Source organism: Rutidosis leptorrhynchoides, chromosome 6, assembly GCF_046630445.1.
Source record: "Rutidosis leptorrhynchoides isolate AG116_Rl617_1_P2 chromosome 6, CSIRO_AGI_Rlap_v1, whole genome shotgun sequence".
NCBI classification, from domain to species: Eukaryota; Viridiplantae; Streptophyta; class Magnoliopsida; order Asterales; family Asteraceae; genus Rutidosis; species Rutidosis leptorrhynchoides.
Genome location: NC_092338.1, coordinates 403,628,935 through 403,701,023, shown reverse-complemented (window position 1 = coordinate 403,701,023; position 72,089 = coordinate 403,628,935). Strand labels below are relative to the sequence as shown.

Sequence of the window (72,089 nt, the reverse complement as noted above, 5' to 3'; positions counted from 1 at the left end):
TTGCCAAAGCTCCCTATCGATTAGCCCCGTCGGAAATGAGAGAAATGATGACTCAATTACAAGATTTGATAGATAAAGGTTTTATTCGTCCTAGTAGTTCACCTTGGGGAGCTCCGGTTTTGTTTGTGAAAAAGAAGGATGGGACTATGAGAATGTGTATTGATTATCGAGAATTGAATAAGGTCACTATTAAGAACAAGTACCCGTTGCCAAGGATAGATGATTTGTTTGATCAATTACAAGGTGCAAGCTTCTTTTCTAAGATCGATTTAAGGTCGGGTTACCATCAATTGAAAGTGAGGGAAGAAGATGTCCCTAAGACGGCTTTTCGAATGAGGTATGGTCATTATGAGTTTGTGGTTATGCCGTTTGGGTTAACAAATGCTCCGGCCGCGTTTATGGATTTGATGAATAGAGTTTGTCGACCGATGCTTGATAGATTTGTAATTGTATTCATTGATGACATTTTGGTATATTCTAAGAATGAAGAGGAACATGCGGTGCATTTAAGACAAGTATTAGAGACTTTAAGAAGAGAAAGGTTGTTTGCTAAGTTCTCTAAATGCGAGTTTTGGCTTCGTGAAGTTCAATTTTTGGGTCACGTCATTAATAAGAAAGGTATTTGTGTTGATCCGGTAAAAATAGAGGCGATTATGAGATGGGAACCACCTACGAATCCCACCGAGATTAGAAGTTTTCTAGGCTTAGCGGGGTATTATCGACGGTTTATACAAGATTTTTCTAGAATAGCCACCCCACTCACCAAGTTGACTCGTAAAAGTGTGCCATGGAAATGGGAAGAAAAGCAAGAACAAGCGTTTCAACTCCTTAAGGAGAAGCTTGTTCAAGCGCCCATATTGGTTTTACCGGAAGGGAATGAGAACATGACGGTTTATTGTGATGCTTCTAAGAAAGGCTTAGGGTGTGTATTGATGCAAAATGGGAAGGTCATAGCTTATGCTTCCCGACAATTGAAGGAACACGAGAAACGTTATCCTACGCATGATTTAGAATTGACGGCCGTAGTTTTTGCTTTAAAGATTTGGCATCATTATCTTTATGGTGTTAAGTTTTCCATTTATACCGATCATAAGAACTTAAAATATTTATTTGATCAAAGGGATCTGAATGATAGGCAAAGGAGAGGTCTCGATTTGGTGAAAGATTATGATTGTGAGATCTTATATCACCCCGAAAAAGCGAACGTGGTAGCGGATGCTCTTAGTAGGAAGTCGAGTTATCAACCGATTAAGATAACGAGTTTGGCCATGGTAATATCACCTCAAATATTTGATGATATTCGTGTTGCACAAGGTGAAGCATTATCGCCCGAAAACGTGAGAAAAGAAAGGATCAAAGGGCAAGTTGAGGATTTTGTGGTATATTCTCGTGGATTAAGACTTAGATATGGGAGAATTTGGGTACCTTTGCAAAGTGGTGTTAGAAGTGAGCTCCTTGACTTAGCTCACAAATCTAAATATTCGATTCACCCCGGTGCTACGAAAATGTATAGAGATTTAAGGAAAGACTATTGGTGGCCGGGAATGAAGAGGGATATAGTTAAGTATGTGCACAAGTGTCTTACTTATCTTCAAGTGAAAGCCGATCATCAAATGCCTTATGGTAAGATGCAACCTTTAGAGGTACCGGTTTGGAAATGGGAGCATATTACGATGGACTTAGTGACTAAGTTGCCTAAGACCCCTCGACAACACGATGCGATTTGGGTTATTGTTGATAGATTGACTAAGAGTGCATTATTTTTGGCAATAAGAGAAGCTTCATCATCGGAAGCAATGTCTAAATTGTATATGAAAGAAGTTGTTGCAAGGCATGGAGTGCCGGTTTCCATTGTTTCGGATCGAGACACCCGATTTACATCACGATATTGGAGAAAGTTTCAAGAGGAAATGGGTACTAAGTTACATGTGAGTACCGCGTTTCACCCGCAAACGGATGGTCAAAGTGAGCGAACTATACAAACTCTTGAAGATATGTTAAGAGCATGTGTCATCGATTTTAGCGGTAGTTGGGATACTCATTTACCTTTAGTTGAATTTTCATACAACAATAGTTATCATTCCACTATTGGAATGGCGCCTTATGAGATGTTGTATGGAAGGAGGTGTAGAACCCCGATTTGTTGGGGCGAAGTAGGTCAACGAGAATTAGGAAGCACGGAAATAGTGCAACAAACCACCGAGATGATTGATCAAATTCGTGAAAGAATGAAGGCGGCACAAGATCGACAAAAGTCCTATGTGGATAAAAGGAGAAAACCGATAGAATTCCAAGTAGGTGATAAAGTGATGCTAAAAGTTTCTCCATGGAAAGGCATCATCCGTTTTAGAAAGAGGGGAAAATTGGGTCCAAGGTTCGTGGGACCATTCGAGATAGTGGCAAAGGTTGGGAAGGTGGCCTACCGTTTGGCTTTACCCAATGAATTGAGTAATATACATGACACGTTTCATGTGTCACAATTAAGAAAGTGTTTGGCGGATGAATCAACTTATGTTCCTTTGAATGAAATTGAAGTCGATAATAAGTTAAGATATGCGGAAAAGCCAATAAAGATTTTGGATCAAAAGGTTAAACACTTGAGAAATAAGTCAGTAATATTATTGAAGGTATTATGGCAATTTAGAAAAGGTTCTGAATGTACATGGGAACCCGAAGAATGGCTTATGAAGTATTATCCGTCGTTGCATCAAGAATGGTTCGCGAGGACGCGAACGATCCAAGAGGGGGAGAGTTGTAACATCCCAATTATTTAAGGTATTATTTTATGTGAATTTTATTGCTAAGAAATTAAATGGTAAAGGTTATTTTATTTTAGAATGGACAAAAGTTAAGTTTATTGGTTAAGTTAAGAAGGACTAATAGTGCAAAGTTAGAATTAAGGACCTCCTTAACTATAGATGTGATGGGGAGGGTAGAAAGTGTAAATAAGCCAAAGTTATTTTAAATAAAAGAAATCAAATGCTGGAAATCTAGTTTTATTCACACAAAAATAATACAGAAAGCCTCCTGTATATGTGTGTGTGTCGATTTTAGAGGGAGAAGAAGAAGGAAACCATAAATTGATAAAAGTGTGTTCATGCAAGCTCAAATTGGTGAAATTTAAGATATTCTAAGCACACTAGCAAGCCTTAATTCTTCTTATTTCTCTTCTTGTGCACAAATTAGGGTTCTTGAACTCTAGAAGACAAGGTATGAATTTTATGTCTAAGTATTGCTTATATTGTGTGATAATGATGAGTTTTATGATTAAGAAGTTGTTATTTGCTGAATTATGCACATTGTTATGTGTTAGAATGAAATTGCTTATGATTTTGTAAGTAGATACATGTACAAACTTGCATTAAGAATTTATGGCATGAATATGGTGAAGTTGATGATATTCTAGTGCAAATTCTAGTCATGCACACCAAGTGTTTGATAAAATGTCTCAATGAGAAGTCATGTGTTTTAGTTAGTAAATTTGATGAAGGATGTTCATGTATGAGTTATTGTTATTGTTGAAAGTTATAGAAATTGGTTACTTGATAATTTAAGGGTGCTAGTAATGAAATTGGATTATTATGCACATTGAGGAATAACGAAAGGATTGAAGGAAAGTTGCATGTTATTGCTAAAAGAGATGAACTAGTAATGTACATGATTAAAGTTATGAAGTCTAATTGGTAATATTGTTACCTTAGAATAGATGAGATCAAAAGCTATATGTATGTTTGTTGTGTTTAGGGGGTTAAATGAATGTATAAGTATATGAAGATGTAAAGATTCATGAATGTTGTGATTTTGTTTTGAGTTGTGTGATTAATGGGATTAGCTCATGTATAGGTGCTAATCAAGTTAACGAGGCTCCAAGCGATCAAGGAATTTCGTCTAAGCAAGGTGAGTTTATAGGGGGTAAAATGGGTGGGTTAAGAGTGGCTTAGTGTTCTCGGATTGCATCCGTGCAAGAGAGCAACGACTAAGTGCACTAGTCATGTAGCTTAGATAGAATTATTAGGTTAGCCTAATAATTGTATCTATGGTTGATGTTTAGCTTAGGCAAGGTTATTACATTGCTAGTAATCTTGGGTATGGTTTGTTTTAGCTTAGGCACATTAAGTGTCTATGTATGAAATGATGATGAAATGAAATGATGATAGCTTAGGCATTTTTAGTATGCGTATGGTTAGCTTAGGCATGATTACTAGGGTCGGCCTAGTAAGTCATGCCTATGGTATGAATGAATCTGATCCGAAAGTAAGCAAGCAACCGATAGGTTGAAGGATAAGTATTGTAATTTATGCCCATTGATTTATGTTTTAAGTTTTATTACTTGCCTATAACTCACTAAGTGTAAAAGCTTACCCCCTTGATGTTTTATATTTTAGGGACTAAAGTTCATCGCGAAGGTAAAGAGCCCATTTGAAGTGTTAGCGGAGCATTGGCACTATAGTAAGTGGTATTGCAAGTCTTTCTTAAAATCAAGCTCTAAGGTTACCGCTTACCAACGCCGAACGTTTTGTATGTGTCATTGATGTCGTCGTTTAACTTTTGGGACCAAATGTGAATTTGAAAGTAAAAACATGTTTTTGTAGTTTATTTGGTCATTGTAATGTCTGATGATGAATTGAAAGTAGTTTATGAGATTGGGTTATTGAAGTGTTCATGATTTGTGGTTTAGATAAAATGTTGCAGGTCAGGCCCTGGGCCCGTTATATGTCGCGCAGCGGCAAGAGGCTCCGCGCCGCGGCAATGGCCTAGTATTGGTAACAGAAACTGAGTTAAGAAGTGCAATTTTTCCTGTTATGTACCGCGCCGCGACAAGGCAAGCCGCGCCGCGGCGATTGCCCTGTCTCTGCAGTAACTTAGTTTTTCAAAAAAAAAAAAAAAAAATTTACTCGTTCTAAGGCGTTAAAAGTTGGTAATATTATTTTATGTGAATTTTATTGCTAAGAAATTAAATGGTAAAGGTTATTTTATTTTAGAATGGACAAAAGTTAAGTTTATTGGTTAAGTTAAGAAGGACTAATAGTGCAAAGTTAGAATTAAGGACCTCCTTAACTATAGATGTGATGGGGAGGGTAGAAAGTGTAAATAAGCCAAAGTTATTTTCAATAAAAGAAATCAAATGCTGGAAATCTAGTTTTATTCACAAAAAAATAATACAGAAAGCCTCCTGTATATGTGTGTGTGTCGATTTTAGAGGGAGAAGAAGAAGGAAACCATAAATTGATAAAAGTGTGTTCATGCAACCTCAAATTGGTGAAATTTAAGATATTCTAAGCACACTAGCAAGCCTTAATTCTTCTTATTTCTCTTCTTGTGCACAAATTAGGGTTCTTGAACTCTAGAAGACAAGGTATGAATTTTATGTCTAAGTATTGCTTATATTGTGTGATAATGATGAGTTTTATGATTAAGAAGTTGTTATTTGCTGAATTATGCACATTGGTATGTGTTAGAATGAAATTGCTTATGATTTTGTAAGTAGATACATGTACAAACTTGCATTAAGAATTTATGGCATGAATATGGTGAAGTTGATGATATTCTAGTGCAAATTCTAGTCATGCACACCAAGTGTTTGATAAAATGTATCAATGAGAAGTCATGTGTTCTAGTTAGTAAATTTGATGAAGGATGTTCATGTATGAGTTATTGTTATTGTTGAAAGTTATAGAAATTGGTTACTTGATAATTTAAGGGTGCTAGTAATGAAATTGGATTATTATGCACATTGAGGAATAACGAAAGGATTGAAGGAAAGTTGCATGTTATTGCTAAAAGAGATGAACTAGTAATGTACATGATTAAAGTTATGAAGTCTAATTGGTAATATTGTTACCTTAGAATAGATGAGATCAAAAGCTATATGTATGTTTGTTGTGTTTAAGGGGTTAAATGAATGTATAAGTATATGAAGATGTAAAGATTCATGAATGTTGTGATTTTGTTTTGAGTTATGTGATTAATGGGATTAGCTCATGTATAGGTGCTAATCAAGTTAACGAGGCTCCAAGCGATCAAGGAATTTCGTCTAAGCAAGGTGAGTTTATAGGGGGTAAAATGGGTGGGTTAAGAGTGGCTTAGTGTTCTCGGATTGCATCCGTGCAAGAGAGCAACGACTAAGTGCACTAGTCATGTAGCTTACATAGAATTATTAGGTTAGCCTAATAATTGTATCTATTGTTGATGTTTAGCTTAGGCAAGGTTATTACATTGCTAGTAATCTTGCCTATGGTTTGTTTTAGCTTAGGCACATTAAGTGTCTATGTATGAAATGATGATGAAATGAAATGATGATAGCTTAGGCATTTTTAGTATGCCTATGGTTAGCTTAGGCATGATTACTAGGGTCGGCCTAGTAAGTCATGCCTATGGTATGAATGAATCGGATCCGAAAGTAAGCAAGCAACCGATAGGTTGAAGGATAAGTATTGTGATTTATGCCCATTGATTTATGTTTTAAGTTTTATTACTTGCCTATAACTCACTAAGTGTAAAAGCTTACCCCCTTGATGTTTTATATTTTAGGGACTAAAGTTCATCGCGAAGGTAAAGAGCCCATTTGAAGTGTTAGCGGAGCATTGGCACTATAGTAAGTGGTATTGCAAGTCTTTCTTAAAATCAAGCTCTAAGGTTACCGCTTACCAACGCCGAACGTTTTGTATGTGTCATTGATGTCGTCGTTTAACTTTTGGGACCAAATGTGAATTTGAAAGTAAAAACATGTTTTTGTAGTTTATTTGGTCATTGTAATGTCTGATGATGAATTGAAAGTGGTTTATGAGATTGGGTTATTGAAGTGTTCATGATTTGTGGTTTAGATAAAATGTTGCAGGTCAGGCCCTGGGCCCGTTATATGTCGCGCCGCGGCAATAGGCTCCGCGCCGCGGCAATGGCCTAGTATTGGTAACAGAAACTGAGTTAAGAAGTGCAATTTTTCCTGTTATGTACCGCGCCGCGACAAGGAAAGCCGCGCCGCGGCGATTGCCCTGTCTGGGCAGTAACTTAGTTTTTCAAAAAAAAAAAAAAAAATTTTTACTCGTTCTAAGGCGTTAAAAGTTGGTATCAGAGCTGTGGTTTAAGGGACTTGGATAACCCACGCTAGGGATTATCTAGGCTTAAACCATTGTTGTGAAGGGATAAGCGGTTTAGGACTTGCATAAGTGTTAAGGTCGAATAGTTGTGCCATGCTCCATAGGGTAGAGTCGTTGACGAGACTTGTAGTATAATGATTGAGATTATGATTGGTTTATGTAAGGAGTTTAATACTCGTTAGCCATGATGTCGTAGTAGACTAGATGTGTAATGAAATGGTGTAATAACAACAGGCCATTGTTATTACTTCATTTTAGTACACATGAACGTCTACTATGGTCATGGTGAATCGAGTTAGGAATTCTTTCGATTTGTTTGGTTATGATGATGATGATGTAGGTATTTGAACTAACGAGTTGAATGTAATTTTCAGAATGGCTATTGTATCACCGAATAGAGGTAATGAGGAGGACGACGAGTACGTCCACACCCCATCCATGGAGTCTATTGAAGACTCTCAAAATGAACCCGAAGAAGTTAACATGCCAAATGACATTTCGGGGCAAATAGGGCAAGCCTTGATACGTTATACCCCAACCTTGTTAGAAAAGATCAAGACAATGATAAACGATCAATTAGACGAGAAGTTAAAGACTCTTATTGCTAATAACCCTACTTTAAGAGGCGAAGGGGGAAGTGGGGTAAGACAAGAAGAGGTAGAAGCCCCAAGAAGGAAAGATGATCGATTTGAATATAAGAACTTTGCAAATTGCCATCCCCCGGAGTTTCATGGTAAGGTTGACCCAATTGTTAGTCAAAGATGGATCGATGAGATTGAAGAAACTTTTATGTTGTGTGAATGCCCCGAGCATTTAAAGGTAATTTATGCGGCTCATCAAATGAAGGGTAGTGGTTATGAGTGGTGGAATTTCATAGTTAAGTCTCATGGGCGAGATGTGGCTACAAGTTTCTCATGGGACAAGTTCCGTGAAATGTTTATGACCCAATTTGCTCCACCCGCCGAGGTTAGTAGGTTGAAATCCGAGTTTATGAATATAGAGCATGGAAGTAAATCGGTGACCGAGTTTAATGCCGAGTTCAATGATAAGTCTCGTTTTTGTCCGGACTTTGTGTCAAGTCCCAAGTTGATGATGGATCATTATCATGAAAAGTTGAATCCCGAGATAAGTGAATTTATCGACAAGAGCACTTATAAGACCTTAGCCGAAATGATGAATAGAGCACTTGTTAGAGAGCATGAACTTAGGAAGAAGGCGGCGGTTAAGCGAAAGTTAGATCAAGACTCTAAGGCGATGCATAATGTTAGTCCGAAGAAGGGTAAGTTTGGTTCTGAATCCCCGCACAAGTCAAAAGGGAGTTTTGTGTCGGGTAAGAGCGGTGGGAAAGAAGCCAAGTCGTGTACTAGGTGTGGCAAGAATCATACGGGTGAATGTAAAGCGGGTACCACTGATTGTTACTCTTGCGGGAAGCCGGGTCATAGGGCCGTCGAATGTCCTAAGAAAGGTAAGCAATGTTATTATTGTTTTGAGAAAGGTCACTTTCAAGCCGAATGTCCGGAATACAAGAAGGATTTAGCTAGTGGTAGCGTTAAGAAAGAGGATAAGACGGAACCGAGGACTAGTGATAGCCGACCAAGGGCCCGAGCTCATCAGATTACCGCACTCGAAGCGAAGGAGTCCCAAAATGTGGTGTCAGGTACCTTTATTGTAAACTCTTTACCTGCGCATGTTTTGTTTGATTCCGGTGCTACGCGGTCGTTTGTATCGTATTCTTTTTGTAAGCATTTTAATATGACCCCAAGTATGTTAGAACACCCATTAGAGGTTGAAATAGCGGATAATAAAACCGTGATGGTATATAGTATCATTAAGGGGTGTGAAATTGTTTTGGATGATGAAAAGTTTGTCATTGATTTAATACCCATGCATATGGGGGAATTTCAAGTAATTGTGGGTATGGATTGGTTAGATGACAATGAAGGGATAATTTTGTGTCGTAAGAAAATTGTGTTAGTTCAATCGCCAAGTGGGAAAGTTATATGGATTTATGGGGAGCGAGCTAGGCGTGCTATTCCTATATTCACGTATGCTAGGGCTAAAAGATTTTTGTCTCATGGATGTTGTGCGTTTTTGGCACATGTTGTTGATAATTCAAAAAAAATTGTTGAATTAGATGATGTACCGATAGTTAACGAGTTTCCGGATGTGTTTTCAAGTGAATTGCCCGGTGTACCTCCCGAACGAGAGGTAGAGTTTAGAATAGATTTGATACCCGGGGTCATGCCAATTGCCAAAGCTCCCTATCGATTAGCCCCGTCGGAAATGAGAGAAATGATGACTCAATTACAAGATTTGATAGATAAAGGTTTTATTCGTCCTAGTAGTTCACCTTGGGGAGCTCCGGTTTTGTTTGTGAAAAAGAAGGATGGGACTATGAGAATGTGTATTGATTATCGAGAATTGAATAAGGTCACTATTAAGAACAAGTACCCGTTGCCAAGGATAGATGATTTGTTTGATCAATTACAAGGTGCAAGCTTCTTTTCTAAGACCGATTTAAGGTCAGGTTACCATCAATTGAAAGTGAGGGAAGAAGATGTCCCTAAGACGGCTTTTCGAATGAGGTATGGTCATTATGAGTTTGTGGTTATGCCGTTTGGGTTAACAAATGCTCCGGCCGCGTTTATGGATTTGATGAATAGAGTTTGTCGACCGATGCTTGATAGATTTGTAATTGTATTCATTGATGACATTTTGGTATATTCTAAGAATGAAGAGGAACATGCGGTGCATTTAAGACAAGTATTAGAGACTTTAAGAAGAGAAAGGTTGTTTGCTAAGTTCTCTAAATGCGAGTTTTGGCTTCGTGAAGTTCAATTTTTGGGTCATGTCATTAATAAGAAAGTTATTTGTGTTGATCCGGTAAAAATAGAGGCGATTATGAGATGGGAACCACCTACGAATCCCACCGAGATTAGAAGTTTTCTAGGCTTAGCGGGGTATTATCGACGGTTTATACAAGATTTTTCTAGAATAGCCACCCCACTCACCAAGTTGACTCGTAAAAGTGTGCCATGGAAATGGGAAGAAAAGCAAGAACAAGCGTTTCAACTCCTTAAGGAGAAGCTTGTTCAAGCGCCCATATTGGTTTTACCGGAAGGGAATGAGAACATGACGGTTTATTGTGATGCTTCTAAGAAAGGCTTAGGGTGTGTATTGATGCAAAATGGGAAGGTCATAGCTTATGCTTCCCGACAATTGAAGGAACACGAGAAACGTTATCCTACGCATGATTTAGAATTGACGGCCGTAGTTTTTGCTTTAAAGATTTGGCGTCATTATCTTTATGGTGTTAAGTTTTCCATTTATACCGATCATAAGAACTTAAAATATTTATTTGATCAAAGGGATCTGAATGATAGGCAAAGGAGAGGTCTCGATTTGGTGAAAGATTATGATTGTGAGATCTTATATCACCCCGGAAAAGCGAACGTGGTAGCGGATGCTCTTAGTAGGAAGTCGAGTCATCAACCGATTAAGATAACGAGTTTGGCCATGGTAATATCACCTCAAATATTTGATGATATTCGTGTTGCACAAGGTGAAGCATTATCGCCCGAAAACGTGAGAAAAGAAAGGATCAAAGGGCAAGTTGAGGATTTTGTGGTAGATTCTCGTGGATTAAGACTTAGATATGGGAGAATTTGGGTACCTTTGCAAAGTGGTGTTAGAAGTGAGCTCCTTGACTTAGCTCACAAATCTAAATATTCGATTCACCCCGGTGCTACGAAAATGTATACAGATTTAAGGAAAGACTATTGGTGGCCGGGAATGAAGAGGGATATAGTTAAGTATGTGCACAAGTGTCTTACTTATCTTCAAGTGAAAGCCGATCATCAAATGCCTTATGGTAAGATGCAACCTTTAGAGGTACCGGTTTGGAAATGGGAGCATATTACGATGGACTTAGTGACTAAGTTTCCTAAGACCCCTCGACAACACGATGCGATTTGGGTTATTGTTGATAGATTGACTAAGAGTGCATTATTTTTGGCAATAAGAGAAGCTTCATCATCGGAAGCAATGTCTAAATTGTATATGAAAGAAGTTGTTGCAAGGCATGGAGTGCCGGTTTCCATTGTTTCGGATCGAGACACCCGATTTACATCACGATATTGGAGAAAGTTTCAAGAGGAAATGGGTACTAAGTTACATGTGAGTACCGCGTTTCACCCGCAAACGGATGGTCAAAGTGAGCGAACTATACAAACTCTTGAAGATATGTTAAGAGCATGTGTCATCGATTTTGGCGGTAGTTGGGATACTCATTTACCTTTAGTTGAATTTTCATACAACAATAGTTATCATTCCACTATTGGAATGGCGCCTTATGAGATGTTGTATGGAAGGAGGTGTAGAACCCCGATTTGTTGGGGCGAAGTAGGTCAACGAGAATTAGGAAGCACGGAAATAGTGCAACAAACCACCGAGATGATTGATCAAATTCGTGAAAGAATGAAGGCGGCACAAGATCGACAAAAGTCCTATGTGGATAAAAGGAGAAAACCGATAGAATTCCAAGTAGGTGATAAAGTGATGCTAAAAGTTTCTCCATGGAAAGGCATCATCCGTTTTAGAAAGAGGGGAAAATTGGGTCCAAGGTTCGTGGGACCATTCGAGATAGTGGCAAAGGTTGGGAAGGTGGCCTACCGTTTGGCTTTACCCAATGAATTGAGTAATATACATGACACGTTTCATGTGTCACAATTAAGAAAGTGTTTGGCGGATGAATCAACTTATGTTCCTTTGAATGAAATCGAAGTCGATAATAAGTTAAGATATGCGGAAAAGCCAATAAAGATTTTGGATCAAAAGGTTAAACACTTGAGAAATAAGTCATCAATATTATTGAAGGTATTATGGCAATTTAGAAAAGGTTCTGAATGTACATGGGAACCCGAAGAATGGCTTATGAAGTATTATCCGTCGTTGCATCAAGAATGGTTCGCGAGGACGCGAACGATCCAAGAGGGGGAGAGTTGTAACATCCCAATTATTTAAGGTATTATTTTATGTGAATTTTATTGCTAAGAAATTAAATGGTAAAGGTTATTTTATTTTAGAATGGACAAAAGTTAAGTTTATTGGTTAAGTTAAGAAGGACTAATAGTGCAAAGTTAGAATTAAGGACCTCCTTAACTATAGATGTGATGGGGAGGGTAGAAAGTGTAAATAAGCCAAAGTTATTTTAAATAAAAGAAATCAAATGCTGGAAATCTAGTTTTATTCACACAAAAATAATACAGAAAGCCTCCTGTATATGTGTGTGTGTCGATTTTAGAGGGAGAAGAAGAAGGAAACCATAAATTGATAAAAGTGTGTTCATGCAAGCTCAAATTGGTGAAATTTAAGATATTCTAAGCACACTAGCAAGCCTTAATTCTTCTTATTTCTCTTCTTGTGCACAAATTAGGGTTCTTGAACTCTAGAAGACAAGGTATGAATTTTATGTCTAAGTATTGCTTATATTGTGTGATAATGATGAGTTTTATGATTAAGAAGTTGTTATTTGCTGAATTATGCACATTAGTATGTGTTAGAATGAAATTGCTTATGATTTTGTAAGTAGATACATGTACAAACTTGCATTAAGAATTTATGGCATGAATATGGTGAAGTTGATGATATTCTAGTGCAAATTCTAGTCATGCACACCAAGTGTTTGATAAAATGTCTCAATGAGAAGTCATGTGTTCTAGTTAGTAAATTTGATGAAGGATGTTCATGTATGAGTTATTGTTATTGTTGAAAGTTATAGAAATTGGTTACTTGATAATTTAAGGGTGCTAGTAATGAAATTGGATTATTATGCACATTGAGGAATAACGAAAGGATTGAAGGAAAGTTGCATGTTATTGCTAAAAGAGATGAACTAGTAATGTACATGATTAAAGTTATGAAGTCTAATTGGTAATATTGTTACCTTAGAATAGATGAGATCAAAAGCTATATGTATGTTTGTTGTGTTTAGGGGGTTAAATGAATGTATAAGTATATGAAGATGTAAAGATTCATGAATGTTGTGATTTTGTTTTGAGTTGTGTGATTAATGGGATTAGCTCATGTATAGGTGCTAATCAAGTTAACGAGGCTCCAAGCGATCAAGGAATTTCGTCTAAGCAAGGTGAGTTTATAGGGGGTAAAATGGGTGGGTTAAGAGTGGCTTAGTGTTCTCGGATTGCATCCGTGCAAGAGAGCAACGACTAAGTGCACTAGTCATGTAGCTTAGATAGAATTATTAGGTTAGCCTAATAATTGTATCTATGGTTGATGTTTAGCTTAGGCAAGGTATTTACATTGCTAGTAATCTTGCCTATGGTTTGTTTTAGCTTAGGCACATTAAGTGTCTATGTATGAAATGATGATGAAATGAAATGATGATAGCTTAGGCATTTTTAGTATGCCTATGGTTAGCTTAGGCATGATTACTAGGGTCGGCCTAGTAAGTCATGCCTATGGTATGAATGAATCGGATCCGAAAGTAAGCAAGCAACCGATAGGTTGAAGGATAAGTATTGTGATTTATGCCCATTGATTTATGTTTTAAGTTTTATTACTTGCCTATAACTCACTAAGTGTAAAAGCTTACCCCCTTGATGTTTTATATTTTAGGGACTAAAGTTCATCGCGAAGGTAAAGAGCCCATTTGAAGTGTTAGCGGAGCATTGGCACTATAGTAAGTGGTATTGCAAGTCTTTCTTAAAATCAAGCTCTAAGGTTACCGCTTACCAACGCCGAACGTTTTGTATGTGTCATTGATGTCGTCGTTTAACTTTTGGGACCAAATGTGAATTTGAAAGTAAAAAAATGTTTTTGTAGTTTATTTGGTCATTGTAATGTCTGATGATGAATTGAAAGTGGTTTATGAGATTGGGTTATTGAAGTGTTCATGATTTGTGGTTTAGATAAAATGTTGCAGGTCAGGCCCTGGGCCCGTTATATGTCGCGCCGCGGCAAGAGGCTCCGCGCCGCGGCAATGGCCTAGTATTGGTAACAGAAACTGAGTTAAGAAGTGCAATTTTTCCTGTTATGTACCGCGCCGCGGCGATTGCCCTGTCTGGGCAGTAACTTAGTTTTTCAAAAAAAAAAAAAAAAATTTACTCGTTCTAAGGCGTTAAAAGTTGCCGCGGCGCGACAATGGCCTAGTATTGGTAACAGAAACTGAGTTAAGAAGTGCAATTTTTCCTGTTATGTACCGCGCCGCGACAAGGCAAGCCGCGCCGCGGCGATTGCCCTGTCTGGGCAGTAACTTAGTTTTTCGAAAAAAAAAAAAATTTTACTCGTTCTAAGGCGTTAAAAGTTGGTATCAGAGCTGTGGTTTAAGGGACTTGGATAACCCACGCTAGGGATTATCTAGGCTTAAACCATTGTTGTGAAGGGATAAGCGGTTTAGGACTTGCATAAGTGTTAAGGTCGAATAGTTGTGCCATGCTCCATAGGGTAGAGTCGTTGACGAGACTTGTAGTATAATGATTGAGATTATGATTGGTTTATGTAAGGAGTTTAATACTCGTTAGCCATGATGTCGTAGTAGACTAGATGTGTAATGAAATGGTGTAATAACAACAGGCCATTGTTATTACTTCATTTTAGTACACATGAACGTCTACTATGGTCATGGTGAATCGAGTTAGGAATTCTTTCGATTTGTTTGGTTATGATGATGATGATTTAGGTATTTGAACTAACGAGTTGAATGTAATTTTCAGAATGGCTATTGTATCACCGAATAGAGGTAATGAGGAGGACGACGAGTACGTCCACACCCCATCCATGGAGTCTATTGAAGACTCTCAAAATGAACCCGAAGAAGTTAACATGCCAAATGACATTTCGGGGCAAATAGGGCAAGCCTTGATACGTTATACCCCAACCTTGTTAGAAAAGATCAAGACAATGATAAACGATCAATTAGACGAGAAGTTAAAGACTCTTATTGCTAATAACCCTACTTTAAGAGGCGAAGGGGGAAGTGGGGTAAGACAAGAAGAGGTAGAAGCCCCAAGAAGGAAAGATGATCGATTTGAATATAAGAACTTTGCAAATTGCCATCCCCCAGAGTTTCATGGTAAGGTTGACCCAATTGTTAGTCAAAGATGGATCGATGAGATTGAAGAAACTTTTATGTTGTGTGAATGCCCCGAGCATTTAAAGGTAATTTATGCGGCTCATCAAATGAAGGGTAGTGGTTATGAGTGGTGGAATTTCATAGTTAAGTCTCATGGGCGAGACGTGGCTACAAGTTTCTCATGGGACAAGTTCCGTGAAATGTTTATGACCCAATTTGCTCCACCCGCCGAGGTTAGTAGGTTGAAATCCGAGTTTATGAATATAGAGCATGGAAGTAAATCGGTGACCGAGTTTAATGCCGAGTTCAATGATAAGTCTCGTTTTTGTCCGGACTTTGTGTCAAGTCCCAAGTTGATGATGGATCATTATCATGAAAAGTTGAATCCCGAGATAAGTGAATTTATCGACAAGAGCACTTATAATACCTTAGCCGAAATGATGAATAGAGCACTTGTTAGAGAGCATGAACTTAGGAAGAAGGCGGCGTTTAAGCGAAAGTTAGATCAAGACTCTAAGGCGATGCATAATGTTAGTCCGAAGAAGGGTAAGTTTGGTTCTGAATCCCCGCACAAGTCAAAAGGGAGTTTTGTGTCGGGTAAGAGCGGTGGGAAAGAAGCCAAGTCGTGTACTAGGTGTGGCAAGAATCATACGGGTGAATGTAAAGCGGGTACCACTGATTGTTACTCTTGCGGGAAGCCGGGTCATAGGGCCGTCGAATGTCCTAAGAAATGTAAGCAATGTTATTATTGTTTTGAGAAAGGTCACTTTCAAGCCGAATGTTCGGAATACAAGAAGGATTTAGCTAGTGGTAGCGTTAAGAAAGAGGTTAAGACGGAACCGAGGACTAGTGATAGCCGACCAAGGGCCCGAGCTCATCAGATTACCGCACTCGAAGCGAAGGAGTCCCAAAATGTGGTGTCAGGTACCTTTATTGTAAACTCTTTACCTGCGCATGTTTTGTTTGATTCCGGTACTACGCGGTCGTTTGTATCGTATTCTTTTTGTAAGCATTTTAATATGACCCCAAGTATGTTAGAACACCCATTAGAGGTTGAAATAGCGGATAATAAAACCGTGATGGTATATAGTATCATTAAGGGGTGTGAAATTGTTTTGGATGATGAAAAGTTTGTCATTGATTTAATACCCATGCATATGGGGGAATTTCAAGTAATTGTGGGTATGGATTGGTTAGATGACAATGAAGGGATAATTTTGTGTCGTAAGAAAATTGTGTTAGTTCAATCGCCAAGTGGGAAAGTTATATGGATTTATGGGGAGCGAGCTAGGCGTGCTATTCCTATATGCACGTATGCTAGGGCTAAAAGATTTTTGTCTCATGGATGTTGTGCGTTTTTGGCACATGTTGTTGATAATTCGAAAAAAATTGTTGAATTAGATGATGTACCGATAGTTAACGAGTTTCCGGATGTGTTTCCAAGTGAATTGCCCGGTGTACCTCCCGAACGAGAGGTAGAGTTTAGAATAGATTTGATACCTGGGGTCATGCCAATTGCCAAAGCTCCCTATCGATTAGCCCCGTCGGAAATGAGAGAAATGATGACTCAATTACAAGATTTGATAGATAAAGGTTTTATTCGTCCTAGTAGTTCACCTTGGGGAGCTCCGGTTTTGTTTGTGAAAAAGAAGGATGGGACTATGAGAATGTGTATTGATTATCGAGAATTGAATAAGGTCACTATTAAGAACAAGTACCCGTTGCCAAGGATAGATGATTTGTTTGATCAATTACAAGGTGCAAGCTTCTTTTCTAAGACCGATTTAAGGTCGGGTTACCATCAATTGAAAGTGAGGGAAGAAGATGTCCCTAAGACGGCTTTTCGAACGAGGTATGGTCATTATGAGTTTGTGGTTATGCCGTTTGGGTTAACAAATGCTCCGGCCGCATTTATGGATTTGATGAATAGAGTTTGTCGACCGATGCTTGATAGATTTGTAATTGTATTCATTGATGACATTTTGGTATATTCTAAGAATGAAGAGGAACATGCGGTGCATTTAAGACAAGTATTAGAGACTTTAAGAAGAGAAAGGTTGTTTGCTAAGTTCTCTAAATGCGAGTTTTGGCTTCGTGAAGTTCAATTTTTGGGTCATGTCATTAATAAGAAAGGTATTTGTGTTGATCCGGTAAAAATAGAGGCGATTATGAGATGGGAACCACCTACGAATCCCACCGAGATTAGAAGTTTTCTAGGATTAGCGGGGTATTATCGACGGTTTATACAAGATTTTTCTAGAATAGCCACCCCACTCACCAAGTTGACTCGTAAAAGTGTGCCATGGAAATGGGAAGAAAAGCAAGAACAAGCGTTTCAACTCCTTAAGGGGAAGCTTGTTCAAGCGCCCATATTGGTTTTACCGGAAGGGAATGAGAACATGACGGTTTATTGTGATGCTTCTAAGAAAGGCTTAGGGTGTGTATTGATGCAAAATGGGAAGGTCATAGCTTATGCTTCCCGACAATTGAAGGAACACGAGAAACGTTATCCTACGCATGATTTAGAATTGACGGCCGTAGTTTTTGCTTTAAAGATTTGGCGTCATTATCTTTATGGTGTTAAGTTTTCCATTTATACCGATCATAAGAACTTAAAATATTTATTTGATCAAAGGGATCTGAATGATAGGCAAAGGAGAGGTCTCGATTTGGTGAAAGATTATGATTGTGAGATCTTATATCACCCCGGAAAATTGAAAGCGGATGCTCATAGTAGGAAGTCGAGTCATCAACCGATTAAGATAACGAGTTTGGCCATGGTAATATCACCTCAAATATTTGATGATATTCGTGTTGCACAAGGTGAAGCATTATCGCCCGAAAACGTGAGAAAAGAAAGGATCAAAGGGCAAGTTGAGGATTTTGTGGTAGATTCTCGTGGATTAAGACTTAGATATGGGAGAATTTGGGTACCTTTGCAAAGTGGTGTTAGAAGTGAGCTCCTTGACTTAGCTCACAAATCTAAATATTCGATTCACCCCGGTGCTACGAAAATGTATAGAGATTTAAGGAAAGACTATTGGTGGCCGGGAATGAAGAGGGATATAGTTAAGTATGTGCACAAGTGTCTTACTTGTCTTCAAGTGAAAGCCGATCATCAAATGCCTTATGGTAAGATGCAACCTTTAGAGGTACCGGTTTGGAAATGGGAGCATATTACGATGGACTTAGTGACTAAGTTGCCTAAGACCCCTCGACAACACGATGCGATTTGGGTTATTGTTGATAGATTGACTAAGAGTGCATTATTTTTGGCAATAAGAGAAGCTTCATCATCGAAAGCAATGTCTAAATTGTATATGAAAGAAGTTGTTGCAAGGCATGGAGTGCCGGTTTCCATTGTTTCGGATCGAGACACCCGATTTACATCACGATATTGGAGAAAGTTTCAAGAGGAAATGGGTACTAAGTTACATGTGAGTACCGCGTTTCACCCGCAAACGGATGGTCAAAGTGAGCGAACTATATAAACTCTTGAAGATATGTTAAGAGCATGTGTCACCGATTTTGGCGATAGTTGGGATACTCATTTACCTTTAGTTGAATTTTCATACAACAATAGTTATCATTCCACTATTGGAATGGCGCCTTATGAGATGTTGTATGGAAGGAGGTGTAGAACCCTGATTTGTTGGGGCGAAGTAGGTCAACGAGAATTAGGAAGCACGGAAATAGTGCAACAAACCACCGAGATGATTGATCAAATTCGTGAAAGAATGAAGGCGGCACAAGATCGACAAAAGTCCTATGTGGATAAAAGGAGAAAACCGATAGAATTCCAAGTAGGTGATAAAGTGATGCTAAAAGTTTCTCCATGGAAAGGCATCATCCGTTTTAGAAAGAGGGGAAAATTGGGTCCAAGGTTAGTGGGACCATTCGAGATAGTGGCAAAGGTTGGGAAGGTGGCCTACCGTTTGGCTTTACCCAATGAATTGAGTAATATACATGACACGTTTCATGTGTCACAATTAAGAAAGTGTTTGGCGGATGAATCAACTTATGTTCCTTTGAATGAAATCGAAGTCGATAATAAGTTAAGATATGCGGAAAAGCCAATAAAGATTTTGGATCAAAAGGTTAAACACTTGAGAAATAAGTCAGTAATATTATTGAAGGTATTATGGCAATTTAGAAAAGGTTCTGAATGTACATGGGAACCCGAAGAATGGCTTATGAAGTATTATCCGTCGTTGCATCAAGAATGGTTCGCGAGGACGCGAACGATCCAAGAGGGGGAGAGTTGTAACATCCCAATTATTTAAGGTATTATTTTATGTGAATTTTATTGCTAAGAAATTAAATGGTAAAGGTTATTTTATTTTAGAATGGACAAAAGTTAAGTTTATTGGTTAAGTTAAGAAGGACTAATAGTGCAAAGTTAGAATTAAGGACCTCCTTAACTATAGATGTGATGGGGAGGGTAGAAAGTGTAAATAAGCCAAAGTTATTTTAAATAAAAGAAATCAAATGCTGGAAATCTAGTTTTATTCACAAAAAAATAATACAGAAAGCCTCCTGTATATGTGTGTGTGTCGATTTTAGAGGGAGAAGAAGAAGGAAACCATAAATTGATAAAAGTGTGTTCATGCAAGCTCAAATTGGTGAAATTTAAGATATTCTAAGCACACTAGCAAGCCTTAATTCTTCTTATTTCTCTTCTTGTGCACAAATTAGGGTTCTTGAACTCTAGAAGACAAGGTATGAATTTTATGTCTAAGTATTGCTTATATTGTGTGATAATGATGAGTTTTATGATTAAGAAGTTGTTATTTGCTGAATTATGCACATTGGTATGTGTTAGAATGAAATTGCTTATGATTTTGTAAGTAGATACATGTACAAACTTGCATTAAGAATTTATGGCATGAATATGGTGAAGTTGATGATATTCTAGTGCAAATTCTAGTCATGCACACCAAGTGTTTGATAAAATGTCTCAATGAGAAGTCATGTGTTCTAGTTAGTAAATTTGATGAAGGATGTTCATGTATGAGTTATTGTTATTGTTGAAAGTTATAGAAATTGGTTACTTGATAATTTAAGGGTGCTAGTAATGAAATTGGATTATTATGCACATTGAGGAATAACGAAAGGATTGAAGGAAAGTTGCATGTTATTGCTAAAAGAGATGAACTAGTAATGTACATGATTAAAGTTATGAAGTCTAATTGGTAATATTGTTACCTTAGAATAGATGAGATCAAAAGCTATATGTATGTTTGTTGTGTTTAGGGGGTTAAATGAATGTATAAGTATATGAAGATGTAAAGATTCATGAATGTTGTGATTTTGTTTTGAGTTGTGTGATTAATGGGATTAGCTCATGTATAGGTGCTAATCAAGTTAACGAGGCTCCAAGCGATCAAGGAATTTCGTCTAAGCAAGGTGAGTTTATAGGGGGTAAAATGGGTGGGTTAAGAGTGGCTTAGTGTTCTCGGATTGCATCCGTGCAAGAGAGCAACGACTAAGTGCACTAGTCATGTAGCTTAGATAGAATTATTAGGTTAGCCTAATAATTGTATCTATGGTTGATGTTTAGCTTAGGCAAGGTTATTACATTGCTAGTAATCTTGCCTATGGTTTGTTTTAGCTTAGGCACATTAAGTGTCTATGTATGAAATGATGATGAAATGAAATGATGATAGCTTAGGCATTTTTAGTATGCCTATGGTTAGCTTAGGCATGATTACTAGGGTCGGCCTAGTAAGTCATGCCTATGGTATGAATGAATCGGATCCGAAAGTAAGCAAGCAACCGATAGGTTGAAGGATAAGTATTGTGATTTATGCCCATTGATTTATGTTTTAAGTTTTATTACTTGCCTATAACTCACTAAGTGTAAAAGCTTACCCTCTTGATGTTTTATATTTTAGGGACTAAAGTTCATCGCGAAGGTAAAGAGCCCATTTGAAGTGTTAGCGGAGCATTGGCACTATAGTAAGTGGTATTGCAAGTCTTTCTTAAAATCAAGCTCTAAGGTTACCGCTTACCAACGCCGAACGTTTTGTACGTGTCATTGATGTCGTCGTTTAACTTTTGGGACCAAATGTGAATTTGAAAGTAAAAACATGTTTTTGTAGTTTATTTGGTCATTGTAATGTCTGATGATGAATTGAAAGTGGTTTATGAGATTGGGTTATTGAAGTGTTCATGATTTGTGGTTTAGATAAAATGTTGCAGGTCAGGCCCTGGGCCCGTTATATGTCGCGCCGCGGCAAGAGGCTCCGCGCCGCGACAAGGCAAGCCGCGCCGCGGCGATTGCCCTGTCTGGGCAGTAACTTAGTTTTTCAAAAAAAAAAAAAAAAAAAAAAATTTTACTCGTTCTAAGGCGTTAAAATAAAAAGGGGCATATTCGATTTCGATAATTCAACCATAGAATGTAGTTTCACGTACTTGTGTCTATTTTGTAAATCATTTATAAAACCTGCATGTATTCTCATCCCAAAATATTAGATTTTAAAAGTGGGACTATAACTCACTTTCACAGATTTTTTTACTTCGTCGAGAAGTAAGACTTGGCCACTGTTGATTCACGAACCTATAACAATATATACATATATATTAAAGTATGTTCAAAATATATTTACAACACTTTTAATATATTTTGATGTTTTAAGTTTATTAAGTCAGCTGTCCTCGTTAGTAACCTACAACTAGTTGTCCACAGTTAGATGTACAGAAATAAATCGATAAATATTATCTTGAATCAATCCACGACCCAGTGTATACGTATCTCAGTATTGATCACAACTCAAACTATATATATTTTGGAATCAACCTCAACCCTGTATAGATAACTCCAACATTCACATATAGAGTGTCTATGGTTGTTCCGAAATATATATAGATGTGTTGCATGATAGGTCGAAACATTGTATACGTGTCTATGGTATCTCAAGATTACATAATATACGATACAAGTTGATTAAGTTATGGTTGGAATAGATTTGTTACCAATTTTCACGTAGCTAAAATGAGAAAAATTATCCAATCTTGTTTTACCCATAACTTCTTCATTTTAAATCCGTTTTGAGTGAATCAAATTGCTATGGTTTCATATTGAACTCTATTTTATGAATCTAAACAGAAAAATTATAGGTTTATAGTCAGAACAATAAGTTACAAGTCGTTTTTGTAAAGGTAGTCATTTCAGTCGAAAGAACGACGTCTAGATGACCATTTTAGAAAACATACTTCCACTTTGAGTTTAACCATAATTTTTGGATATAGTTTCATGTTCATAATAAAAATCATTTTCTCAAAATAACAACTTTTAAATCAAAGTTTATCATAGTTTTTAATTAACTAACCCAAAACAGCCCGCGGTGTTACTACGACGGCGTAAATCCGGTTTTACGGTGTTTTTCGTGTTTCCAGGTTTTAAATCATTAAGTTAGCATATCATATAGATATAGAACATGTGTTTAGTTAATTTTAAAAGTCAAGTTAGAAGGATTAACTTTTGTTTGTGAACAAGTTTAGAATTAACTAAACTATGTTCTAGTGATTACGAGTTTAAACCTTCGAATAAGATAGTTTTATATATATTAATCGAATGATGTTATGAACATCATTACTACCTCAAGTTTAGTAGGTAAACCTACTGGAAGTGACAAGAAATGATCTAGCTTCAAAGGATCTTGGATGGCTTGAAAGTTCTTGAAGTAGGATCATGACACAAAAACAAGTTCAAGTAAGATTTTTACTCGAATTAAGATAGTTTATAGTTATAGAAAATGAATCAAAGTTTGAATATGAATATTACCTTGAATAAGAAAGATAACCTACTGTATATAACAAAGGTTTCTTGATCTTAGATGATTACTTGGAATGGATTAGAAAGCTTGGAAGTAAATTAGTAAACTTGAAGGGATTTTTGAAGTGTTCTTGAAGTGTTCTTCCTATGATGATTTTTGATGAAGATGATGATTAACTACTGGAAAAATACGTTCATAATAGTGTGTGTGTGTGTGTGTGTGTGTGTTGAGAGAGAATTAGAAAGAGAATTGGAAGTGAAATGAAGTGAATGATGAGTGGTAATTGGTGAGTGGTGAGTGGGGTTAAAAGGAGTTCTAGTTAGTTGACTAGCTCATGGTAGAAGTTAAAATTGATTAGTCATACATGACCTAATCAAGAGTGGAATCCCATGCTAGTTCCTATTGGTATATACCCATAGTAAGTATGTTTTGAAGCTGTGTATAATACGGGTAAGAATACGACTAGAATTCTTGATGAAAGAAAAGAATGGGAAAGTAACTGTAACCATTTTCGTTAAGTATGAGTGTTTTGATATATGTATTGAAGTCTTCCAAAAGTATTTTAATACATCTAAATACACTACATGTATATACATTTTAACTGAGTCGTTAAGTCATCGTTAGTCGTTACATGTAAGTGTTGTTTTGAAACCATTAAGTTAACGATCTCAATTAATGTTGTTAACCCATTGTTTATTATATCTAATGAGATGTTAAATTATTATATTATCATGATATTATGATATATTAATATATCTTAATATGATATATATACAATTAAATGTCGTTACAACGATAATCGTTACATATATGTCTCGTTTCGAAATTCTTAAGTTAGTAGTCTTGTTTATATGTATATAACTCATTGTTAATATACTTATGGAGATACTTACTTATCATAATCTCATTTTAACCATATGTATATCCATATATATATCATCATGTCGTTTTTACAAGTTTTAACGTTCGTGAATCGCCGGTCAACTTGGGTGGTCAATTGTCTATATGAAACATATTTCAATTAATCAAGTCTTAACAAGTTTGATTGCTTAACATGTTGGAAACATTTAATCATGTAAATATCAATCTCAATTAATATATATAAACATGGAAAAGTTCGGGTCACTACATATTCCACCCACACCTTTGCCGGTATCGCCCTCACGTGGTGGAACACGTATGTACAATCGGTGGGTGTAACATCCCGCGTTTTTCCGTTAAATTTAATTTTAACACCGTCTTTTTTTTTTAAACATAATCCTTCGTATTTAAAGTAATAGTTTCCGTGAGTAACGTTCATTATATTTCCGCTATTTAATTATAACATCACTCGGTTACTCGAGCGTTTTTAAAATATTTCGTTGGTTAATTCCCGCACCCGCTTTGAAACTTGAGGGACCGAAGTTGTCAAGTGGGCAAACTAGTTGACTAGGTCAACTAGTCAACCCACCATTCTCATCCATTCAATCCCTCCATCTCTCTCCCTTTTCTCTCTAGCTCAAGAACCCCATTTCTCCCAACTTCACTAAATCATCATCTAAATTCGATCTATGAGGCTTACAACAAAACAAATTACATTTTCGTGATCCTCTCTTCATCCTCTACGATTTGATACTAACTACACCGATTTTGGGTAACATTTCTAAAACTCTAGATTTCTTTAAATTCGTGTTTTTGACTTGAAATGTTGTTAGTTAGTGTCTATGGCTCGTGTCTAGCATGATTATATGATTTGTATGCTCGATCTTGATGTTTTGGTGTAACTAGCTTGAAAATGAAAAGTGGATGCTTAATCCTTGATTTTGGATGAGTTAATGTTGTTAGATTGTTAAAGTGCATGTTTTAAATGTGTTACTAGTATCATTAGCCACATTTGGATGTGTAGGTTGATTAAGGAAACTTCAAAAACCCGATTAATGATTTTGTGATGTTTGACTAGGGTTTGGTAGTTCTTGACATGAACTTTTGGATGCTTAAATGCCATGGAATGTTAATTGTTAGTGTCTAGTAGTAATGTATGCTTCATTACCTTCAAAACGGCATATCGTATGTGTAAATTGGATTCCCGAATCATAAAATACGTTTTACGAACTTGAAACTTGAAAATAAACCTTTCTCGATCAATTGACGAGTTTTTCGTTTATTGTAAATGATGTTTTTGATTGATGATATGTGGTTAGTTGTATTCCTTGTCGAAATAGCTTTCCGATGATATAAAATACATGTTCTAATTGTTTGCGGATCATAAAATGTGATTGTTTGTGTTTTGGTTCGTGCATACTTTGAAAACTGACCAGAAATCCCTGCACAGAGGGTGGCGCGGCGCGCCCCTACCCCGCGCGGCGCGCCAAATGGCCTGGCCAGAATTCTGTCCAACTTGGTCAATTTTTGAATAATGTTTGGCATGCTACGCACCTCCGATTAACATGTAACTTGGCCAACATGCTCATATATGATTTCTAAGATTAGAAAAATAGTTCGGAACCCGACCCGAACGTGTTGACTTTCGTTGACTTTGACCGACCAAAGTTTGACTTTTTGTCAAACTTAACCAAATGATTATGCAACCTTCCTAACTTATATTATATACTTGTATCTTGCATGAAACTTGGCAATTTGATTTCACATGCTAAATAATCGAGTCGTAACGAGCCATAGGACTAATTGAACATCTTTGACCTATCGTGTTTACCGTTATTGATACAACCTATTGTTTAGGTCAAGACTAGCATTGTTCTTTGCACACGTTTACTTGTTGAAGTACTTTACTACTCGTGCACTCAAGGTGAGATCATAGTCCCACTTTTACTCTTTTTGAACCTATATTGGGATGAGAAAACATAAACGATTCTTTTGAACTAAGTGAACACAAGAACGGGAAAACAAACATTCTACATACGAGTTTAGAACAAAATCCTCAATTCGATTATCATTAGTTACACTTGCCGGGTGTAAGCGAGAACTTATGTTATATGGCCATATGGGTTTGACAGCCCTCATCCTTGACGGTTCGCTACCGTCTACGGATGAAATATATTTTCGAGAATCAGTGTTTGTTCTAGCACTAAGTGATGGGGTATACAATGGAAGGAATGTTAAGCTTTGATAATTGGGTGCTCGTGAAACAAACTTTTGGAATGTATTACTATTATTTCATTGATGCAAATCTTGTGGTTCACTTGTACTTACTTACTTAAACCTATGATTTCACCAACGTTTTCGTTGACAGATTTCTATGTTTTTCTCAGGTCATGCACGATATGTGAAACATGCTTCCGCTTACTATTTGATACTTGCATCCGATGTCGAGTATACATGCATTTCATGGAGCGTCTTTTGACTTTACTTTAAACCTTGTCGCCTAGATTTCAATCGTACTTATAACGTTGTAACTTAACTTTTGGTTGAACAATCCTTGTAAACTTTGAAACAATCTTTATTTTGAAATGAAGGCGACATATTTTGGTCAAACGTTATCTTAAAGACTTATAATCAGGTAATGGGACCCACGTAGCCGACGCCGTCACTTGACGATTTGTCGGGGTCGCTACAGTTGGTATCAGAGCCTTGGTTGTAGGGATTTAGAGTTCATTTGTGTTCACCCCGAGTCATAGGGTACATAGGTGAATCTAGACTACAACCGGCATATAGACTGAAGTAGGAATTATTTGACTAATTGTGCATTTATACTTGAACTCTTCTATCATATCTAACTCGTATTCGATCTTGATCTTACGTTGATAAATTTTATTGGTGCGCCACCTTGACTTTATGAAGTAATGTTAAATGCACATGAGAATCAGGGTAATATAATTTCCGGGATTATATTACGGTGATTCACATGGACGTTCCGACATTATGACATAAAGAATTTAAGGCGAGTCAAGGCAAATTTTTCTCTCTATCCTTATTCCATACTCCGGTTAGTATTGTTGAAAATACTAACCAACGATATTCTTGTGTCATGAAGGAACAATGGCTTACCAAGGTCAACACAATACTCCTCTCGAAACTCTGGAACAAACTCTTCAACGAATGATAACCACCGCCGTGGGTACGGCCGTGGCCGATCACTTTTCTAACAACAACAATCATGGATCCGGTAATTCAAGCGAAGGTTGCTCCTACAAGAACTTCATGAAATACAACCCTCCCACTTTCGATGGAACCGAAGGACCGGTTACTCTCACCCGATGGTTTGAACAAATGGAAACCGTTTTTAACACAAGCGGTTGTCGAGACCAAGATAAGGTCAAGTTTTCCACTCTCACTTTCACCGGCATTGCTCTCTCGTGGTGGAACAAGTACGTACAATCGGTGGGTATCGATGAAGCCCACACACTCTCGTGGACCGAATTAAGAGAAAGAATGATCACCGAATATTTTCTGCACGACGAGACTCGAAGGCTCGAACAGGGTCTAAGGAATTTAAAAACGGTCGGGAATGACCTCGGAGCTTATAATCAACGGTTTACCGAACTAGTCTCAATGTGTCCGAATCTCATGACTCCCGAATCCCTAAGAGTCGAACTTTACATGGAAGGCCTCCCTAAGAGCATTCAACACGGGGTAATGGCATCCCAACCCACTAACCTACAAGAGGCTTTAACAAAGGCCCACCAAACTTTAGAAACGGTGAATGAAATGGAAGCACCGGTACGAATGGTCGAGAACCACCCGGGTAACAACAAAAGAAAATGGGAAGCCTCGCAACCAAGCAACCACAACAATAGCAACATCTCCAAGAAGCCTTTTACCTCCAACGACAAGAAAGGCTATGCCGGAAAACTGCCTTTTTGTGACGAATGCCACAAGCATCACTTTGAAGGATGTGGCAGGTTTCGCCACCGGCGCCAAGGACCCGTCGCTCGAAAGATGCCCAACGCACACAGAACGGGTGCTTGCTTCGAATGTGGTCAACTGGGTCATTTTAGGAATGTGTGCCCAAATAAGAAAATCAACCCCAACGCACGCCGTTGAACCTTCGACATCGACACCAAGGATGCCCGGAACGACGATGGACTAGTAACGGGTACGTTTCTTGACAACAAACCGTATATTTCATACTTGTTCGATTCGATTACCGCTAGACGTTTTATAACCAAGGATTTGACTCATGCTCTTTATATTCCACCTCTTTCCCCCAGATACTACTTAGACGATTTAAGTGACCGACGGAAAAATATTGTGTGCCTATAAATTTTATTGGAGGAAATACGTTAAGACTTTTGACTTGACACCTATAGAACTAGGGAGCTCAAAAAAAAAAAAAAAAAAAAAAAAAAAAAAAAAAAAAAAAAAAAAAAAAAAAAAAAAAAAAATCAACATAACTAAAATTCGTTATTTTACACGAAGAATTCGAATACTAAATTGTGGATCCGATCAATCTTCTCGTCATCACGTACCACACCACATACCTCTGTTATTTCACCGTCACCGTCTGATATTACTGGAATTTAAGATAGCACACAATCTAACGATACTTCACTCTTCTTTGACTTAACGCCCTTGTGTTTCTGATAATCGGTCAACTATTATTCAACCCCGAACTATACAACTACGTGTACTACCTCGTTTCTCTTTCAGACTTCAACTATTGACAACTAGAGGCACGTTATGGCAACCTCGAGATGTAAACTCATCCTATTCTAAGTCCTCATTTCACTCCCATCTTTATCGCTCGCACTTCCGTTTAAGGGAACTCCTTGTAACATTTCTCCATGGATAGAGAAATTCCTCATATTACCTTAGTATTCGCCACGAGGGTGAATAGTCCTAACGAACATTTTTTTTCGAACCCTAACTGACTCGTTCAAACATATCTTAAGAGATTCTATTCCAACACGGTGTATCTTTGTTAATTATCCCGTATCGAAATACTCGTTTCACTTCTAGTTTTACAAGAAGCCTCGGGACCGCGTTTAGACATGAGTACCGCGTACCATCCACAACCCGACGGACCGAACAAACATGCGATTTAAACCTTGGAAACCATAATACGAATTTGTATTACCAACTTCAAATTTACTTGAGAAAAATATTTTCCTTTAACCGAATCCTCGTACTACAATGATTTTCATTCGAGTTTTAACGTCACTCCTTTTGAAGCCACGTGTGACCGGAAACGTCACTCTCCTTTGTCGAACCAAGTAAACGATGATCAATTCACCGGGGCCGAGGTTATTCATGAGCAACCGAGAAAATTTATTCATATTCAGGCAAAACCCTACGCGACTCGTAATCACCAAGAGCTGCGCCGATGTTAGACGTAAACATTTCAAATTCCACGTGGGAAACCGCGTCACGTTAAGAGTCGCACCTTGGAAGGGTGCAATCCGTTTCGGGAAAACGTAGGAAGCTAAATCCACGATATTTTGATCCTTTAAATTCTTGGGGTGTTTTGGACCCGTAGCTAGCCGTTTAGACTTTTCCGACTCATTTTGGGTCTCCGTTTATCCTACATTCAATGTATCAACTCAAAGACGTGTTTTGCGAAACGAGAACTTGTTATCTCCTTTGATGAACTCACTATCGACGATAACCCTCACTTCCTAGGAGGACCGGTTGAAACCATGAATCATGGAAGCCAAACCTTAAAACAACATATGATCCCGACCGTCAAAATTCGTGGAAATACTCAAGGACGTACCTTCACTTATTCGTAGAATTTACAACGCAAGGTCTCGAGTAAGATTCAACAACTACTACTTCCAACTAAATTTCGGGACGAAATTTCTTTTGAGGTGTGGATAATGTAACATCCCGCGTTTTTCCGTTAAATTTAATTTTAACACCGTCTTTTTTTTTTAAACATAATCCTTCGTATTTAAAGTAATAGTTTCCGTGAGTAACGTTCATTATATTTCCGCTATTTAATTATAACATCACTCGGTTACTCGAGCGTTTTTAAAATATTTCGTTGGTTAATTCCCGCACCCGCTTTGAAACTTGAGGGACCGAAGTTGTCAAGTGGGCAAACTAGTTGACTAGGTCAACTAGTCAACCCACCATTCTCATCCATTCAATCCCTCCATCTCTCTCCCTTTTCTCTCTAGCTCAAGAACCCCATTTCTCCCAACTTCACTAAATCATCATCTAAATTCGATCTATGAGGCTTACAACAAAACAAATTACATTTTCGTGATCCTCTCTTCATCCTCTACGATTTGATACTAACTACACCGATTTTGGGTAACATTTCTAAAACTCTAGATTTCTTTAAATTCGTGTTTTTGACTTGAAATGTTGTTAGTTAGTGTCTATGGCTCGTGTCTAGCATGATTATATGATTTGTATGCTCGATCTTGATGTTTTGGTGTAACTAGCTTGAAAATGAAAAGTGGATGCTTAATCCTTGATTTTGGATGAGTTAATGTTGTTAGATTGTTAAAGTGCATGTTTTAAATGTGTTACTAGTATCATTAGCCACATTTGGATGTGTAGGTTGATTAAGGAAACTTCAAAAACCCGATTAATGATTTTGTGATGTTTGACTAGGGTTTGGTAGTTCTTGACATGAACTTTTGGATGCTTAAATGCCATGGAATGTTAATTGTTAGTGTCTAGTAGTAATGTATGCTTCATTACCTTCAAAACGGCATATCGTATGTGTAAATTGGATTCCCGAATCATAAAATACGTTTTACGAACTTGAAACTTGAAAATAAACCTTTCTCGATCAATTGACGAGTTTTTCGTTTATTGTAAATGATGTTTTTGATTGATGATATGTGGTTAGTTGTATTCCTTGTCGAAATAGCTTTCCGATGATATAAAATACATGTTCTAATTGTTTGCGGATCATAAAATGTGATTGTTTGTGTTTTGGTTCGTGCATACTTTGAAAACTGACCAGAAATCCCTGCACAGAGGGTGGCGCGGCGCGCCCCTACCCCGCGCGGCGCGCCAAATGGCCTGGCCAGAATTCTGTCCAACTTGGTCAATTTTTGAATAATGTTTGGCATGCTACGCACCTCCGATTAACATGTAACTTGGCCAACATGCTCATATATGATTTCTAAGATTAGAAAAATAGTTCGGAACCCGACCCGAACGTGTTGACTTTCGTTGACTTTGACCGACCAAAGTTTGACTTTTTGTCAAACTTAACCAAATGATTATGCAACCTTCCTAACTTATATTATATACTTGTATCTTGCATGAAACTTGGCAATTTGATTTCACATGCTAAATAATCGAGTCGTAACGAGCCATAGGACTAATTGAACATCTTTGACCTATCGTGTTTACCGTTATTGATACAACCTATTGTTTAGGTCAAGACTAGCATTGTTCTTTGCACACGTTTACTTGTTGAAGTACTTTACTACTCGTGCACTCAAGGTGAGATCATAGTCCCACTTTTACTCTTTTTGAACCTATATTGGGATGAGAAAACATAAACGATTCTTTTGAACTAAGTGAACACAAGAACGGGAAAACAAACATTCTACATACGAGTTTAGAACAAAATCCTCAATTCGATTATCATTAGTTACACTTGCCGGGTGTAAGCGAGAACTTATGTTATATGGCCATATGGGTTTGACAGCCCTCATCCTTGACGGTTCGCTACCGTCTACGGATGAAATATATTTTCGAGAATCAGTGTTTGTTCTAGCACTAAGTGATGGGGTATACAATGGAAGGAATGTTAAGCTTTGATAATTGGGTGCTCGTGAAACAAACTTTTGGAATGTATTACTATTATTTCATTGATGCAAATCTTGTGGTTCACTTGTACTTACTTACTTAAACCTATGATTTCACCAACGTTTTCGTTGACAGATTTCTATGTTTTTCTCAGGTCATGCACGATATGTGAAACATGCTTCCGCTTACTATTTGATACTTGCATCCGATGTCGAGTATACATGCATTTCATGGAGCGTCTTTTGACTTTACTTTAAACCTTGTCGCCTAGATTTCAATCGTACTTATAACGTTGTAACTTAACTTTTGGTTGAACAATCCTTGTAAACTTTGAAACAATCTTTATTTTGAAATGAAGGCGACATATTTTGGTCAAACGTTATCTTAAAGACTTATAATCAGGTAATGGGACCCACGTAGCCGACGCCGTCACTTGACGATTTGTCGGGGTCGCTACAGTGGGTACCGATGAAGCTCACGCCCTCTCTTGGGCCGATTTAAGGGAAAGGTTGATCGTCGAATTTTTCCCTCGTGAAGAAACCCGAAAGCTCGAACAAGAGCTAAGAACTTTAAAGGCGGTCGGAAACGATCTCAAGGCCTACAATCAACGATTCGCCGAGCTATCCTTATGTGTCCCAACCTCGTGAACCCCGAATCTCAAAGGGTTGAACTCTATATGGATGGTCTTCTAAAGAGCATCAAACAAGGAGTGATGTCATCTAAACCCACTAATCTACAACAAGCCTTGAATATGGCCCGTCAATTGATCGAAACGGTTGATGAAATCGTAGTTCTGACACCTAAGGCCGAGGATAAATCGGGCAGCAACAAAAGAAAATGGGAAGACCCCCAATCAAGTAACAACTACAACAACAACTTCACCAAAAAGCCTTACACCTCCGACGCCAAGAAAAGCTATGGCGGAAATAAACCCTTTTGCAACAAATGCCACAAAAACCACTATGGTGAATGTAGCAATCTCTTTTGTCACCGGTGTCAAAGGGGTGGTCATGTGGCCAACGATTGTATAAGTGCCGCCCCCGTTGCTCAAAAAGTGCCCAATGCACCAAAATCGGGTACTTGTTATGAATGTGGCCAAACGGGTCATTTTAGAAATGCATGTCTGAAGAAGAAAGGCAACCCCAACACACGCGGCCGAGCTTTCAACATCAACACCGAGGAAGCCCGAGATGACAATGAATTAGTCACGGGTACGTTTCTCCTCAACAACACTTATGTTACTTGTTTATTCGATTCGGGTGCCGATAAGAGTTTTGTATCCAAGACTTTGACTCATTCTTTTAGCACTCCACCACTTCCACTAGATACCACTTATACCATTGAAGTGGCCAACGAGAAACTATTGAGTGCCGACACATATTACCGGGGGTGTATGTTAAACATTTTGGGTAATGAGTTTGAAATTGACTTGATACCCATGGAACTAGGAAGCTTCGATGTAATAATCGGTATGAATTGGCTAGCCAAAACGAAATCTCACATCTTTTGTGATCTTAACGCAATCCGAATTCCTATCGAGAATGGTGAACCCTTGATTGTTTATGGCGATAAGAGTTGAGCGGACTCAACCTCGTTTCGTGCATTAAAGTTAGAAGACTACTCCGTAAGGGTTGTTTTGCGATCCTTTCTCACGTTAAGAAAGTCGAGTCCAATGAGAAGCACATCGATGATGTGCCAATTGTTAGTGACTATTCCGATGTATTTTCCGACGAATTGTCGGGTCTTCCACCTCATCGACCGGTTGAATTCCAAATCGATCTTATTCCGGGAGCCGCACCTGTAGCACGTGCACCATATAGACTCGCTCCATCCGAAATGCAAGAATTGCAAAGTCAAATCCAAGAACTACTTGATCGTGGTTTTATCCAACCTAGCCATTCACCTTGGGGCGCTCCGATTTTGTTTGTTAAAAAGAAAGACGGATCCCTACGAATGTGCATTGATTATCGTGAACTAAACAAATTGACGGTTAAAAACCGATATCCTCTTCCTCGCATCGATAACCTCTTTGATCAACTACAAGTGTCTTGTGTATATTCGAAAATCGATCTCCGCTCGGGTTATCATCAATTAAGGGTTAAGGGGGAAGATGTCTCCAAAACCGCTTTCCGAACTCGTTATGGTAGTTATGAATTCCTTGTCATGCCATTTGGTCTCACTAACACATCGGCGGTGTTCATGGATCTTATGAACCGCGTGTGCAAACCGTATCTCGACAAATTCGTTATCGTGTTCATCGATGATATTTTGGTCTATTCTAAAAACGAAGAAGAACACGAGGAACATCTCCGACTTGTGCTTGAACTCTTGAGACAAGAACGACTCTATGCCAAATTCTCCAAGTGTGAATTTTGGTTGAAGGAAGTTCAATTTCTTGGTCATGTTGTAAGTGATCAAGGTATTAAAGTCGATCCAACGAAAATCGAAGCCATTAGTAAATGGGAGACTCCTACTACTCCTACTCACATTCGTCAATTCTTGGGTCTCGCCAAATACTATCGTAGATTCATCAAAGATTTCTCTTTAGTCGCTCATCCTCTAACCGCGTTAACTCACAAGGGAAAGAAATTCGTTTGGGTGACCGAACAAGAATCCGCATTTCAAATCTTGAAAATAAAGCTAACCACCGCTCCTATCTTGTCACTTCCTGAAGGTAATGACGATTTTGTTGTATACTGCAATACCTCGAAACATGGTTTTGGGTGTGTGTTGATGCAATGAATGCAAGTCATTGCTTATGCCTCTCGACAACTCAAAATTCATGAACGAAACTACAAGACACATGATCTAGAACTCGGAGCCGTTGTCTTTGCACTTAAAATGTGGAGACACTATCTTTATGGAACCAAGAGTACTATCTTTACCGATCACAAAAGTCTCCAACACATCTTCGATCAAAAGCAACTAAACATGAGACAACGAAGGTGGATTGAAACCTTAAACGATTACGATTGCGAGCTTCGTTACCATCCCGGGAAGGCAAACGTAGTAGCCGATGCCTTAAGTCGAAAAGAAAGAGCGGTGCCATTTCGTGTCCGAGCTTTAAACATCACCATCCACACCAACCTTAATAGCCAAATTCGGGTAGCTCAAGATGAGGCTCTCAAGGATGAAAACGTTTCACACGAGCTCTTGAACATTCTCGTCTCTCGATTCAAAATTAGGGAGACCGGACTCCAATATTACGCTGGAAGGATTTGGGTGCCTAGATATGGGGACCTACGAAACCTTATTTTAGATGAAGCCCATAAGTCACGATACTCGATTCACCCCGGTGCCAATAAGATGTACCACGACCTTAAAGAACAATATTGGTGGCCGAACATCAAAAGGGACGTAGCTACTTATGTTGCCAAGTGTTTGACATGTTCCAAAGTTAAAGCCAAACACCAAAGACCGTCCGGGTTACTTCAACAACCCGAAATCTCGCAATAGAAGTGGGAAAGAATAACGATGGACTTCATCACCAAGTTACCAAAGACAACGGGCAGTTATGATACCATTTGGGTTATTGTTGACCGTCTCACCAAATCCGCACACTTTCTCGCTATGAAAGAAACCGACAAAATGGAGAAACTTGCACAACTTTACATTAAGGAAATCATAGCCCGGCACGGTGTACCTTTATCGATTATCTCCGACCGAGATGGCCGTTTTGTTTCTAGATTTTGGCGTACCTTGCAAGAAGCGTTGGGAACGCGTTTAGACATGAGCACCGCATATCATCCTCAAACTGATGGACAAAGCGAACGCACAATTCAAACCTTGGAGGACATGTTACGAGCTTGCGTGGTTGATTTTGGAAAAGCTTGGGACAAGCACTTACCTCTCGCCGAGTTCTCTTACAACAGTAGTTATCACGCGAGTATTAAAGCCACACCTTTTGAAGCGCTATATGGCCGAAAATGTCGTTCACCTCTTTGTTGGGCCGAGGTAGGCGACGTGCAAATCACCGGACCCAAACTCATTCACGAAACCACCGAGAAGATCGTACAAATCAAAGATAGGCTTCTGACGGTCCGGAGTCGTCAAAAGTGCTACACCGACAAAAGACGCAACGACCTCGAATTTCAAGTCGATGATAGAGTAATGTTAAAAGTCGCGCCTTGGAAAGGTGTAATCCGTTTTGGGAAACGCGGGAAGCTAAACCCAAGGTATATTGGTCCTTTCGAAATCTTAGAGCGTATTGGAACCGTTGCTTATCGTTTAGATCTTCCGCCTCAATTGAGCTCCGTTCATCCTACCTTCCATGTATCTAACTTAAAAAAGTGTCTTGCCGAACCCGATATCATCATCCCTCTCGAGGAACTTACTATTGATGACAAACTTCATTTTGTGGAGGAACCGGTTGAAATTGTGGACACCTCCGTCAAGACATTGAAACAAAGCCGAATTCTGATTGTTAAAGTCCGTTGGAATGCTAAAAGAGGACCCGAGTTTACTTGGGAAAGGCAAGATCAAATGCAAAGGAAATACCCTCATCTATTCCAGGTTCCGGAAACGCAAGATTCCGAGGAAGAAACAACGACTACTACTCCTACTTAAATTTCGGGACGAAATTTCTTTTAAGGAGTAGGTAATGTAACATCCCGCCTTTTTCCGTTTACTTTTCTGTTTAACTATTTAAATTCCGTTATATGTTTATGACATCCCTCGTTAATACGCATTTTAAAAATATCTTGTTTAGGTAATTCCCGCACCCGAATAAAACTAGAGGGACCAAACTTGCCAAAGTGCCAAACCTTTAACTAGGTCAAAGGTCAACACTCTATCTCCTCCATTCACTTTATTAATTTCTTTTCTCTTTTCTTTTAACACTTTCAAACTATCTCTAAAACTCCATCTCCAAGAATCATCATCTAAATTCGTTCAAGAAAGCTTCAATCAAAACAAATTACATATTTGAACTCCTTGCAACTTCCTCTTCGATTCCATACCGATTACATCTCATTTGGGTAACTTTCTAAAATCACTAGATTTTGTGTTCTTGATGTTTTTAACTTATAAAGTTGTTAATTAGTGTCTATGGCTCAAGTCTAACATGAATATATGATTTATATGTTCGATCTTGTTATTTTTGATAACTAGCATGAACTTGAAAGTTTGGTGTGTTTGATTGATGATTTGGTTGCTTAAATGTTGTTAAATGTTATAAATGCATGTATTAAATGTATTCCTAACATCACTAGCTTCAATTTGATGTGTAGGTTGTTTTAGAAAACTTCATAAACTTGATTAGTGATTTTGGTGAATTTGGGTTAGGGTTTGATGAACTTGAAATGAACTTTTGATGTATTGAATGCCATGAATTGTTGTTAGTAAGTAGTTAGTTGTATTGTATGCTTGTTTACCTATGAAACGGCGCGTTATATGGATGCATTTAATTCCTATTTTGTGCATTTATGAACTTGAGCATTTATGGTGAACATTAATTGATCATTTATTTTGGAAATCCGATTGTTACAAATGATGTTTTTGGTTATTCAAATGTGCTTAGTTGTTTTCCTTGTCAAAAGAGCTTTCCAACGATATAAGATGCGAGTTCTAAGTGTTTGCGGTTTGTGTTTTATGCAAAAAAAGGTTTTGGGCTGAGACTTAAAAAACTGAAACTGGCCAGGTACCAGCTCGCGTGTAATGCCGCGGCGCGGCCAGCCTTTGTCGCGGCGCGACATAAGGCATGTCCAGCTTCTGACCACCTTGTCCAATATACGAAAAATGTGTGGCATGCTATGGACCTCCGATTCACATAAAACTTGTTCTAACATGCTTATATATGAATAACTAACACAGAAAAATAGTTCGGGTGTAACATCCCGCATTTTTCCGTTAAATTATTTTAACGACCGTCTTTTTTTTTAGATAATATCTTCCGTTATCTAAATTCGTAGTTTCCGTTGAATAACGTTCATAATATTTCCGTTACTTAATTATAACACCACTCGTTTACTCGAGCGTTTTTAAAATATTCGTTCGGTAAAATCCCCCACCCGCTTCTAAACTCGAGGGACTAAAATTGACACGGGGCAAACTAGTTGACTAGGTTAACTAGTCCACCCCAATCACCACCATTCAATCATCTCCATCTCTCTCTCTTTCTCTCTAGCAAGAACACACACACACATTTACCCAATTCAATCATTCATCATCTAAATTCGATCTAGGAGGCCAACATCAAAACAAATTACGTATTTGGAATCCTCTCTTCATCCTCTACAATTTGATACCAACTTCATCTCTTTTGGGTAACATTTCTAAAACTCTAGATTTCTCTAAATTCGTGTTTTTGATTTGAAATGGTGTTAGTTAGTGTCTATGGCTCGTGTCTAGCATGAATATATGTTTTGTTTGCTCGATTTGTTGATTTGAGTAACTAGTTTGAACTTTTGAAGTGGGTTAGCTTAATCTTTGATTTTGGATGATTAAAAGTTGTTTAATTGTTAAAGTTCATGTTTTAATTGTGTTACTAGTATCATTAGCTACATTTTGATGTGTAGGTTGATTAAGAAAACTTCAAAAAACCCGATTAAGAATTTTGTGATGTTTGACTAGGGTTTGATAGTTCTTGACATGAACTTTTGATGCTTGAATGCCATGAAATGTTAATTGTTAGTGTTTAGTAGTAATGTATGCTTGATTACCTTCAAAACGGCATATCATACATGTAAATTGGTTGCCCGAATCATGAAATGCGTTTTTAGAACTTGAAACTTTGATTATGAACGTTTAATGCGGTTTTGGGTTGTTGTAAGTGTTGAATTGCTTGATGAAATGTGTCTAGGTGTTTTCCTCGTCAAATTACCTTTCCGATGATATAAGATACATGTTCTAATTGTTTGCGGATCATAAGATGTGGTTATTTGGTTTTAGCTCGTGCATACTTGTGAAAAACAGAAAAGTGTCTGCCCAGATGGTGGCGCGGCGCGCCCCATCCCCGTGCGGCGCGCCAAAGTGGCCTGTCCAATTTTGTCGATTTTTGAATAATGTTTGCTATGCTACACACCCCCGATCAACATGAAACTTGGACAACATGCTCATATATGATTTCTAAGCTCATGAAAATAGTTCGGGACCCGACCCGACCCCATTGACTTTTTCGTTGACTTTGACCAAGTTTGACTTTTAGTCAAACTTAACAAAACACTTATGCAATCGTTCTAATCTTATTTTATACTTGATTCTTGCATGAAACTTGACAACGTGATTCACATGCTACATAATCGAGTCGTAACGAGCCATAGGACTAATTGAACACATTTCACCCGACCTTGTGTCGTAACTGGTTAATTGATACAACTTATTTGTTTAGGTCAAGGCTAAGCAACTTTCATGCATACGTTACTTTGTGAAGTACTTTTATACTCGTGCACTCGAGGTGAGATCATAGTCCCACCTTTTCAACAACTTTTTATACTTTTAAATTGTGGGCTGAGAAACATACACTTTGTTACATTTTGTACTACTTACTTTTATACTTTGAACACAAGTACAAGGAAAACAAACATTCCACAGCGAGTTAGAACAAAAATCCTCAATTCGATTATCATTAGTTACACTTGCAGGGTGTAAGCGAGAACTTATATTGTGTGGCCATACGGGTTTGACAAACCCTCATTACGGACGGTTCGCTACCGTCTACGGATGAAATATATTTTCGAGAAACAGTGTATGTTCTAACACTATTGTGATGGGGCTCTATGGAAGGAAACGTTAAGTCTTGATAATTGGGTGCTCGCGAACAATACTTTTGGAATGCAAACGATTTTGATAATCAACTATGGGAATACTAAATCTTGTGGTTCAAAAACAACGTTTACAAACACCTATGATTTCACCAACGTTTTTCGTTGACAGTTTTCTATATGTTTCTCAGGTTCATACTTGGCTATTTGATATATGCTTCCGCGTTCACTCATACTTTCTTGGGGTCAAGCATACATGCATACACTCTGATTATTTGCTTGGAGTCAAGATACATACATACATACGCTAGTGATAGCACCTTTGGATTCGAACATATTGTTTACATACTTACGCTATTTATAGCAACTGTGTTTTTAAACTAATTATGTCGCAAGTTATTTCATTTATACTTTATGACTTTTGTAAACTTAGACTTGTTGTCGAACGGTTTTGTAAACTAAACTTGCAAGTCTTGTACCTTTCAAATGAATGCGACATAATTTTGGTCAAATGAGTCTCATATAGGGACTACGACCACGCAAGGGACCTAAGTTAACGGCGCCGTCAATAACGGTTTTGGTCGGGTCGTTACAAGTGGTATCAGAGCGTTGGTTGTAGGGAACTAGGACGTGCATTAGTGTGACTAACAGAGTCGTTAGGACGCATTAGTGAGTCTAGACTACAACCGGATAGTTAGCATTTGCATTCTGACATACATTTGCTATAGATAGCACTTACTTGACTACTTGTGCATTATACTTGAATCATTCTTAGGCAAACTTTTTAATGGTACCCAACCTTCATCATATGAACTCGTATTCCGCCACTTTTTGGTAACACACGTATGGATGACGACGACTTCATTAGTCACACTTGTTCGGGAACTCTGTCTCCCGGATTGTTATTTGCCACCGTTTCAACTTACTATCGGTTTCCCGTTGGTGTTTCTTACTATCTACTTTTTGGTGTTACTACCATCACTACTCTAGGTGAGTATCGTCATCAACATTTATCACTACGGTTGCGTGCTACTCGTTATCATGACTCGTTACTCTTTTCATACCTGAATACCTTATTGTCTGACTCGAACCACATTGACGTGAACAATCATTTATACACTTCCCTCGGGGAACGCTTCTTTATAGTTGCACTAATTCTTTCGATTCAATACGAGTCACGTTAGAGACGTCGTTACACTTTGTTTATTTTAAACTTCACGATTACACGAACTTGAATCTATAGAGTGATGTGGGAATGGAGGTATGAGTTAGCGTAATATAACGACACTCGATCAACGTGGTTATATTACTGTAAGACATACCAAAGTTCTAGTGACACGTGATGGTGGTTAGACTCGATCAACCTAAACACCACCATGAGCCATGTACATGACTTCATCTATTCATGTTGGACATCTGAAAACTCCGAGAATATTGATAACAACCATACCGGGGACACACCTTCGATTTTTGTCGAACTATACTTATGCTTCCGAATGAATTACCGATTCCTTTCGACTTCAACCGTATGTTACACGTGTATACTATCTCGTCCTCGCACAGTCTTATTGACTAACTACAATTTACTCGTTATGCTCGCATCGAGGCGGAAACTTCTCTCGCCTTACACTCGTAATTCTGGTTCAGGAAATCTTTTATTTTAAATTCTCAATGGAGAGAGACTCTTCACGTTATACTAGTATTCGCCTCGAGGGTGAATAGTCTCGACGAACGTATTTGGAAACCGATAAATCTTCCGCGACGCGAATTTTCTTGAGAAACTTGTCCTAACAAACTTGTTCAAATATACCTTACGGAATGTACTTTGTTTCGGATCGAGATCCTCGTTTCACTTCTAGATTTCGGAGTGCCTTACAAAAAGCCTCGGGACCACGTTTAGACATGAGTACCGCGTACCATCCAAAACTCGACGGACCGAACAAACATACGATTCAAACCTTGGAAACCGTAATACGAATTTGTGTTACCAACTTCAAACCACTTGAGAAAAGTCTTGCCTTTAACCAGAATCTCTTACCACGATAGTTATCATTCGATTCTTAACGTCACACCTTTTGAAACCACATGTGACCGGAAACGTCATTCTCTTTTGTCGAACAAAGTAAACGATGATCAATTCACCGGGGCCGAGTTTATTCATGAGCAACTGAGAAAATTTATTCATATTCAAGAAAGACCCAACCCGACTCGTAGTCGCCCAGAGAGCTTGCCAATGTTACACGTAAACCTTTCGAATTCCATGGGAAACCGCGTCACATTAAAAGTCGCACTTTGAGGAGGTGTAATCCGTTTCGAGAAACATAGAAAGCTAAATCCGCGATATTTTGATCCTTTAAAAATCTTGGGGCGTTTTGGACCCGTTGCTAGCCGTTTAGACTTTTCCGACTCATTTGAGCTCCGTTCATCCTACTTTTCATGTGTCGAACTTGAAAAAGTGTCTTACCAGACAAGAACTTGTTATCCTCTTCGATGAACTTACTATCAACGATAAACTTCACTTTCTAGGAGGACCAGTTGAAACCATGAATTGTGAACCCAAACTTTAAGACGACGTTAAACCCCGACCGTCAAAGTTCGTTGAAATACCCTAGAACGTATTCCTCCCTCACTCGTAGAATTGGCAACACAAGATCTCGAGGAAGATTCAACAACTACTACTTCCAACTAAATTTCGGGACGAAATTTCTTTTGAGGTGTGGATAATGTAACATCCCGCATTTTTCCTTTAAATTATTTTAACGACCGTCTTTTTTTTTTAGATAATATCTTCCGTTATCTAAATTCGTAGTTTCCGTTGACTAACGTTCATAATATTTCCGTTACTTAATTATAACATCACTCGTTTACTCGAGCGTTTTCAAAATATTCGTTCGGTAAAATCCCGCACCCGCTTCTAAACTCGAGGGACTAAAATTGACACGGGGCAAACTAGTTGACTAGGTCAACTAGTCCACCCCAATCACCACCATTCAATCATCTCCATCTCTCTCTATTTCTCTCTAGCAAGAACACACACACATTTACCCAATTCAATCATTCATCATCTAAATTCGATCTAGGAGGCCAACATCAAAACAAATTACGTATTTGGAATCCTCTCTTCATCCTCTACAATTTGATACCAACTTCATCTCGTTTGGGTAACATTTCTAAAACTCTAGATTTCTCTAAATTCGTGTTTTTGATTTGAAATGGTGTTAGTTAGTGTCTATGGCTCGTGTCTAGCATGAATATATGTTTTGTTTGCTCGATTTGTTGATTTGAGTAACTAGTTTGAACTTTTGAAGTGGGTTAGCTTAATCTTTGATTTTGGATGATTAAAAGTTGTTTAATTGTTAAAGTTCATGTTTTAATTGTGTTACTAGTATCATTAGCTACATTTTGATGTGTAGGTTGATTAAGAAAACTTCAAAAAACCCGATTAAGGATTTTGTGATGTTTGACTAGGGTTTGATAGTTCTTGACATGAACTTTTGATGCTTGAATGCCATGAAATGTTAATTGTTAGTGTTTAGTAGTAATGTATGCTTGATTACCTTCAAAACGGCATATCATACATGTAAATTGGTTGCCCGAATCATGAAATGCGTTTTTAGAACTTGAAACTTTGATTATGAACGTTTAATGCGGTTTTGGGTTGTTGTAAGTGTTGAATTGCTTGATGAAATGTGTCTAGGTGTTTTCCTCGTCAAATTACCTTTCCGATGATATAAGATACATGTTCTAATTGTTTGCGGATCATAAGATGTGGTTATTTGGTTTTAGCTCGTGCATACTTGTGAAAAACAGAAAAGTGTCTGCCCAGATGGTGGCGCGGCGCGCCCCATCCCCGCGCGGCGCGCCAAAGTGGCCTGTCCAATTTTGTCGATTTTTGAATAATGTTTGCTATGCTACACACCCCCGATCAACATGAAACTTGGACAACATGCTCATATATGATTTCTAAGCTCATGAAAATAGTTCGGGACCCGACCCGACACCATTGACTTTTTCGTTGACTTTGACCAAGTTTGACTTTTAGTCAAACTTAACAAAACACTTATGCAATCGTTCTAATCTTATTTTATACTTGATTCTTGCATGAAACTTGACAACGTGATTCACATGCTACATAATCGAGTCGTAACGAGCCATAGGACTAATTGAACACATTTCACCCGACCTTGTGTCGTAACCGGTTAATTGATACAACTTATTTGTTTAGGTCAAGGCTAAGCAACTTTCATGCATACGTTACTTTGTGAAGTACTTTTATACTCGTGCACTCGAGGTGAGATCATAGTCCCACCTTTTCAACAACTTTTTATACTTTTAAATTGTGGGCTGAGAAACATACACTTTGTTACATTTTGTACTACTTACTTTTATACTTTGAACACAAGTACAAGGAAAACAAACATTCCACAGCGAGTTAGAACAAAAATCCTCAATTCGATTATCATTAGTTACACTTGCAGGGTGTAAGCGAGAACTTATATTGTGTGGCCATACGGGTTTGACAAACCCTCATTACGGACGGTTCGCTACCGTCTACGGATGAAATATATTTTCGAGAAACAGTGTATGTTCTAACACTATTGTGATGGGGCTCTATGGAAGGAAACGTTAAGTCTTGATAATTGGGTGCTCGCGAACAATACTTTTGGAATGCAAACGATTTTGATAATCAACTATGGGAATACTAAATCTTGTGGTTCAAAAACAACGTTTACAAACACCTATGATTTCACCAACGTTTTTCGTTGACAGTTTTCTATATGTTTCTCAGGTTCATACTTGGCTATTTGATATATGCTTCCGCGTTCACTCATACTTGCTTGGGGTCAAGCATACATGCATACACTCTGATTATTTGCTTGGAGTCAAGATACATACATACATACGCTAGTGATAGCACCTTTGGATTCGAACATATTGTTTACATACTTACTCTATTTATAGCAACTGTGTTTTTAAACTAATTATGTCGCAAGTTATTTCATTTATACTTTATGACTTTTGTAAACTTAGACTTGTTGTCGAACGGTTTTGTAAACTAAACTTGCAAGTCTTGTACCTTTCAAATGAATGCGACATAATTTTGGTCAAACGAGTCTCATATAGGGACTACGACCACGCAACGGGACCTAAGTTAACGGCGCCGTCAATAACGGTTTTGGTCGGGTCGTTACATCGGGACCCGACCCGAACGTGTTGACTTTTTCGTTGACTTTGACCCGACCAAAGTTTGACTTTTTGTCAAACTTAACCAAATGATTATGTAATCTTTCTAACTTGTTTCTATACTAGTATCTTGCATGAAACTTGACAATTTAATGCACATGCTACATAATCGAGTCGTAACGAGCCATAGGACTAATTGCACATCTTTGACCTATCGTGTTTACCGTTATTGATACGACCTATTTGTTTAGGTCAAGACTAGCATTGTCCTTTGCACACATTACTTTGTGAAGTACTTTTCATACGTGCACTCAAGGTGAGATCATAGTCCCATCTTTCAAACAACTTTTATGCTTTAAACTATGGGATGAGAAACATATACGTATCATGCTTTTACACTTTGAACACAAGTATGAAAATGAACATTCCACATACGGGTTTGAACAAAAAACCTCAATTCAATTATCATTAGTTACACTTGCAGGGTGTAAACGTGAACTTATATTGTGTGATCACATGGGCTTGACGAGCCTCATTCGGACGGTTCGCTACCGTTAGCGGATGAAATATATTTTCTGGTCTAGTGTATGTTCTAACACTACGCAAAAGGTGCAAAACAGTTAAGTTTGATAATTGGGTGCCCGCGAAACAAATAACAACTTTGGAATGCAAATGATTTTGATAATCATATTATATTAAATCTTGTGGTTCAAATGTAACGTTTACTAAAACACCTATGATTTCACCAACGTTTTCGTTGACAGTTTTCTATATGTTTTTTCAGGTCCTTGAATGCTACTTGATACATGCTTCCGCACTCTTTTTGATACTTGCTTGGATGTCGAGTATACATGCATAGTTGGAGCGTCTTTTGACAACTTTTAAATTGTGTCGCATAGGTTTCATTCGTATGTTAAACATTGTAATGTAACTAGTCTTTGAACTACTTTTGTAAACTTGAAACATCCTTTTACTTATGAAATGAATGCGACATATTTTGGTCAAACGTCATGTTAAAGACTTATGTCCACGTAACGGGACCTAAGTAGTCGGCGCCGTCAAACATGATTTAGTCGGGTCGCTACATTGACTTTTGGTTCTTCAATCGATCAAGCAACAATCAACGGAATATAATCGGCCATCTATGCATCATCATCATCGTTTCATCATCTTCATAATTCATCACCATAACCGCGGCAGAGAATTAACCAGGGTTAGCAACTGATTAGTAGCAATCAACATCTTCAATCAACATATGATTCGAGTATCAGAGAAAGAGATGATCCTATTGGTGACGGGATTCGTTGATCAGGAACACAATTGCAGGTAGTAGTCCTGTTATGATTATGGTTATGTTTATAGTTTAAGAACAGAAAGTAAGAATAGCACCTGACGATAATTTGATATTATAAATTTTCAATTTGTAGCAATCTTAATGGTTTGGTTTTAAATGTTTATTGACTAGCCTGCAACAGGATCCAATGAATTGGATTTCGAGTGATTGATGATCGATGGGTGTTGTTTGAGAGCTAATGGTGATGATTGATGATGAGATTGTGGTGGTTCAATGGTTGCAAACAGAATCGGTAATAAGTACATCAGGTTTGCAGCAGTAGTTTACGATCAACAAATTAGTACAATGACAGTTGCAGTGTCGAAGAACAAAAAGCAAAAGGAGGATCAAAAAGGCGACAGGTTAGTGGTGATCAAAATAGAAAACACAATAGATATAGGAATAGTGAGTAGTATAATTGGATTCAAACAATAATATGGTTCGTGATTGGGTTTTATTTGCAGGTATAGTAGTTGTAACAGCAGAGACAAATCGATGGGTTGTTGTGGTTTCGATGGCAATGGAACACGGGTAACAACTTTAACAGCTTTGAGTTCGGGCAAGAAGAAATATGCAGGTAACAAGATGATTTTCTTGTGTTAAATCACGAATGGATGAAACAAAAGTGGTTGTTTGATTCATCTAAATATAATTAGAACTTATATAGTTGTAGCAGTCATCATTAGATATTATTCTTGTTGTAGCTGTAGGTAATCGTTTGGAGTGATGGTGATTTCGATGGTTAGCTGGTACAGAACAGAATTGTAAAGCAGTTGCAGGTTTGGTAATAGTTTGATTTGAATATGTATATCAGTAGAGCTTTCAATTGGTGATATGTGTATGTAATTGTATATGTGTGCTGTTGATGGTACTTTAAGATGGTAGTTTGTGTGTATCTAACAAGAAAAAGGTTGGTGATGATTATTAGGGAGCAAAAGGAGAAGGAAAATAATACTCGTTGTTGTTAAGATGAAGTGGTGATGATGCAAACGTAACAGGAACTGTCACCAATGGTGGTTTGGGTTGCTAGTTTGTCAGACTCAAAGTGACAAGGTGATGGAAGATGTTGTTAAAAGATGGTGATTTGGTTTCATACCCTTCTCGATGCATATCTATGTATCTGTATATATAATTTAGAGAGATAGAGATAGACATGTAAGAGAGATAAAGGGAGATAGTGTAGACAGGTAAATCAAATTTAGATAGTGACATATAACAAATTCGGATATTGGTATTGACTTTGTTTAAGATTCTAAGTAATTGTAGGTAGCAAAATAATAGCATGTGTAAAGTTCTTACTCCATGATTATAATACAACAACTTTAGGTGAACGATCTGCAATTGTGTAAATATGAGGATCCAGTTCATTTTATTATATGCTATGTATAGGAATATATATATATATATATATATATATATATATATATATATATATATATATATATATATATATATATATATATATATATATATATATATATATATATATATCTTATTAGTTGATAAATGATGTTGGACATGTAATTAACCAAAAACATTTCACTTTCTCTTTGCATCATTAGTCAACAATAGGTACGTAAACATATATATAAATAATAGATAGTGATTAGAGAGGAATTGAGTGGGAACAATGAATGTAATAATAATATATCAATTGGAATTAAACTTGTAATTACGTTTAATACATTAATATTTCAATTTAATTAATTATGAAATATTTAATAGTTATATAATATATTATACTTTTATTGAACATTTATTATTTATAAATTTTATTATAATATACATATCATAGTAATTATAGAAATCATATATATATATATATATATATATATATATATATATACATACATTTTAAATTACACTTAATTATTTTGTATCCTATTTTAAATATTTAATTCAAATGTTAAAATTATATTTTATAATTTCAAATTATTAATATATACATACATTTATATATATATGTATACATATTTATTTACAAGTAATTGTTCGTGAATCGTCGAGAGCAGTCAAAGGTCAAATGAATTCATGTAAACAGTTTCAAAATTTTGTAATTCAATATCACAGACTTTGCTTATCTTGTCGAAATCATATAAGATTTAAGTTTAAATTTGGTCGAAAATTCCCGGGTCGTCACAGAATATGCCTTGATTAATGTTGCCCAATCTGGGGTAAATGCCATCAGCTAAATAATAACCGTTTGTGTAAGTATTACTATTTACAGTAAATGGTGCAAATGGTGCAGTTCCATTTTTGATGTCATCGAACAACGAAGATTGATTCAAAACATTAGCATCGTTGTTAGCACCCGCAGCACCAAAGAATGCATGCCAAATCCACGTATCATATGAAGCAACGGCTCCAAGAACAATGGTTGGGTGTCTTTGATGACCACTCGTATATTGCCCTTTCCAAGCAACTGGACAATTCCTCCACTGCCAATGCATGCAGTCGATGCTTCCAAGCATTCCCTTAAAACCATGCTTTTCTTCATGAGCGCTATACAAACGAGCTATATCGCTACTCGTTGGTTTCCTTAAATATTCATCAACATAAAGTTCCAAAATACATCTACAAAACATATCAAGACATACTATAGATGTACATTCGGACATTTGCAGGTATGCGTCAAACATGTCCGCTGATGTACCGTACGCCAATTGACGCAACGCAGATGTACACTTTTGTATCGTTGAAAAACTTTGTCGACCAAGAGCATCAATTTTTGGTTTAAAAAATTCAAAATGTCTTGGTAAAGGTTGAACATCGTAAGCAAGTATATCATTTATGATGCGTAAGAATAAATCTTTACTCATTCTAAAACGTCTTTTAAAGTGACGATCGTGATATTTTGGAGATTCATGAAAATAGTGTTTGTGTAACATTTCATCTGCTTGTTCACGATCTCTATGAAATGTATGTTCGAGACCGTGGAACTCGTTCGTTGTTAACAGGTTCTTCAGCCTCTTCAGCATCAATTTCTTCGGCCATTGCTCGTAAAAATTCCAAATCTTCAAGATCATCGGAATCCCACATATCAAAAGCATTAAACAAAATTTGTGACATTTTTTTTAGAGAAGTTTAAAATATTTTAAATATTTTAGAAATATTGAAATGAAAGAAGTGTGTGTAAAAATTGTATAGAAATGTGATATTTATAAAAGCAAAATAAAAATAAAAATAAATATTTTTCATTTCTAACGGATATATATCCGTTGCCCTCCCCACGTGGCATGCTCCAATTCGTCCCACCCCCATCACCCTGCACAATTCGTCCGGTGATCCAACCATCAAGCCGGAACCTTTTTTCTCCGATGGCGCCGCGTTAGGGCGCGGTGGGGGCGTGATGCACCCTAAAAAGGCCCGATCGCGCTGGGTTATTTGCAGTCTTAAACTATTTGTCAGTTAAATCTTGTTACAAACGATTTATAGATAATTAGTGGTATTTGTAGTACCATTATAATTTACTAATTATTATCAATTTCTAATCTAATTTAATATTAATATTATTATTTATTTATCGTTTAAAAAATAAATGAATGCGAAATTACTATTACTATATTATATATATATATATATTCAAATAGAAAAACACAAAAAGACAAAAAAATGGCACTATTCATTTGAAATTTTTTTGCAATTTTGTCAACCACCCAACCCCCCCCCCCCCCCCCCCCCCCGGGTTTTTACATTATGTTAATTATCTAATAGACAAAAATGGTAAATAGTAACTAGGAGCATTTTCGTCCTTTCACCTTTTCTTTTTATTCTAATTAAATTTCACTACACCAACAAAGACTTCCACACTTTTTTCAAATATTCAAATCGACCCCAAACAGGGGGTAAAATGTCAATTAACCATTTTTCTTAAAAAAATCTTAAATAAACTCCACCCAAATATTCAACGGGTCATATCTTCTCATTCGCAACGAGTTAAATTTTTTCTACACCATCGTTAAACTCGAAATAATTTTAGGAACACAATGTCACTAACTATACGCAAAACGGACGCTTTTAAAAAAACGCTAAATATTTAGGGTACTTTTCATACACGTTGATTTTGCGTTAAATTTTTAAAAATTGATAATTACATAGCTAAACGTGAAGATGGACATATATTGTTAATTTAAAATAACATTTAAATCTTTCACGGATTATACCTTTTAGTTCGACTCGAGTTGCGCTTCAACGACATCATTCTTTAGCCACGAAATAATTTTACAAACTAAACGCAATAAAATACATTAAAAACCGAACTCCCGGCGCGAAGCGAGGGTTCAACAACTAGTTTGATACTATTTGCTTAAGTATAAAAAATATCCCAATATAAGAACTCAAAAAATCATTTGGTACATTCACAAAGCTTATTAGTGTATTTTAGAGCTGATCAATACGACATTTGGGGTGTCAAAGCCATGTTATTTTTAAAGCTGACCAAAAAAAAAAAAAAAAATTTGTTGATATTTTAATTGCATTGACAGAAAGAAATTTAGTATGAAGGAAAATGAAACTTCAGAATATGGAAATGATATATAGATAAAAGAGTACTGATATTTCAAAGCTAAAAAAAGTAGAAGAAAAAGAAATTATTAAGCAGTTGTATTCATCTTGGAGATGGCAATGGCATTGAAGTTCACTGAGTTTGGATTTTTAGCAATTATTCCTTTTATCGCATTAGCAGCATCCTGCAATACCAAAACATAAGATACAACTTTGTAGTGTACATACACATAATTTACTTTTACTTCGATAGATATAAATACGACATTTGTTCCGCTTGGAGATAACAAAAGAAAACAACTAAAACCATCCCAAGTCCACTAATATGCTAGGATCGAACTTATTCATCGAATTAAGCGGCCTAAATATCGTACTCGGCAATCTTGATACATTTATTCATTAACGGGTCACAGAGATCTAAAATTAGCTTGAAGAAATAAAGGGCCAAGCGGGTTAAAAGTTGCCTGTCAAACCTAACATTATACTAAATCAATTACTCAAGGATTTAATTCGCTCTCGTAACAAGTATCACTTATATTATTTACAAGGAACAAGCTATTAGTAAGAACGGAAAAGGTATGTGATTTTGTGGGACTGTCCAACACAACCCAGCCCGGTTTAGCAAAAAATGACCTCTTTCAACCCATTACCTAACAAGCCTGACCCATCTAGTTGACTTTATTGAAAGTTGACTTCCCATAGTGAATTATTTCAATTACATTGTATACGATATTAAAATATTACCTGCAATACAGTGGATGGTGAAGAAGGACCATGTGAAACCGGTGCACTTTTCCTACCATCGAGCTCATATAATTGTCCTGCAAATTTTTAGCATTGCCAAAATTAGTCAAGGGCCTTTCTTTTGCTATAGACCATTAACAGATAAGTTAAATCGATAGAGAAAGATAGATACTTACCGTTAACGCATGCAAAGCAGATGAAATGATCATTCACATTGTCAGAAGCCTGCACAAAGAATGCAAATTTAAATTACAGTAAATGCAAACAATCATTTACATGAAATCAGCCAGCACAAAATCAGATTCACGCCGATATAACTAACCTCGGTCTCACCAGCAGCTACTGCATCAGAATGTGCAACTTCCATTTCTCGGTCATTCTCAAGATAAAGAGCACGCTGCAAGCAAATACAAAAAGTTTAAATGATAAAACCAAGTCAGCCAAAGGTAGTATATAAGAAAACATAATACTCCATACCTCCATAGGATCCATGTTTGCTGTAAATTTGTAAAACCTGTCCAGAAATGAGTCCTCAACTAGAAGAATAGAAACACTAGTACATTAGTAAAATGGAACCACATGCAAAGATTTTTATCAGAGAAACCAAACAGTACTATTACGGGTTGGTAAGTCATGAACACTAGGGACGAAAGAGTAATGAGAGAACATATGGTTTCCTGTAATATCTTAGGGATATCAAGAAAGTCTTAAACAGACACGCGGCTGAATAAGCTAAAAAAACCAAGTATATTAGGGAAATTAGTTTTTTTTCGTTGTATAAAGATAAACCCTGATTAATTGCGAGAGATTTGTTTCAAACTTTCACCATCAAGCATTCATCTTAGTTGGTTAGAATTAGTTGAACAATATGAAAGAGAAAAAAAAAAATAATAAACACACATGAAATAAACAAAATACTTTGCAACGAGGTCTACTTGGACTATAAGCAAGTAATAAAATTAAATCTTATGTCAAGTTGGGGATTTGTCAAAGGTTGTACAAGCCTCACCACTACAAAAGCTAATGGTGTATCGATGTGCGACCATGTTCACTAACACAACTTTTGAATTCATCGACATGAATCTCTGTGATAAATTAGGTTTCTTTTTCAGCCTAATAATTCCAAAAAATGAACAAAAGTTAACATTAATCATTAGATACTTTTGTATAAGTAATGCCTTTATCAACTAGGTTCTAGATATTGTTTACTTTAGTGAGTAACCATTAGTTTTGCAATAATTGGTAGTTCAGAGTTGTGCAAGTAAACTTAATTTTATAGCAGTAAATAGGTCCATGCACAAAATAAGCAGCCAGAAGAGGAAATGGTAGAAGATAATAATTGCACACAAGTTTAATTCACCATGCACAATACCAAACTTAATCATTTCTTATTCACTTAAATTCAAACAGCCAGAGAAAGCATAGGTAATTTATTTTACTTTTCCGCAACTTTGAAGTTTGAACTACTAATTGTTGCATAGATAATGGGGGTTAGCAACATTTAGCACACAGAAAGAACTGGTTGATACATACAACCAATAAGAGTATAAAACAATCTAAAGATATAGCTTAACAATGCGCACTTTTTTATTAAGTGGGTTGAAAAATTACAGATTTTATAGTAGCTGCCAACTCCTGATATGTTTACTAGCTGAGATTTAAGTTACTTTGTAAACTCCTCATATATCCCTGAGTAATTATGATTTAAGATACTTATATATGTCCTTGTCGTAGTGATGTGCACCAAATATCTTGCAGGAATTTATAAACATATGATATTCGTCACAATGGTCAAATAATTAACGTTAAATTCCCATACGTTTGCCTATATTTATAAATGAACGACACAAAGAACAGCTAAATCATGAATGAACCATTAAATATTGTAAGAATTCAGAAAAGGAACCTTAAGATCAAGTTAGTGTTGGTGAAACAATCGATGACGAAATATTTAACTTCAACAAAAATCAATAAGATATGTGTAAAAAGGTGAATTATGGGTGTACCAAGTTTTATCTCTGACTTGATATTGCCTATAGCATGAAGAAGTCCAATCGTTCCACATGCATTTCCCACAGTTTGTCTCATGAAATAAACTCCGTCATATGAACCCTAGAATCACGAGAACATAAAAACTTCTAGTTATATCAGAAAACAAAAAAACAAAGCCTGTAAAAACGGTCAAAACAATAAGGTTAATGTCATCAATTAGTAACACACCTGTTTGATGATACTGTCCTGCTTCAACCTTTCTTGTTCACTCTGAAACAAAGTAAACCTAAAACGTCAAACAACGTTAAATCATCATGAAATTCACACGGGAAGATAACAAACCTCGGGTGTGATAGGGTAAAGAAACAACACTGCAAGAACTGGCTTTGGGACCATTTCCAAAAGTTCTTCATCAAAACCATAAATATCGTTACATTCCGCCTCACCGGGTGGAAGACCAAGTCCCCATAGAAACTATTAAAATACAAAATTACAATAATCAGGCCTATTTCAGTAGAACGCGAACACGCAGCCATCGTGTACCGCGTATCAAGCTAGTAGAGCTAATTCTGATAGATAATGGAATCTCTAATTAGAAAGCATTAACGACAGCATATAAAATGACAATAATCTGATTATAATTTTAATGTATATAATTATAATAATTATAATTATAATAATAATAATAAAATAACATTAACCTAGTTTGATCTAATTTTGGAGTTAAAAAAGTATTCGATACTCAACTCACCTATGAAACCCTAATGAATCCGGCCTATTTCAATTGAGGAACTGTTTGATTAAGTTTTTCAATTTTAACACAAATTATAAAAAATAAAAATAAAATGATTGAATGAATGATCGTGTCAGAAAGTAACAGTAAAAACAGAGTAACGAAGGAGCGATTAAGATTAAAGGATTAAACAAAACCTGGTTCATAACATCGGGGTTTGCTTCGAGAGGAAGCCATCTTTTAGCAGAAGACGCCATCGTTAATTTGAATTTTAGAGATATTCGCTTGAAGCTGAAATTGCGAATATAAACTTTATTTGAATGAACACGTCTATTCTCTGAAAAGGGGCTTGGGTTTTTAAGGGTTTGTAAATTTGGGCTTGAAGAGGTTTACTTGTATGGATCGATCGATTTGGATCTAGTATTCAACTATTTTGAGTCTTATATTATTATCGGATTTTAGCTAAAGAAAGGTTTTATAATTGTCGCTAACGTGCTTTAAATTGTTATGCATGTTGGTTAACTACTGTATCATTTTGAAATTCATTGATAATTGTTATCTACAACGATTCAAAGCATGTTAACAACGGTCTTTATGACCGTCGTTGCAAAATAATTTCTAAACAGATATAAAAAGTTAGGTAGACAATGTCATTCCTATTTAGGTCCGTTTCATTATCTCTATATTATTTCTTTTTGCTTACACACTCCATCGGGATCGATTCATGTTCATCTTATACTGTAATATTTATGGAGCTAAGAAAAAATTATCTCACTTTTTACAAATATAACTTTTTCTAATGACAAAGGATACACCTCCTACTTATCCTACACATTCCAACAAAGTTGTCACTCAGAAGCTATAAAGCATTGACACGATAATGTGTTGGATCTATAAGAAAGCAGCCCTCAACCGTTTTATAATCAATTAATGTCACTAAACTTGTACCTTACTTTAAACATCAACATCAACATTCCAAGTTGGAATTACGATTACTAATACTATATGTCTTGTCTATTATTCTATATCTATCTATTTATTTATTTAAATTAGATACCAGAGTAATAAGGTTATTTAATCATCCAATTAAATGCATTTCTTTCTTAGCCACCTTGAAAGTTGCTTTCTTAAAACAAAACTAACAATAGTTTAATCATAAGCTCCCAACTCCCAAAATTAGTATTTTTCATGCAAAAATCAACAGATATCGAATCCAATAATTAAATTTAAATAATATTTAGTCCAATAATTTATCTCTAATATATCCTCCTATCTTTCTCCCCATTTATATTCACAAAAGGTTTCTATTCCCAAAATACAAAATAAAGAAAATAATTCCCTATTTCTCTCAAATTCCTCCTATATCATCAAATTGAGTCTTGATCACAGTTCAGAATTGGCAATGAATGATGAATTCTCTTCACTTGATTTCACCAAACACCACCTTTTCGACGAAATCGAATTCACCTCTCATTCATTTGATCATCTTGATTCCTTATTATTTTCACATATTGATTTACACAATTGTTCCATCTTAGATTTGGATTCTCTCGATTGGTGCACGAACAACAAAGTTTCTAGCACAAGCAGAGATTCAAACAACACTTCAAGTTTTAATAACTTGATAGAAGATTCTGATTCCACTAGTGTCACTGATGCGATTGAGTCGAGCTCTACAGAACTGTCCAAGAAGAACGAAGAAAGACACTACAGAGGTGTAAGAAGGCGGCCATGGGGAAAATATGCTGCGGAGATACGAGATCCGTTACAACGTGGATCTAGACTTTGGTTAGGTACTTATGAGACTCCAATTGAGGCTGCAAAAGCTTATGATCGAGCTGCGTTTACTATGCGTGGTAGAAAAGCTATTTTAAACTTTCCTTTAGAGATTGAGAAGAATTTGAGGGAAAATGCAGGATATGTGGAGGATTGTGGCGGGCGTAAAAGAACAATCAATGAGGCTGAAATGGAAGTTGTACAAGATCTAATGGTTAAGAAGCGAAGATGATAACAATATAACAAAAATAGTACTCCGTATCTTATTTTGTTTACTCATTCATGTATGATTGATTTTATGTGATTGTCAATATTTTTCTAAACGAGAATAGAAACTTATATTAAACATAACCTTTTTTTTTTTTTTTTTTTAAAGGATGTTGTTTGACATCGAATACTCTTATTTGTCACGCACGCACGCGCTTTTGGGCGGAAACCCGACTCGCATGACAGGGACCGGATCCATCAATCCAAACGGGCATGTGGATCGGGCCTAAATCCTGTATACGGGTCGGTAAAACCGCCCCGGGACAATCCGGCTTTTTTGGCACAAATGCCGCGGATATTTTTCAGATGAGGGACTCGAACTTGAGACCTCCCCATCCCCATCCCAATACTCAAGAGTAAAGGGTGAACCACTGGACCATAAGGGTGGGTTCACACAAGAACAGTAGCTGCTGCACGGTCCGTGTTCGGTCAATAGAAGTGAGATAGAAACCATTACTTAAGTATATTGCTCACGGAAGACGGTAGACGGATGGCGTATAAATGACGTCATCATCAAGACCGTTCGTAAGATCAGATCCGTCAGCTGTGACCCGTTCCCGAGTCACGGATAAAGGCAGTGTACAAAGGTAAGCCCGATACCCGGCACCGTGTGCAAATGTAAGCCCATTACCCGAAAAAAAGTACACGTAAGCCCCGCACCTAACAATGTATACACGCAGACCCCGCACCCCGGCAGTGTTTACACGTTAGCATAGTACAAGGCAATGACATCACATAAGTCCTGCCAATGGCAGCGCGCACATGTGTCATCAGTGTGCCACATAAGCTCGTCAATAATATTAAATGTCTTTGGCTCAACAACTAATGTTAGCCAAAGCCCAATAAATAATGACACGTCAGCATGGTCAGGCCCATGAACAACAAAAACTACAGTGTTTACCTATAAAATGCTACTGTCATTCCCTAGGAATACACATGATAAGTGTAACACCGTACTTTTATATATATATATATATATATATATATATATATATATATATATATATATATATATATATATATATAACAGCGGAAGACTTTTAAGCACATCATATATACATTAAAAACATATTATATATGCTTATACAAAACACAAGTGTTACGTAATTACAGACCATATGTATTTTCGTTTAAACAAAACATCAGAGTTATGATAGTGTCAAACATCACTTCGATCCCGGCTATACCCGTCCCAAAAGCATGTTATACGTCACATGCTAGAAAGAACACTGTGGGGGGATTAGCGCACCGCTAAGTGAATGGAAATATCTAAATGGACATCACTATAAGCATCAAGCACATCTTACAAGCAAAAGTCACTAAGCACTGGTCACTGGTCAGGTAACACAAATAAGAGGATCGGCGGCTTGTACGGGCCATTAACTACTAGCTGATCGAGCTAGAATTTACCGATAAATCCATGCATTGAATCACTAGTATAGTTTTCCTGACGTGACACACTCGTCATTCAATCTATACTACTAATCATAACACTGGGATCCAACCCGTTTCCATCAAGAAAACACCATGTGGAAGGGTTGACCTCTTCCGTCAAGACAACACCATGACGGTATCACTGGGTGCGCACATAGTCATATAAAGTCACATATACTAGTCACTGATTAAAATTCATAATCTAATTATAAGCATGGCACTGGTCATTACACTTGTCACTATATAATCATATCCATAAGGATAGTCGCACTCACCCGGAAACACAAGTACTCAGTAGTCTTATTTCACTGAACCTTCACCTTTTCCTTTATCACCTGAGAATATCATGTCTTGAGTTAGTACACTTTTCCAATCATATTCCATTATTAAAATATTTTAAAACAATTAAACACGTCACATAGATCAAGATTAAACCTGACCCGTTCACAGAACTGAGTCCCGCGCACAGAACATCTGGTACGCGCGGATAACCCGACACACATATCAAAATCATTATTTTATTATAACCATATGTTATATTTGTTTTCATATGCAAAATGAATCATTATACGCATGTACGAGCCTTAAATTGCACGACTAGCGCTTCGCACGCATGCTGAAATCTCAAAAGTATGAAAATGCTGAAAAGTATGGTCAAAAGTATGGAAATGCTCTAAAGTATGGTCACTCGTACGATTGAGGCTCTAAAGTATGGTCACTCGTACGGTTGACCTGTCAAAAGTATGGAAATGCTCTAAAGTATGGAAATGCTCTAAAGTATGGTCACTCGTACGGTTGAGGCTCTAAAGTATGGTCACTCGTACGGTTGAGGCTCTAAAGTATGGTCGCTCGTACGGTTGACATGTCAAAAGTATGAGAGCTGAAGAACACTCTGATTTTGGGTTTTTACACCCAAAACTCGATTTCTGCTTGTTTTGGTCGATCCAAAGGCTCAATAATATCCCATAACACATATAGAAACTATTTCTAGCATCAATCAAGCATAACAAGCACATATCATCAAGAATCAAACACCAAAACTCACTTTTTACAGAACCCACTTAAAAACCCATTTCAATTCACCAAAATTTGAGATGCTTACCTTGTTTTGATCCCTGTAAACACTAGAATCAGATACACAAAGTCATAATCTTTGATTTGCACTTGTTAACTTCAAGGTTTTAGGAGCAAAAGGTTGTTTAGGGTTCTTACTTGCTTAAATTAGTAAGGAAAGAACGTACAGGTGTATATATCTATTTGGGTTTCTTCATTGTGAGGAAACTCATTCCCCATTTCACATGGGTATTTACCAGTTATCTGAAACACATTGTACATCATAAGGAGGTCCTAATGGGGTCCAATTCACATAACAAAACCTGTTCTGTGACCCTTGTCACAAACTGGTCTCAGCCACATAGTTAAATAATTATAAGCACATAATTAAAATTTCACTAATATTAATAAATTAATATTAACTAAGGTAAATGGGTCATTACCACTAGGCCCAAGTTGAGGTTGTTACAAATTTACCCCCCTTAAGAAGATTCCGTCCTCGGAATTTGGTCGAGGTTAAACAACTGAGGGTATCTAGCTTTCATTAGCTCCTCTGTTTCCCAAGTTAAGTTCGCACCCAAACTATGTTTCCATTCTACAAGCACCATTGGAATCTGTTTCTTACGCAACTTGGTCACTTTTCTATCTAAGATTTTAACAGGTTCCTTTACTAATTGATTACTTGAATCTACTTTCAGATCTTGAAGCAGTAGGATCTGACTATCATCATCCACTTTACACTTGCGGAGATAAAATACGTTGAACGTATCATATATTTTCGAAAGTTCTGACGAAAGATCCAAGACCACTGTCTGATCGTTTAACACTCGTCTAATTTTGAATGGACCAATATACCTTGGTGCTAATTTTCCACGCTTACCAAAATGGATTACACCTTTCCACGATGCCACTTTCAAATACACACGCTCACCTACATTAAACGTCACTGGTCGTCGATGAGGATCTGGATACATCTTTTGTCTGTCTCTGGCTGCTTTTAATTTTTCACGCGCTATTGCCACTCTTTTTGCAGTTTATTGCACAATCTCAGGACCCGCAAACTGTTTCTCAATAGCTTCTAACCAATACGATGGAGTTCTACACCGTCTACCATATAACATCTCATTGGGCGGCATGCTGATACTAGAATGATAGGAATTATTATAGGCAAATTCGACTAACGGTAGATGAGTATCCCACGATCCACCATATTCTAATATACAAGCTCTTAACATATCCTCTAACTTTTGAATTGTTCATTCACTTTGATCGTCTGTATGAGGATGATATGTTGTACTAATATTAACACGAGTACCCAGATTCTGCTATAAACTCTGCTAAAAGTTAGATACGAACCTCGAATCTCTATCTGACACAATAGATAATGGTATCCCATGTCGAATCACAATCTCATTCATGTATAACTGAGCCAACATACTTAATGAAGACGATTCACTTGCGGCCAGAAAATGTGCACTCTTAGTCAAACGATCCACTATCGCCCAAATCATGTCATTTCCGTTCTGGGTTCGGGGTAACTTTGTTACGAAATCTATCCTTATGTGTTCCCATTTCCACTATGGAATTTCTAATTGATGCAATGATCCATAGGGTTTCTGGTGTTCAGCTTTCACTTGAGCCCAAGTATGACATTTTTCCACGAATTGCGCTATGTCTGTTTTCATTGTAGGCCACCAATATAACACTTTTAGATCATGATACATTTTTGTACTGCCGGGATGAATAAATAATCTCGACTTATGTGCTTCATTTAGGATTAAATCCCTCAATCCTCCAAGCAAAGGCACCCAGACTCGATCATAATAAGTCTTTAATCCACGAGAATCCTCGGTCAAATCCTCTTTTTGTTTCATCATTAGTTCGGATTTTAGATATGCATCCCTCAATGCTTCTAATTGAGTTATCTTTAGACGATTCACTAGATCAGATACAATCTCAATTCGCATGAATTTCACAATGTCATCGGATCTTTTACGACTCAACGCATCAGCAACAACATTTGCTTTACCAGGATGATACTTTATTTCACAATCGTAATCCTTAATTAACTCTTGCCACCTTCTTAGATGCATATTCATCTCTTTTTGTGAAAAGATATATTGCAGACTCTTATGATCAATACAGATAACACAATGCGTACCATACAGATAATGCCTCCACAATTTTAATGCAAAAACCACTGCAGCCATTTCTAAGTCATGTGCTGGATAATTCTTTTCATTTGGGTTCAACTGTCGAGAAGCATACGCAATTACACGTTCTCTTTGCATTAATACACAACCCAAACCGGATAACGACGCGTCACAATACACCATAAAATCGTTTGATCCTTCAGGTAGGGCTAATACTGGGTGATATCTTTCATTGTTCGTTCAGACCGTCCTGAAGATGTAGTGACCCGAACTTTTCCATGTTTATATATATATTAATTGAGATTGATATTTACATGATTAAATGTTTCCAACATGTTAAGCAATCAAACTTGTTAAGACTTGATTAATTGAAATATGTTTCATATAGACAATTGACCACCCAAGTTGACCGGCGATTCACGAACGTTAAAACTTGTAAAAATGACATGACGATATATATATGGATATACATATGGTTAACAAGAGATTATGATAAGTAAGTATCTCCATAAGTATATTAACAATGAGTTATATACATATAAACAAGACTACTAACTTAAGGATTTCGAAACGAGACATATATGTAACGATTATCGTTGTAACGACATTTAAATGTATATATATCATATTAAGATATATTAATATATCATAATATCATGATAATATAATAATTTAACATCTCATTAGATATAATAAATAATGGGTTAACAACATTAATTGAGATCGTTAACTTAAAGGTTTCAAAACAACACTTACATGTAACGACTAACGATGACTTAACGACTCAGTTAAAATGTATATACATGTAGTGTATTTAGATGTATTAAAATACTTTTGGAAGACTTCAAGACATATATCAAAACACTCATACTTAACAAAAATGGTTACAGTTACTTTCCCATTCTTTTCTTTCATCAAGAATTCTAGTCGTATTCTTACCCGTATTATACACAGCTTCAAAACGTACTTACTATGGATATATACCAATAGGAACTAGCATGGGATTCCACTCTTGATTATGTCATGTATGACTAATCAATTTTAACTTCTACCATGAGCTAGTCAACTAACTAGAACTCCTTTTAACCCCACTCACCACTCACCAATTACCACTCATCATTCACTCCATTTCACTTCCAATTCTCTTTCTAATTCTCTCTCAACACACACACACTATTATGAACGTATTTTTCCAGTAGTTAATCATCATCTTCATCAAAAATCACTTCAAGAATCAAGCTATAATCATCATAGGAAGAACACTTCAAGAACACTTCAAAAATCCCTTCAAGTTTACTAATTTACTTCCAAGCTTTCTAATCCATTCCAAGTAATCATCTAAGATCAAGAAACCTTTATTATATACAGTAGGTTATCTTTCTTATTCAAGGTAATATTCATATTCAAACTTTGATTCAATTTCTATAACTATAAACTATCTTAATTCGAGTAAAAATCTTACTTGAACTTGTTTTTGTGTCATGATCCTACTTCAAGAACTTTCAAGCCATCCAAGATCCTTTGAAGCTAGATCATTTCATGTCACTTCCAGTAGGTTTACCTACTAAACTTGAGGTAGTAATTATGTTCATAACATCATTCGATTCATATATATAAAACTATCTTATTCGAAGGTTTAAACTCGTAATCACTAGAACATAGTTTAGTTAATTCTAAACTTGTTCGCAAACAAAAGTTAATCCTTCTAACTTGAATTTTAAAATTAACTAAACACATGTTCTATATCTATATGATATGCTAACTTAATGATTTAAAACCTGGAAACACGAAAAACACCGTAAAACCGGATTTACGCCGTCGTAGTAACACCGCGGGCTGTTTTGGGTTAGTTAATTAAAAACTATGATAAACTTTGATTTAAAAGTTGTTATTCTGAGAAAATGATTTTTATTATGAACATGAAACTATATCCAAAAATTATGGTTAAACTCAAAGTGGAAGTATGTTTTCTAAAATGGTCATCTAGACGTCGTTCTTTCGACTGAAATGACTACCTTTACAAAAACGACTTGTAACTTATTTTTCCGACTATAAACCTATACTTTTTCTGTTTAGATTCATAAAATAGAGTTCAATATGAAACCATAGCAATTTGATTCACTCAAAACGGATTTAAAATGAAGAAGTTATGGGTAAAACAAGATTGGATAATTTTTCTCATTTTAGCCACGTGAAAATTGGTAACAAATCTATTCCAACCATAACTTAATCAACTTGTATTGTATATTATGTAATCTTGAGATACCATAGACACGTATACAATGTTTTGACCTATCATGTCGACACATCTATATATATTTCGGAACAACCATAGACACTCTATATGTGAATGTTGGAGTTAGCTATACAGGGTTGAGGTTGATTCCAAAATATATATAGTTTGAGTTGTGATCAATACTGAGATACGTATACACTGGGTTGTGGATTGATTCAAGATAATATTTATCGATTTATTTCTGTATATCTAACTGTGGACAACTAGTTGTAGGTTACTAACGAGGACAACTGACTTAATAAACTTAAAACATCAAAATATATTAAAAGTGTTGTAAATATATTTTGAACATACTTTGATATATATGTATATATTGTTATAGGTTCGTGAATCAACCAGTGGCCAAGTCTTACTTTCCGACGAAGTAAAAATCTGTGAAAGTGAGTTATAGTCCCACTTTTAAAATCTAATATTTTGGGATGAGAATACATGCAGGTTTTATAAATGATTTACAAAATAGACACAAGTACGTGAAACTACATTCTATGGTTGAATTATCGAAATCGAATACGCCCCTTTTTTATTAAGTCTGGTAATCTAAGAATTAGGGAACAGACACCCTAATTGACGCGAATCCTAAAGATAGATCTATTGGGCCTAACAAACCCCATCCAAAGTACCGGATGCTTTAGTACTTCAAAATTTATATCATATCCGAAGGGTGTCCCGGAATGATGGGGATATTCTTATATATGCATCTTGTTAATGTCGGTTACCAGGTGTTCACCATATGAATGATTTTTATCTCTATGTATGGGATGTGTATTGAAATATGAAATCTTGTGGTCTATTGTTACGATTTGATATATATAGGTTAAACCTATAACTCACCAACATTTTTGTTGATGTTTAAAGCATGTTTATTCTCAGGTGAATACTAAGAGCTTCCGCTGTCGCATACTTAAATAAGGACGAGATTTGGAGTCCATGCTTGTATGATATTGTGTAAAAACTGCATTCAAGAAACTTATTTTGTTGTAACATATTTGTATTGTAAACCATTATGTAATGGTCGTGTGTAAACAGGATATTTTAGATTATCATTATTTGATAATCTACGTAATGCTTTTTAAACCTTTATTGATGAAATAAAGGTTATGGTTTGTTTTAAAATGAATGCAGTCTTTGAAAAACGTCTCATATAGAGGTCAAAACCTCGCAACGAAATCAATTAATATGGAACGTTTTTAATCAATAAGAACGGGACATTTCAGAAGACACTATAAATAAGTATGGCTTGCATTGCATGTAAGTCTGATTAGTCACTCTCAGCTAAAATTTCAATTCATTTATTCAAATGAAACGTTTCTTAAATATCAGGTTCTTTATGCCTATGGTCTCTTTCCGAAATTAGGGGGTTAGTAAAATTCGTGGCTAACACTATCCAGACATCAAATCGCATGGTTGTGATCACCATGTTTTCCATTCTACCTGTCAGCTTTGTATTGCGACATAAGCGCTCAATGTTTTAGATGAGTTGGTAACATCCATGACGCATTTCATGCATCCAGCTTACTGAAGATGCTTGTAAGGCTAAAAATATCATCTTTCCTTTCGTGGATATATATTCAGATGACATACTCATGCTAACGAGAAACGAAATCAATTTGTTGATCTCTAAGGTCAAGACACTTAATTAATGGCATATACCTATTCTTATTTTTATACGCCCAAGTACCTTTCAAGGTAAATCGCTCACTTCTGAGCCCACGAGTCTCTCGGAACTTTGCTACGCTCCTTCTTCTTCAAATTCGGTACCGTTTTTGGTCCCTCCTCAAAATTTCGGGACAAAATTTTCTTTAACAGGTGGGTAATGTAACGACCCGACTTTTTTGACTTATATTTTTGTGCTCTATACTTTTACGAATCTACGTATATATGCGTACTGAGCTAGTTTATGCTCTGGGATCTTTATTCAGGATTAATTACTTTCGTTAGTACCTTACAACGTGTTATTAATTGCTTAATCACTTAACTTGATCCTCGAATGCTTTTATGACCGTTAGTGTCACTTGACGTTTAGAACGAGCTATGTACTTTGTACACGTTAAACTTTGGTCATAATTGGAATATTATGACTACGTAATACTAATTGTTATTTATTAATAACAATTACTTGGCTTGATGGTTTCTTAATTACGCTTAGTATTTTACTAATGCACACTAGTTAGTCTTAATGGATTTTCTACCTTAATGGACTTAAGCCCACCCTACTCTAGCTAATGGACTTTTAAGTTAGCCTAATTTTAATGGATTTATGACCCATTAAGATGTAGGACAAAAACCCATTAAGATGAGCCAACATACTAGCATTTTTGTTAACCATTACTACACATGTTGCATGGGATCCCAACAAAAAGTACCACATTTAGACCACCACCATGCAAAAAGCAAAAAGTTGTCCCCTTTGTCCCCCCCTTGACCTACGATTTTGGAGACACAAAGCACCACCTCCACCACTATAAATACAAGCCTTATTCTTTCATTTCACACTTCATTTCATTCTCATTTTACACACACTTGCTCTCTAATTTTCTCTCTAGTCTTTATCACACTAAAATTGTAAGTTTTTGAATTTTCTTCTTCTTCTTCTTCTTCTTCTTCTTCTCTTTTTCTTCTTAGTCACGACATCATCATCATCATCATCATCATCATCATCATCATCATCATCATCATCATCATCAAAGGATCAAGCTTTTTAGCTTTTTGATCTTGTTACATCTTGTAGATTCAAACTTTGATTTGAAATCTTCAAGAACATGAAAGATTCAAGTTTTTTAGCTTTGAATCTTCATTATTTTGTTGGATCTAAGTTTTAAGGCTTAAGATCACTTTATTTTGTTAAAAGATCAAAAACTTTTGTTTATGATCTTCATGTAACTTGTAGATCTAGCTTTTTTGCTTTAAGGATCTTCAAGAACATTAAAGGTTCAAGCTTTCTAGTTTAGGGTTTCATTATTTTATTGAAGATCTAAGCTTTTTAGTTTGTGATCTCATTACTTTTACTAGATCTTAGCTTTCTAGCTTATGGTCTCATTAATCTTGTAAAGATCCAAGCTTTCTAGCTTAGGGTTTATTAACATTTGAGATATAAGTTATTATTGTAGATCTCACTTACTTGGAACCTTTTTATGATTTCTATGGTGATAAAAATCAAGTCTTCATCATCTCATATGATGAAGATGCATAAACTTGTATCAAAAGGACAAAGGTTGAAGCTTTATTGTGTTTATATAATAAAGAGACAACCTTGATGTTCAAAACTTGTAGAAAGTTAGCTTTTACTTTTAGTTATGTGTTGATGGTTAAAACTTGGTCATAATGATGCTAAAACATCAAAGAGTTGTACACTTGAGGCTTATACGCATCAAGGATGAGAACCGTGATAAGCATCAAGCACCAAGAAACCCACCGGAGCACTTGTTTCTGTTTTTCGGCATCTGGTCAGACTCCTGGGACTTCTGGAAAATTGGTTTTCAGATATTTCTGTTTAAGTAGATGACTTTTAGTTCAAGACTCGCCTAAATCCGATATACGGTTTGGGATTTATAGCCTTTCGAAAATCACTACGCCTTCGTAACGACGTGCTGAAATTTCTGACCTACTCACGCTTGAACTGTCGCCACGGTCAAACGACATCGAGTTAGGATCTGAAAATTTGATAGCGGTAAGAGGACTCGCACACGGAGCCTTGGCTACTAGCCGCGCGTCATTTCAGTTTGTATAGAGGTCATAGCAGCTGTCCGAAGTCAGCCCTTTGTTTCGATCTCTATTCTTGTTGAAAACTTACTTTATCTTTTACGCATGATGATAACAATGATGATGATGATGATGATGATGCTTAAGACTTAACTTATTTAATTTTAAACTTTTGGAGACGATTTACTGGCTTAGCAACCATTGACTTAGGTTGAGGACCTTTTGGATCGACCAACTTACTTGTTTGGACCGACTTACTACTTGCTTACATTTTCGTATCGATTTTACCGCACATTCACTGTGAGTTATAGCTTCCTTTTTTACTTTAACTATTTTTGGGACTGAGAATACATGCGCTTTTTATGTTTTACATACTAGACACGAGTACTTAAACTTTATATATGTGTGGGTGACAAAACGGCACAAAGATTCCCCTTAGCTCGGTAACGTTTAACTATTGGTTTATGAACCGGTAGACGCGAATCTTAGATATGGATCCATAGGATTTGACATCCCCAATCAGGCTAGTTGCGCTAGCAGTCAGCGGGTGTTTAATACTTCGTAAACATACACACTCGCCAAGTGCACTTTTAGGGGTGATATATTACTTGTTAAGTTAGTTACCGGGTGCCCACGGATAAGCATATACTTTATCATACTGATTTGTAATACTGATTTGAAATGCTGATTTGAAGCACTGAAATCTCGTGGTCTACATTACATTGCTGATTACAATCAAACTATAGCTCACCAACATTCGTGTTGACAATTTAAAGCATGTATTTCTCAGGTGCTTAGACGTTGATGCTTCCGCTGTTAGACTTGCTGTTATAGTCTTGGTGTTATAGACTTGTTGTTACAAACTCGATGTGTTAGACTTCCGCTACATTGTTTAGAGATGTATCAATCATGAAACTTTTACTTTGCATTCACAACTTATGTTATTTTCGAACTATGGTTTTGTAATGACCTTTGTGTCACGTACTTATGTTAAGGCTTTCTATTGGTAGAAGCACGTTATCCTTGTGAAACATTTGACGTTGGTAAAGACGTCATCTTTTGTAAAACATTTGACGTTGGTAAAGACGTCATCTTTTGTAAAACATTTGACGTTGGTAAAAACGTTGTCTTTCATGAATGTAAAACTTGTTTTAAAACAGCATGTAGTATTATACCGTGTAATGGACATGTTGTTGATGATCCGTACACATTGATTTTGTACGGGGCATCACATAACTCGCGAGTTTAATTTAGAAAAGTTATTAGTCATTTCAGCAAAATAATGGTAGTCGGGAGAATCGTCATGTACAATTAATATTATAATAGTTATATTTGCGTGTTTATAAATATTTTAAGGACTTAAACCGTAAATTTAAACCATTTCCATATTTATTGCTAAAAATAAATGCTCCGTTGGTAGTGCATCGAAACTCTGTTTCGAATACAATTTGTTGTGTTTTGTTCGTAAAATTATTTCGAGTTGAACGGTGATTGCGGTGGAACCTAACCCGCGGCAAACAAAAAGATAAATCCGTTAAAAAAAATTGGTGGATATTAAGAAGAGTTATAAATATAAAAAAATCATGTATTACGTATTAGATTAAGATTAGAGATGTAATATCTCCGTATAAGGTAATATGGGATGAATTACGGGTTTGGGTTTTTGTTTAGATTTTACATTTATTATTTTATATAATAATATAATAATAATAATTGTAAATAATATATATATATATATATATATATATATATATATATATATATATATATATATATAGATATATATATATATATAGTGAAAGGATCAAGTGAGAACTTAGCATAGGAGAAAACCAATGGAATTAACAGAGATTGAGTTCAATCTGCAACCTTCGATCTGGAGTGCATTATGGGTTCAATCTGTACACAAACGTGTTCAATCTGTACACAGATTGAACCCGATTGTGTACAGATTGAACCCAATTTGTTCAATCTGTGTATAGATTGAATTCAATCTATGTACAGATTGAACTCAAACTGTCACATAAAAAAAAACTTTTTTAATTTTCTTTTTCAGTCTGCCTACAGACTGAAGTTCAATCTGCATACAGATTGAAGAGTCTGCAGATCGAAGGTTGCAGATTGAATTAAATCTGTGTTAGTTCCATGAGTTCTCTCCCACCCTTGGTTCTCCATGGATCCTCTCCATATATGTATATATATATATATGTATATATATATATATATGTATATATATATATATATATATATATATATATATATATATATATATATATATATATATATATATTAGATTTTAGAACCCGTGCGTTGCACGGGTAGGTAAAAAACCATGCAAAAATCGTTACATCTCTGCTAGACGTCTACACTCAAAATAAAACCAATAATGAGTGATAACTCAACTCAAAAATAAATCTTAGCCATCCATCACTTTTAGATCCCTTGATCTCATCCATCCATCCATCTCTACTTAACTCCCTAATCATCACGTGATATGTATGGATTAGGGAGATAAATTCTCCTGTATACCCACTCCTAAGCAGTAACGAATGTAACCCGGAAGAAATAAGTTCAATCTGTCACATATCAATCCATTCTCAATTCCTCGCTCCCTTGATCATCATCATCATCGTCACTGGAAAAAATCAAACATAATTCTCTCCATATCCATTCTATCTTCATATCATATCGTTGCAGATTCAACCGAAATCCGAAACCCAGACAATTTAAATTAAATTAATTCACACTGCAATACTAAAAAAAAACTCTAATATACTCTCAAAATTCAATTAGGGGTTTACACCAATATACAAGCTGGTAATGGGTGATGATCATATTAAATTACATCTTTTAGATTATGTATAAAAATTTTGTTAATGTTTAACTCAAAAATGATCAAAGATTTTTTTAATTTCCCTTGTGTAACTGATATGAATATGATGAAGAAGTAACTCATGAAATGTCCCGTTCATATTGATTATAAACGTTCCATATTAATTGATTTCTTTGCGAGGTTTTGATCTCTATATGAGACGTTTTTCAAAGACTGCATTCGATTTTTAAAACAACCATAACCTTTATTTTATCAATAAAGGTTTAAAATATTACGACGATTATCAAATAATGATAATCAAAATATAGCGTTCTCACACGACAATTACATATTGGTTTACAATAATATTACACAACAATATATGTCTTCGAATGCAGTTTTCAAACAATATTATACAAGCATGGACACCAAATCTTGTCCTTAATTTAGTATGCAACAGCGGAAGCTCTTAACAATTACCTGAGAATAAACATGCTTAAAACGTCAACAAAAATGTTGGTGAGTTATAGGTTTAACCTATATATTTATCAATCGTAATAATAGACCACAAGATTTCATATTTCCATTTTTCGTAAACATACGTCCCATGCATAGAGACAAAAATAATCATTCTATGGATTGAACACCTGGTAACCGACATTAACAAGATGCATATAAGAATATCCCCATCATTCCGGGACATCCATCGGACATGATATAAAAACTCGAAGTACTAAAGCATCCGCTACAACGGATGGGGTTTGTTGGGCCCAATAGATCTATCTTTAGGATTCGCGTCAATTAGTAGACTGGTTTACTAATTCTTAGGTTACCAAGCAAAAGGGGCATATTCGGCTTCGATCATTCAACCAAAGAAAGTAGTTTCATGTACTTGTGTCTATTTTGTAAAACATTTATAAAATTGCATGTATTCTCATCCCAAAAATATTAGATTTAAAAAGTGGGACTATAACTCACTTTCACAGATTTTTACTTCGTCGGGAAGTAAGACTTGGCCACGGGTTGATTCACGAACCTATAACAAATATGTACATATGTATCAAAGTATGATCAAAATATAATTACAACATTTTTATTACGTTTTAATGATTTAAGTTTGTTAAGTCAGCAGTCCTCGTTAGTAACCTACAACTAGTTGTCCACAGTTAGATGTACAGAAATAAAGCAATATATATTATCTCGAATCAATTCCACGACCTCGTGTATACAAGTCTCAGGCTAGATCACAACTCAAAGTATATATAATATTTTGGAATCAACCTCAACCCTGTATAGCTAACTCCAACATTACTGCATATAGAGTGTCTATGGTTGTTCCGAAATATATATATATATATATATATATATATATATATATATATATATATATATATATATATATATATATATATGGGTCGATATGATATGTCAAAACATTGTATTCGTGTCTATGTATCCCAAGATTACATAATATATATTAGAATACATGTATAATACAATATAAGTTAGTTAAGTTAGGATTTGTATAGATTTGTTACAAATTTCACGTAGCTACAACAAGCAAAATTATCCAATCTTGTTTTACCCATAATTTCTTCGTTTTAAATCCATTTTGAGTGATTTAAGTTGCTATGGTTTCATATTGAACTTAAGTTTATGAATCTAAACATAAAAAGTATAAGTTTATAGTCAGAAATACAGATTACAAGTCGTTTTTGTAAAGGTAGTCATTTCAGTCGAAAGAACGACGTCTAGATGACCATTTTGGAAAACATACTTCCACTTTGAGTTTAACCATGATTTTTGGATATAGTTTCATGTTCATAAGAAAAATCGTTTTTCCAGAAGAACAACTTTTAAATCAAAGTTTATCCTAGTTTTTAATTATCAAACCCAAAACAGCCCGCGGTGTTACTACAACGGCGTATGTCCGGTTTTACTGTGTTTTTCGTGTTTCCAGGTTTTAAATCATTAAGTTAGCATATCATATAGATATAGAACATGTGTTTAGTTGATTTTAAAAGTCAAGTTAGAAGGATTAACTTTATTTGTGAATAAGTTTAGAATTAACTAAACTATGTTATAGTGATTACAAGTTTAAATCTTCGAATAAGATAGTTATATATATATGAATCGAATGATGTTATGAACATCATTACTACCTCAAGTTTAGTAGGTAAACCTACTAGAAGTAACAAAAATTGATCTAGCTTCAAATGATTCTTGAATGGCTTGAAAGTTCTTGAAGTAGAATCATGACATGAAAACAAGTTCAAGTAAGATTTCCACTCGAAATAAGATAGTTATAGTTATAGAAATTGAATCAAAGTTTGAATATGAGTATTACCTTGTATTAAAAAGATATCTTACTGTAAATAAGAAAGATTTCTTGAGCTTAGATGATTACTTGGATTGGATTAGAAAGCTTGGAAGTAATCTTGCAAACTTGATAGTATTCTTGATTTTATGAAACTAGAACTTATAGAATTTATGAAGAACACTTAGAACTTGAAGATAGAACTTGAGAGAGATCAATTCGATGAATAAAATTGAAGAATGAAAGTGTTTGTAGGTGTTTTTGGTCGTTGGTATATGGATTAGATATAAAGGATGTGTAAGTTTGTTTTCATGTAAATAATTCATGAATGATTTATAATATTTTTTGTAATTTTGTGAGATATTTCATGCTATGTGCCAAATTATGGTTCCCACATGGTTAGGTGACTCACATGGGCTGCTAAGAGCTGATCATTGGAGTGTATATACCAATAGTAAATACATTTAGAAGCTGCGT

At 36.3% G+C, this 72,089-nt stretch overlaps 2 protein-coding genes across 2 annotated transcripts; one reads left to right on the top strand and one right to left on the bottom strand.

Annotated features, from left to right (window-relative positions):
* Window positions 1-50,299: 50,299 nt before the first annotated feature.
* LOC139853053 (ubiquitin carboxyl-terminal hydrolase 3-like) lies at window positions 50,300-54,385 on the bottom strand. Its single transcript, XM_071842420.1, has 9 exons — window positions 54,003-54,385; window positions 53,415-53,546; window positions 53,301-53,342; window positions 53,087-53,192; window positions 51,558-51,616; window positions 51,403-51,477; window positions 51,257-51,305; window positions 51,081-51,157; window positions 50,300-50,521 (listed from the first exon to the last, which is right to left on the bottom strand). Exons 1-9 carry the CDS (start codon window positions 54,060-54,062, stop codon window positions 50,426-50,428), a joined length of 696 nt encoding a protein of 231 aa, XP_071698521.1. The 5' UTR covers window positions 54,063-54,385; the 3' UTR covers window positions 50,300-50,425.
* Window positions 54,386-55,207: 822 nt separating this feature from the next.
* Window positions 55,208-56,078, top strand: LOC139855074 (uncharacterized). The gene is made up of 2 exons (XM_071844330.1): window positions 55,208-55,803; window positions 55,958-56,078. Exons 1-2 carry the CDS (start codon window positions 55,208-55,210, stop codon window positions 56,076-56,078), a joined length of 717 nt encoding a protein of 238 aa, XP_071700431.1.
* Window positions 56,079-72,089: the final 16,011 nt, after the last annotated feature.

Excerpts from the sequence above, each read along its gene's own strand:
- LOC139853053 (XM_071842420.1), bottom strand. The coding sequence starts at position 54,062 with ATGGCGTCTTCTGCTAAAAGATGGCTTCCTCTCGAAGCAAACCCCGAT. Across the intron at positions 53,547-54,002 it reads ACCCCGATGTTATGAACCAG|TTTCTATGGGGACTTGGTCT; the intron begins GTTTTGTTTAAT and ends GTATTTTAATAG. Across the intron at positions 53,193-53,300 it reads AGGACAGTATCATCAAACAG|GGTTCATATGACGGAGTTTA; the intron begins GTGTGTTACTAA and ends TCGTGATTCTAG.
- LOC139855074 (XM_071844330.1), top strand. The coding sequence starts at position 55,208 with ATGAATGATGAATTCTCTTCACTTGATTTCACCAAACACCACCTTTTC. Across the intron at positions 55,804-55,957 it reads CAAGATCTAATGGTTAAGAA|GATGTTGTTTGACATCGAAT; the intron begins GCGAAGATGATA and ends TTTTTTTTAAAG.